The following is a 68,093-nucleotide window of genomic DNA, read 5'->3' on the forward strand; positions in this document are numbered from 1 at the left end:
AAACGAGTTTCGCGTGCGATTGCCGACTTCTGGAAAATTTTTGCGTGTATTAAATTTCGCGATTCACCAAACTAGGTGAAAGTGGGAATCAACGATGTAAAAATAATAGATAACCAACTACCTCTAGAAGGCACTTCTCCCAAGAGAACAACCATTGTTTTCCTATTGAAATGAGCACTCCTTTAAAAAGCTCTGTGTGCAGTGCGTGTTATGCTTTTAGCTAGATTTTGACACACTTTTTGACATCCACTGAATTGATAGAAAATTTGAATTGTTATTTACTGCAAATTTTGGAATTTTTTTCAAAAGATAAAGGTACCAATCTTTAGACAAATTGACTACGGATCGGCCTGATACCACTTAATCTTCATCTGAATAAATAAACGCTCATAAAATGCTGTTATCTGAAAAATATATTTGTGATTTGAAGTGCGATATCTCACGAATGAAAAGTGCATGAAGGTTGCCTGATACAAAATAAACAGATGAATGTTTATAGAACAATAATATCTAATTAAAAAATTCCTTCTGTGAGGCTGCCTATAGGAAAATACACTTTTTTTAACCCAAATTTTGGAAAAATATACATCACGTGATCGATTCTATCCAATAGAAGGTTGCAAATGAAGCAAGTTTTTATTTAATTGCACTTTTTACGATGCAAAATGTCATTAATATTTTTACAACCGTAACACGGATGTTTTTTGAGAATCAAGGCAAGTTGGTTATCTATTATTGGTCAGCCTAAGCTGAGCATTCAAATAGGTAAAATTCGGTTCTTCCATCATAAGACGACAAAAAAAAAATCCGATTTTCCGATCTCACTTTTATTTCTAAACTTTCTTCCGATCGGGTTAACTTTTTTGGTACTTTTAGCGTGCGTTGTTTTTACAGATCATAATGTAGTTTCAAGATGGCGGCTCAAGCGATAGTCAGATGTGATCATTTATTTTTTTAACTCGGCAAATCAAACACATGATTTTCATCAAGGGGATTCTTTTTCTACATCCTTTGAAGGTTTAAAGCCGTTTGCTCAAGTTTTTGTTTATGTTGAATTTTCTGATATATACTTTTTATTGCTGCTTTTTAATAGTTTTTGCAATAAAAACATATTTTTCTTGTTTGCCTCTAGGGGATTGATGGTGTTATAATGTTATTGGGATTTGATAAAGTTTACAAAAGTACAGCTACTGTATAAATTTGATATAAAGACTGGATGCAATCGTGCTTTTTTGGACTTGGACGTGTTTGTGATAAAGTCCAATCGCAAAAAAATGTTTTGTTCCCGTCATTTCTACTTTAAAAAGTGGGAGTCGTTCGGCCGGTCAGTCGAAAATATTTTTCTGTTAAGAAGCAGCTATACGTCTTGTTGAAAGGGAATTCGTGTGGACTGATTCGAATTTTAAAATTGAGAAACCGTGGATAAACTGGTGTTTTCGGTTTACTCTCCATTAGCATGCGGCTCTCTACTTCGATTTGAAAACTTTTAAACACAGAGCGTGCAGAGGTCGACAGTGGAAATCCAGCAAAGCAGTGGAAAAGCTTTCCGACTCTCCAGCTCTACCTGCTGACCGTTAAATCAGATGACGGGAACCAAATGATGACATCACATCTCCTATTATTTGACTTGCAAAATTATGAGAAATGGTCTTGGGATTTGATCATTTATAATTATATTAATATTAATATATACAGTTCTTGTTGAAATTGATCAAACTATTTTTCACGCAGTTCCTGACGCAGATTGTGTTTTTCTAACCTTTTTTAACCTTGGCACACATTTTGACTGAATGATGGAATGGAATGAATGGCGATAACAGTTTATAGATATCTCTTATCAGACTTGCCGAAAGCGGGCTGCCGTCAAGTTGCACAACATGCACACTCTCACCAATCTCTAACAAACAGATCAATCTGGTCTTCATTTAACATTGTTTTTAAAGTTTTAAAAAACACTGCCAGTGCTTGGCACAGAAGAGAGGACTCCCAGTTGAAATTAATTCCTACACCGCTACCCTGTTGAATTTATTTATTATGATTGTGTGTTTATTCCGCCAAGGCGGTAAATCAATCGCCCAAATTCATAGACCAATCAAAAGCGAGTTTAAAGCAAAACGGGGGAAAAATGAGCTTCCCTGCATAGTTATGAATTTTAAGTTTTGCTTTCGATTATCATTTGCGACCAGCAAAGTCCTGAAAGTCTTCAAGATGGTTGTGTGCATGTTGTGTAACTTGACGGTTACTAAACTACAAAATTTATTTACCCAGACTGGAGGGGCCATCCATATAGTATATACGTACACAGTGAAGGGGGGAGAGGGGGTTCAGCAAAAGCGTACATCTATTGTTTGAAAAATATTTTTCTGTTAAGAAGCAGCTATACGTCTTGTTGAAAGGGAATTCGTGTGGACTGATTCGATTTTTAAATTGAGAAACCGTGGATAAACTGGTGTTTTCGGTTTACTCTCCATTAGCATGCGGCTCTCTACTTCGATTTGAAAACTTTTAAACACAGAGCGTGCAGAGGTCGACAGTGGAAATCCAGCAAAGCAGTGGAAAAGCTTTCCGACTCTCCAGCTCTACCTGCTGACCGTAAATCAGATGACGGGAACCAAATGATGACATCACATCTCCTATTATTTGACTTGCAAAATTATGAGAAATGGTCTTTGGAATTTGATCATTTATAATTATATTTAATAATATATACAGTTCTTGTTGAAATTGATCAAACTATTTTTCACGCAGTTCCTGACGCAGATTGTGTTTTTCTAACCTTTTTTAACCTTGGCACACATTTTGACTGAATGATGGAATGGAATGAATGGCGATAACAGTTTATAGATATCTCTTATCAGACTTGCCGAAAGCGGGCTGCCGTCAAGTTACACAACATGCACACTCTCACCAATCTCTAACAAACAGATCAATCTGGTCTTCATTTAACATTGTTTTAAAGTTTAAAAAACACTGCCAGTGCTTGGCACAGAAGAGAGGACTCCCAGTTGAAATTAATTCCTACACCGCTACCCTGTTGAATTTATTTATTATGATTGTGTGTTTATTCCGCCAAGGCGGTAAATCAATCGCCCAAATTCATAGACCAATCAAAAGCGAGTTTAAAGCAAAACGGGGGAAAAATGAGCTTCCCTGCATAGTTATGAATTTTAAGTTTTGCTTTCGATTATCATTTGCGACCAGCAAAGTCCTGAAAGTCTTCAAGATGGTTGTGTGCATGTTGTGTAACTTGACGGTTACTAAACTACAAAATTTATTTACCCAGACTGGAGGGGCCATCCATATAGTATATACGTACACAGTGAAGGGGGGAGAGGGGGTTCAGCAAAAGCGTACATCTATTGTTTGAAAAATATTTTTCTGTTAAGAAGCAGCTATACGTCTTGTTGAAAGGGAATTCGTGTGGACTGATTCGAATTTTAAAATTGAGAAACCGTGGATAAACTGGTGTTTTCGGTTTACTCTCCATTAGCATGCGGCTCTCTACTTCGATTTGAAAACTTTTAAACACAGAGCGTGCAGAGGTCGACAGTGGAAATCCAGCAAAGCAGTGGAAAAGCTTTCCGACTCTCCAGCTCTACCTGCTGACCGTAAATCAGATGACGGGAACCAAATGATGACATCACATCTCCTATTATTTGACTTGCAAAATTATGAGAAATGGTCTTTGGAATTTGATCATTTATAATTATATTAATATTAATATATACAGTTCTTGTTGAAATTGATCAAACTATTTTTCACGCAGTTCCTGACGCAGATTGTGTTTTTCTAACCTTTTTTAACCTTGGCACACATTTTGACTGAATGATGGAATGGAATGAATGGTGATAACAGTTTATAGATATCTCTTATCAGACTTGCCGAAAGCGGGCTGCCGTCAAGTTACACAACATGCACACTCTCACCAATCTCTAACAAACAGATCAATCTGGTCTTCATTTAACACTGTTTTAAAGTTTAAAAAACACTGCCAGTGCTTGGCACAGAAGAGAGGACTCCCAGTTGAAATTAATTCCTACACCGCTACCCTGTTGAATTTATTTATTATGGTTGTGTGTTTATTCCGCCAAGGCGGTAAATCAATCGCCCAAATTCATAGACCAATCAAAAGCGAGTTTAAAGCAAAACGGGGGAAAAATGAGCTTCCCTGCATAGTTATGAATTTTAAGTTTTGCTTTCGATTATCATTTGCGACCAGCAAAGTCCTGAAAGTCTTCAAGATGGTTGTGTGCATGTTGTGTAACTTGACGGTTACTAAACTACAAAATTTATTTACCCAGACTGGAGGGGCCATCCATATAGTATATACGTACACAGTGAAGGGGGAGAGGGGGTTCAGCAAAAGCGTACATCTATTGTTTGAAAAATATTTTTCTGTTAAGAAGCAGCTATACGTCTTGTTGAAAGGGAATTCGTGTGGACTGATTCGAATTTTTAAAATTGAGAAACCGTGGATAAACTGGTGTTTTCGGTTTACTCTCCATTAGCATGCGGCTCTCTACTTCGATTTGAAAACTTTTAAACACAGAGCGTGCAGAGGTCGACAGTGGAAATCCAGCAAAGCAGTGGAAAAGCTTTCCGACTCTCCAGCTCTACTGCTGACCGTAAATCAGATGACGGGAACCAAATGATGACATCACATCTCCTATTATTTGACTTGCAAAATTATGAGAAATGGTCTTTGGAATTTGATCATTTATAATTATATTAATATTAATATATACAGTTCTTGTTGAAATTGATCAAACTATTTTTCACGCAGTTCCTGACGCAGATTGTGTTTTTCTAACCTTTTTTAACCTTGGCACACATTTGACTGAATGATGGAATGGAATGAATGGCGATAACAGTTTATAGATATCTCTTATCAGACTTGCCGAAAGCGGGCTGCCGTCAAGTTACACAACATGCACACTCTCACCAATCTCTAACAAACAGATCAATCTGGTCTTCATTTAACATTGTTTTAAAGTTTAAAAAACACTGCCAGTGCTTGGCACAGAAGAGAGGACTGCCCAGTTGAAATTAATTCCTACACCGCTACCCTGTTGAATTTATTTATTATGGTTGTGTGTTTATTCCGCCAAGGCGGTAAATCAATCGCCCAAATTCATAGACCAATCAAAAGCGAGTTTAAAGCAAAACGGGGGAAAAATGAGCTTCCCTGCATAGTTATGAATTTTAAGTTTTGCTTTCGATTATCATTTGCGACCAGCAAAGTCCTGAAAGTCTTCAAGATGGTTGTGTGCATGTTGTGTAACTTGACGGTTACTAAACTACAAAATTTATTTACCCAGACTGGAGGGGCCATATCCATATAGTATATACGTACACAGTGAAGGGGGGAGAGGGGGTTCAGCAAAAGCGTACATCTATTGTTTGAACAAAGTCATTTCTATTGTTCTCTGCGTACAAGGGGGGAGGGGTGTCAAATATTTGGAAAATCTTTGCGTACGTACTATATGGACAATGCTAAAGAGAAGTATACTTTGAGCTTCTCGTGGGGGGGGGGTTGGAGGAGCTCTCAGGCTTATTTTACATAATTTTAAATCAAGTTATCAAATGTTTCACATTTTGTACATTATTCAACATATTTAGTCTACTCTGTTTCAGTGCATCTCTTACATCTGTTAACCCACTTATTAAAGCTATCTAGCTAAGCTCTATTGGCTGACCTTCCAGCCTCGGCTGGTTTATTTTTACATTGTTGTGGGAATATAAAGCAAGAAAAGGACTGGTTTTGATTGAAACACAACGTTTTTGATGTAAGAATACTAACAAAATACTAAGAAAATTTTTTTCGCGTGTATTTAATCTCGCGATTTTGTAATTTTGAAAAATTTAAACAGTATTAAACTAGACGGTTCCCGTCGTCGCAAACGCCGGTTAACGGTTTTGCTTGCACATCAAAAGCCTTTAAAATACTATAATGTGGGTTAATGCCTGACATCGTTTTGGCTTAAAATGCCGAATACAATAATAAAAATTATACTTCTAAACTTTCTACATTAGTCAAAATTTTGTGTCTGTAAGCCTCGATGATATGTCTTTTTAAGATAACAGAAGTTTGTGTTCAATGAAATGCCATAGTGACCCTGTCAAAATTATGGAGGGTACCCGTCGTTGCAGACGCCCAAAGGTGTCTGAGGTGGTGAGAGGGTTGCTTCTAGGAAAGAAAAAGCCTTAGTTGTGAAGGAGAGGCTCGCGCTTTGTGGTTGAGCACTGAAGGTTTTCCCGCTTGTTGGCTTCACATGAGGACAGCTTAAGACCGGCGCATATGCAATGCAACACACATTGAAACCTTTTTAAATAATGTTAGACGAAGTTTAATCATCAAACAACAATGTTGGATTTTGTTGCGAGTGTTGATATAAAATAATTCGAAATCGTGCAACAAAAATGTCACACCTTTTTATTTGAAACTTTGTGACGTCGCAGTACTTTTTCATGAAATTGACGTCAGAACTTTTTTCGTTTACAAATAGCAGTGTAGAGTCTTCTCTAATTCGAGTTTTCTACGCTTGTCAAACTTAGCGAGAGACTTTTTGCATCGAAGGTGGATAGGTTTTCCAGCCGCGGCGTTCAAATTTTAGAAACCTTAACATATGTTACTGGGCTAGCGTTACAGACATTTTTCATAAACTCATTTAGTATAGTAAGATTTCGCGAAAATTGACCAAAAAACTCGCGAAATTAAGTACCCGCGAAAATTTGTAACACGCGAAAATATATACCAATAAGGTAGCTTAGTTTGGGTTCCTACCTTCTGGCGGTATGATCTGGTGGTCCTTTTACGGGAGGCTAGGAACCTTTAGTTTTGTACTATTTGTTCGTGCCACCTATATATATATATAGATTTAAAAAAAGAAATCACGTGACAACAAGCAATTTTACTGGTTTGAGAGATGCGAAATAGCGTTTGCCGTCTATTTTTCTTTATCTCGCGCTCCGAAAACAATTAAAATGCTAGATCGTATCCATCGGCACGAAATTTAAAAGTCAAATTTTTGCTTCACTTTTTTTTGCTGGAGAAAACTTAAAGTTACCTATTTAGCCCTTCGGTTTTTTAAACCCTACCTCCCTGCCCTCTTTATTTTAGATCCCCGTTTATTAGGTATTTGAGAGCACATACCAAATTAATACGATGGAATATGGAAATTATAGACTAACGGAAAACAACACTATCCGCCCATCATAAACTGTCAAACCAAAGCAAAAGGGTTTGAGGTTTTTAAATTTTGGAAAAAGAAAATAGACGAAATTTCAAAGGAAAAAACATTGTTGCGATGTCTGATTGACGTGAATAAAACAAAAATGGATTGGAAGTTGAGCGGCATATTTTATTTTTTTGATAGGAAAAGGACTATTTTCTTTACCCTCTATCGCACCTTTTCCCATCAACAATAGCCATTGCTAATTTACAGTTCACCTTGCAAACCATGTTTAGCTAACAGAGAGAATAAAAAGTCAGTCGAAAAACTTATCTGCGGAAAACCTCCTCTCCGGTTGTTAAAGTACTTGGTTTGCGTGTAGTCCGCTATGTCAGAGCACGTTTGAGCCAAAAATGGAAGATCGACAGTGCGACTAAAACTTTCCAAATTTTGGTCCAAATTTATGAGGGGGAGATTCTCGTTGTGCGTGATTTTGGAACCCTTGTAGAAAGTCGATTGCTCTTCTCGAAACGAACTGGTAAGCTCCCCAAAGAAATTAGTATACCGTCGTGCGACATTATATGAATCGGATATGAATCTCTTATTTTTCTAGTATTGCGAGCACTAAGATGACAAAGACCCTTATAATAATGCAATAATATGCAAAAATCACTCTCTATTTCGCCATCGTACAAACTTCTACTCAACAATGTAAAAATAATAGATAACCAACTTGCCTTGATTCTCAAAAAACATCCGTGTTACGGTTGTAAAAATATTAATGACATTTTGCATCGTAAAAAGTGCAATTAAATAAAAACTTGCTTCATTTGCAACCTTCTATTGGATAGAATCGATCACGTGATGTATATTTTTCCAAAATTTGGGTTAAAAAAAGTGTATTTTCCTATAGGCAGCCTCACAGAAGGAATTTTTTAATTAGATATTATTGTTCTATAAACATTCATCTGTTTATTTTGTATCAGGCAACCTTCATGCACTTTTCATTCGTGAGATATCGCACTTCAAATCACAAATATATTTTTCAGATAACAGCATTTTATGAGCGTTTATTTATCCAGATGAAGATTAAGTGGTATCAGGCCGATCCGTAGTCAATTTGTCTAAAGATTGGTACCTTTATCTTTTGAAAAAAATTCCAAAATTTGCAGTAAATAACAATTCAAATTTTCTATCAATTCAGTGGATGTCAAAAAGTGTGTCAAAATCTAGCTAAAAGCATAACACGCACTGCACACAGAGCTTTTTAAAGGAGTGCTCATTTCAATAGGAAAACAATGGTTGTTCTCTTGGGAGAAGTGCCTTCTAGAGGTAGTTGGTTATCTATTATTTTTACATCGTTGTTCTACTTCACTTTGGAATAATTTTTTTCTGTTACCAGGGAAAACTTACTTACGCTGGAAAATAACTTCAGCCTGTTGACCAGAAACTAGGTTAGCTAGATTTTCCGTTTTAGCAGATAATTGGCAAGGCTCTTTTCGAGCTGATTCAATTCATTTCATTTGAAATTTAATTGTAGAATGCATGAAAACATATTAGAACTCCTGTCTTTTCTAGACAATTTTATTTTAGCCGATGGCTTCTGGACCATGAAACATTGCGTGTCTACACTGTTGTAGAAAAGGCAAAAAATTTGCGTGCAATAAAGATGTTGATCACTTTAGAGCGGAAAATCTTGTGGCTTTAAGAAGGAAAGGTGAGAATATACTATGCGGAAAGTATCTAGGCGGAATGGAAAAGTAAATTTAGACCCTACTTGAAATACTGTATGTCATACGTCAATAAAAGCTTTTCAGGAGTCCCTAAATTTGCCGAAGTACAGAAAGAACGGGATTGTCAAAATACTCGGGCCTAAAAACTCAAAACGCATTTTCCATTCAAAAAGATAACACAGCCCACGATATGAAAATGGCAACCTCAAAAATCCCTCAAGTCTTGTACGATTATATTTCATTACACTTTTGACCAAAAGTATTCTAGCCGCCTTCCCCCCGGGAGGCACTCATACTTCGAGACAATAGGTTTCTCCAAACCCTCAAAATGCAATGTAGGGATGTACTTTTGATAGAATGTGCTGCAGGGGTCTTCTTTTAAATGGATACACCATAAGGTTGTGTTTGGGGACTGCTAAATTGCAAGTCTGACAGTAAAAACATGATTTATCTTTATAGTTTTGACTCGCACCCATTTTGATTTGTTTTGCATATTGTGTCGACATCTCAGGCTCATTTGCTCATTTTCAAGTGGTTTTAGCAAAAAAAAAGATATGAAATCTAACTATACTATATAAAGGGCCAGAAATGTTTATTAATATGCACTGTAAGTGTACCTTTTCACCATTCAAGGGCTTCACTGTAAGGGTCCGATTTAGAGAGCCATTTTTAGGGGACCATGCCGTCGTTTAGCAATCGAGTGCACCTTCCCCTCGAAAAAACTTTTTGGCCGCAGAAAATACTTCAACCGTAAGCTTTTTTAAGAAAAACTAGTTTATGGCGTTATACAAGAAATCTCTGGTATAAGCTAATATTGCCTGTGTAGCACAGCTTTAACCGATAAACCCTTTCCAGATATCTTAATATGCAGCGACATGTTAATTGAAAAACAATCTACCTTCACCTGTAATGATACCCAAATGAACTATGGTTTCTACCACCGGGAACTCTCTATTTCATAGACGAATGAAAATATATCGGCCATCGTTGTGGTTTTCTTTCCAGGCAATTGTACATCAATGCACGCATGCAATGCGCAAACTGCATTGGAATATATCCAGCAAGTAAACTGGAAATAAAAGCGTTCTTATTTCTTTTTTTTTCATTATTTCTTGTTATTAGTCTGTAAAAATAAAACAACTTATATTCATTCCAATTAGATTCATTAAATTTATTTGAAAAAAATTACACGTTTTTTATACTGCAAAGACCAGGAGGAAGAAAATTGGACAAAACTAAGAACAAATAAAAAACAATCCGAAAGATCACCAAGCTTAAGATTTCAGAAATTACACTTAAACAAACACTTTTAAACTCATTTTAAGTTTTTAAGTAAAGAAACTAAGCGTATTAAGAACACATCATAAGAACATTTAAGCATGAAAATTTCAAATATCAATCAGTCCAGCCTGAGCCAAAATTTACTGGTTCTTATAAAAAAGGAGTGTAATGATGGTGGAAACATTTTGATTGGCTTGGCTCATGAAAAGAAGTACCAAGCTTCGTAAGTCCTATTATTGGATACCTCAGCCCCAGTCTCTCGTAGCGCTTTACGTGAAAATATGGGATAAAGTAATCAAAGATTTCCAAAAATACTCCTGTCTCACAGGCCCGGTGGAACTATTTTTCCTCAGTGGGGATAAAAATTCTTATTGAAATCCCAATGGGGATAGAAATTGTATTCTTCCAAGGTTAAAAATTCCAGTGGGGATGGTTTTGAAGTACAATTTTTAAACATTGAATATCGAATGGGCATCAAGTTAAAATCAATTTCCCAGTGGTGCTGAAATTCCAGAGTATTTGTGAAATTTCTAAATTTTCAGTTTGGACTTTATATCATCGAAAATCTTGAAATATTTTATAAAAATCATAAATTTTACATCCATCTGGTCGTAAATTTAAGGGAAAACAAAAATATGGTCATAGTTTCTCCCCCCTATTACCACTGGGCTTAATAATCTAATTTTATACCCAATACCCTCTAAATCACATTTCGAAACTATGGTCAAAATTGTGTATTCATATCTTAAAGATATCTCGAGAAATCGCTAAAATTGCAAACCTCCGTTTTGGGGGCCATTAGAAAAAAGGTACCTATCTGTAAGCGATCAAAAAATATTGTTGAAATTGAAATTTTTTAAAAAGAATATCCAGGAAATAAAGTAGAGATGTTAAAGTTTTTTATGCAGCAAAATTTTTTGTAAAACCTCTTTTCCTCTAGATTTGAGAGAAATTATGATCGACGTTTTGGGGGCCACATACTGTATGCTTGCCAAAGATGACTGTTGTTCAACAAAAAGTAAATGCAATCTGTTTTCAAATTAAAATGGGCCATTCCATTTTAGGTATACCCATACAGGGGGTGGAGGAACATTTCCAGGGGGTTATTCGGGCAGAATTTTCAGAAGATGTAAAAGATTGTTTTTTTCTTTCATTTTTCAGGGGGTAAAAAGATAATTTAAAATTTCCAATGAGTAAAAAACTAATTTTAGTTCGTCCACAGTCTCTTTATGGTATGAAAAGAAATTTTCCAAGCGTTTTTTGCAAATGTTCCTATTTTCCAGGGGGTATCCACACATTTCCAAGAATTGTTTTTGACTAGAAAAGGTCCCCCTGTATGGAAATCTAATGGAATGACCCAATTCTCAAAGAAGCCTGTGTATACAGGTGTGTGATTATTTATTATACTTATAGGGTAGCATTATTACAAAGGTTTATTACTTTTACAAAAAATGGAAATCTTACCAAATAAAAATAATGACAATGTTAATGAAAGTATGGGATCTTGATTGCTTGCAGACTAAATTCTAGTTGCCTTAAGGGAAGATATTTTGGCGAGAAGAAGTTTTAGCGATTTTTTTACTTCCATCAAAACGGAAACTTTTTGGTCATTAACCAAATTTCATTGTCTTTTAACGAGCGTTGCACTATTTCGCATGTTACCGACGTACTTGTGCTCTGTTGTCTTAAATCCCCCAGTGAATTGGCACATTCCCAATGAACTATTCGTCAAAATTTCTTCTCTTAAAGTATTTAGTCATTTTGCCCATCTTTAACGAAGCATTCAAAAGGGTACAATTTCATTCCTGTCACAATAAAGATTTTAATGTACCAGACATCAAAAACAATTTTATTTCAAAACCATATCGGAGTAATGGACCATTTATACCAATCCTGGACACTTTTGCTTCGATGCATATTATAGGATATAGTGTCCGGGGGTAGTGAAAAATCTACAAAATTTGCTTTGTCCAAAAAATGTTATATCCTCCCATCTCCCATATTTAATTTTTTTCTGGAAAAGCCCATTTTATATCACTACTGAGTTTTTATAAAACCCTTAAATAAAATTTAATATAAATAAAGTAAAATTGCCCTCATTAAATAAAGTCTCGATTTAAATAATTTAAAATAATGAGAAAATAAAAAAAATGCAAAATATCATCAAGAATAAAGGCGTAGTCAGTATCACACTATCCGAGCCAGATTGGTCGTCATATTGGGCGTTCCACCGGGCAACAAATACACTGTTGTCTAGTCAGTCGCCGTATTTACGGACTTCGACGTCTTTTGTGACAGTAGATTTATCTTCAATGTCGTCGAGTCGGTGAGTGATGTCGGATAAATAATCGCCTTTCTGAAGCCATTTATCACCATTTGGCTTCCAACCCATATTGAGGACAGCGGATACCTAAGGAGGGAAAATATACTTGTATGTATTTTTAAAGGAAAACTCTTCGTATTTTTGAAGGAAACACTTTTGTATTTGTTAAGGAAAACTGCTTTGTCCATTCTTTTGGAGAAAAAGTTTCTTGTTTCTTGATTAGACGTTATGAGAGAAAACTCTTCGAAATTTTTGAGGAATTTTCTCTTGTTCTTTAAAAGGAAACTTTCCACGTGCTTTTGAAAATCTTTTGAAAGAGCAACTTTTACATCCTCTGAAGGAAATAATGTTTTAAGGTCTTTTAAGGAAAACTTTTATCTGTTCACTTTTTGGGGAAAATTTCTTTGTACTTTTTAAGGAAATATTCTTGTGATTCTAAGCAGTTCTAAGGTATAGATCCTTTGAAGAGAAACTTCATATTAAACTTTTTGTCATTGCTCTGTATACAGTGAAAATAACAAAATTTCGCTTTATTAAAAGGGGTTAAAATTCTAAGATCTTTCTGACAAATGAAATTTAACAAATCAAAATTGAAGATTCGTAAAGAAATATGGTAATTTTCTGTTAATCTTAAGAAAAGGTATTGGTCCATTTCATTTTATATCGATACTGGGTGGAACATTTTCAGGGGGTACTTTAGGTCTACAAACTTTGGCGAGCAGAAACTTTGGCCATTTTCGCGAAACTAAATGTCTTTGAAAATTCTTAACAGGTAAATTCGCGAAAGTTTATGCTGGCGAAGAATTCTCAAAAAATAGGAAATCTATTAAACCTCGAATTCGTAATAAATATCAAATTTTCGGTCTTTTTGTTGAAGAGCAGTCGTCTTTATAGGATTTGAGGAATATTTTCAACTTTTAAGGCAATTTTTATTCGAAGATACTCAAAAAGATTGTTCTTTTATGGCCCGCCAGTGTTATTTTGTGCCCGAGTCGAGGACGATCAAACAAGAGTTTATTACAGATTGACCCAGACAGACTTTCCTCTTCGCCCGGCCTAAGCTCAATCTGACTTTTTATATATTGGGTCATTTTATACACATACAGGGGGTAGACGAACATTTCAAGGGGGTATTCCGAAAAGTAATTTTTTCTCAAGGGTTTGGATGACAAAGCATGGTCTACCTATTCCCTTTTTCCAGGTTAAAATAAAATGATTTTCCAAGAAGAATGAATAATATTTTGTTCTCATAATGGCCCTTAAAAAATACGAAAACACTAAAATGACAAGAAAAAGCAACAAGCATTAAAACAATACTTACAGAGATCTCAGGGACTTTAGCATACTTGATATTCTCCACTCGAAACTTAATGCCATCGTTTGATTTGGTATAATTTTGAACAGGTACCGTGGTACTACCCAACGAAACACTGGCAACATCCATAATGCTTGTGTCTTCAACCTTAACAGTCAACCATGAGTTATCCGGGACTCTTTCTGGTAAATCTCCATCTTTGAATTTGATCATACCAACAAGGGTGAAATCACAAAGATAAAGATGGATGAGGCTCAGGATGATCAAACTACCCCAAATCATCTTAGATTTGTTGTTGTTAGTGTATTTCTTTTATTAATTTCTTTACTTTTACTATAACGAAATCAAATCATGATGAATATTTAAGCCAAAACTGGAAAACTGACCGAACACATTCTCAACAATATTCACCTTGAAGATTGGGCTTTTCCAGAAAAAAAAACATGCACCCCCTGTTGAGGAGGTCCAACCTTTTGTGACCTACCCCCTTGGAATTTCAGGCAATTTCAGGATCGTACCCCTCTGGAATTCCGAATTATTACCAATTTTTGAATCATTACCCCCTTGGAATTCTGCTTATTTTTGACGGATTTTCGTCTACCCTTATGGAATCCCACTGCATTTTAAACCTTACCCCCTTGGAACGGAAATGAACCTCCTCAACAGGGGTGCACGATTTTATTCTGGAAAAGCCCATTATGAAGATAATGTTATATGAGAACAAATATAGTAAATACTTTTTCACAAATCAGCACAAATAGTTATTATAAATTAGAATTACAAAGCCTTACAAAAAACTATGGTATCATGAGCTCAGCAACAAGAAAATAGATAAAGGAGGAAATCGAAAATGATGAGAAGTAAAAATATCATGAAAAAGAAAACAGATAAAAAAGATGACATATATCTGTAGATACTCCGATAATTATACCATAAACTTTCTATCGATATTATAATGGAGCAACAGCATGGCGTTCTAAATTACTTGTAAATTAATTGTAATTTAGAACGCCATGAGCAACAGTAAATATTAACGCAAACAGCGTACACGAAACTTTGAAAATAGAATCTTTTTTATTGAAATCAAATCAGACAGGTGCAAAATATAAAATTAAAAGCAGTTTCAAAAAGAACAAACTTAACAAATATTTGAATTCAAATTTCAGTTATATTGATATGCAATTTAAAACTTACCTTCTAATACATACTAAAAGTTACGACTTTCAACTTCCATTATTTATATACATTATAAAACTGATGTAATCTTTTCATATGTTCAGATCCTAAGACAATATGGGGTCGTTTGGTTTTGACAAAATCAATAGCGTCCTGGACATCGTGTCCATATCTTGACATAACGTAACATAACACAACAACACTGCTTCGACTTCTACCAGCTTTACAATGAACATATACACTTTTAGATTGACTATCCATTTCATTTATGAAATCGAGTCCTTGATTAATTTGATCCATAGTTGGTGCATTATTAAAATCTGTTGTTGGTAGACGAAGGTTTCTAACATTCATCACAGACCATTGTTTTTGAGATGGACAAAGAAACCTTGTCTCATAATTCTCATTCAGAGTGATTACTCCTCCAACGTTTTCTTTATCGATGATTTCTTTGGCAACTTTGTGTAGCGGTAAAGCACCTAATAGGACTCGGTCATCTATCCTATCATACCAGTGTCTGTTTTCACTTTGTCGCATGATACCATATAGTAGGGTAGGATAGTAAACAATGCGTGCTCCAATTGGGTGTGATACAAAACCAGCTATCCAAGATGTTGCCATTACTTACAATATAATATCCTTTTCTTATTCAAAAAGCTCACTGTGATCTGGGGGTCAGTACTAAAATTTCAGACATCATGAAACAGAGGTTGAAATAAGAAGGAAAGAAAGTGAAAGCCTGAGTCCAAAAATTTACTCAGTAGAATTTCGCAGAATTTTTTTATCAGATCCCAAAGTTTCAGTTCTTTAATCTGATCAGGAATTGAAGTTATGGAGCTACAAATTTTGCCTGAATACTTCGAATTCCATATGCATCATAATTCTAATTATTTTTACATGACCAAAAAGTTCTAGAAAAGCTTAAAGAAGCAAAATATGCTAAAAGAAAGCATTTTGTTTTCTTTCCTACAGCCCATTACCAAAGCTTTAGTTAGTCATCTGGCTCCATTGCGGACTGTTCCAAAAGAAGATGGCAGCCAAAACAATAATTTTGAAACATTTGTTCTTGAAGGAAGAATATACCATTAAAAGTAATACCTTGTTGGAAAGATAATTTCTTTTAAAAATCGCTTCGAAATTCAAATCTACAAAACATAATCTTCATAGCATTTTGATAGATAAAATGTAATTTAGTTGGAAACAAACAAAATTATAGTTCTTTTCTTTAGTAGTCACCTGAAAAAGGAATGTATTTCCAATCACATTATCTTGAAAATCTTGATGGGCTGTACCATAAAATATTAATACAAAAAGTGGACAAATTAAAATCAGTCTCTCTTGTCCCCTAGAAATTTTAGAATAACTAGCTCCTAGAAAAATGGAAAAACACTCCCACAAACTCCCTGTAAATTCTTCTCGGATTACCCCTTGTATGGAAGGCCTAATCAGAAAGGAAAAAAAGAGAAAACATAATACCTTTTCTAATCAGAATCTAATCATATTTCAACCTCACTGCTACTAGGAAATCATCAAGCAACAGTACAAACAGTACAAACAGAGAGGACAATCAAACGAATGTCTTTACATTATCATCCTAAGTAATAATGAACTTATCAACGAACTGACTGAAAAGAATGTAATGTGGATACAGGATAGACATTTTGCATATCTGGATACCATTTTCAATCAATACCATCCAAGATTTGTCTCGTATCATCATGGTTAAGCATGATGCATCCTCTAATACCTTCACCCAATCTGCAAAATAGCCAAAACAAGCCTTTAATGAAATTATTGGTATTATCTGGTATTATTCTTATTGAACAAATTCACCCATCAAACAATATAACTTGAATAACTTTGGTTAAAATCACAATTCTTTCAATAAAGCAGCCAAAAAGGAAGCAATTTTACACATTAGACGGAACATGTGCTAACTTAAGACAGTCAATCATTTAAAATCTTACAACTTTTTTACGCTTTAAGTCATGTGATCAAAATAATTAGGTCCTTGTTTCCTCATCTTTATTATCTTATTGTAAGCACAGATTCTAGGTGCATAGGGGCTACACGCACATACGACTTCCTAATTTCTCATTTTGACCGGTCAGATGGCAAAGCAGAGGTAGAGGGAATGGTGGTCACATGAAATTCAAAAGAAAACCATTATCATTATCATTTCGATTCACTGCAAAGGCCTAATTCAAAGATTCCTTGTGTGCAAATAATTGTTTTGATTTTATATCTTTGTGGAAAGCATGGTATATAATTTGTTCTTTTAAATAGTGACTAAATTATTAAAGTTTTTTTTTAACGTATTCCTATTTGAATTATTATTGGTATATATTTTCGCGTGTTACAAATTTTCGCGAATCGCAAAAACGTGTTTTGCGTGTATTAAATTTCGCGATTGCCGACTTCTGGAAAATTTTCGTGTGTATTAAATTTCGCGATTCACTAAACTAGGTATTTTCAGAAAGTGTGAATATAAAGCAAGAAAAAGACTGATTTTGCTTGAAACACAACGTTTTTTGATTTAAGTAACAAAATACTAAGAAAAATTTTTTCGCGTGTATTTAATTTCGCAATTTTGTAATTTTGAAAAATTTAAACAGTATTAAATTTCGCGAAAATTGACCAAAAAACTCGCGAAATTAAGTACCCGCAAAAATTTGTAACACGCAAAAATATATACCAATAAGGTAAGCTATTCCTAATATAGATTGACACAAAAGATAACAAATTATCGTGCATATAGAGGTGTCATCATCGCTTTTTTGAGCTCTTTGTTTAAGTAAGTAAAAACAACATTCGAATTGAAGTTCTCCCTTTAAAAGCTGTTTGTAGTACCTTATTGGTATTAAATTTTGCGGGGTAAAAATTTCACGGGTATATACTTAATTTTGCTATTTTTTTGGTCAAATTTTGCAAAGTTAATACCGTTTAAATTTCATAAAAATACAAAATCGCAAAATTAAATACACGCAAAAAATTTTCAAAATAGGCCGAAAATCTAAAATACTTATTTGTTACACTTAGTTACTATTTTTATCACTAATTTTGTTACTATTTTTGGTATGTTTACACCCAACACGTTGTGTTTCAAGCAAAATCAGCCATTTTCTTGCTTTATTCCCATTTTTTGAAAATGCCCAATTTAGTGAATCGCGGAATTTAATACACACAAAACATGTTGCCTTGAAAAAATTTAGTGAATTGAGAAATTTAATACCAATAAGGTAAATTTTCCACTTCAAACAAATCAAATATAAAGTGAGTGTACAGTACCGTGAGTGGTCCTAAATCCGACAGCCCTGCCTAAATCCGATGGGGTCTTTCAAAGATACAAACTAAAATAAAAACAAAATTTTTGCTGTGACCCGATGAAGATACCAAAGTGTCAACTAAACTGAGAGATTTGATTCACTGAACCAATTGAACCAAAACATTAATTGCTTCTTATACAAAACATAATTCTTTATTACAAAATTGTTAACGTTTTAAACACGAAGCAACGGATTCAGAATAATAGAGGTAATTATTTTAACGACTCACACTTTTTTTATCACATTAATTGACATCTTTACATTCTAGTCATCTTGTTAAATGTTTTGTTTCAAGAGTTCTTGCAATATAGTTTATTGTTCAACTTGGAGAGGGAATGTTTGTAAACAAAGAATTTTTTTTCATAGCAGTTATTTGGGGGGTCGGATTTAGGCAAGGCTGTCGGATTTAGGACCACTCACGGTACATAAATGGACGGGTCCGTGGTTCAGATCCCATCTAGTTAAAGAATTTCAAAGATTTTTAAAATGTTCTATTTTCCCTGACATGAGAAAAGATGCTTGGAAAAATATGTGTTGAACAAATTATACAAATTTATGTGCATTTACAAAAACGTACCCGGGAAAATTTGAAATTTCGTTTTTGTCCAGTTGATAAGAAACCAAGTTTACTTGTGCTAAGCCAGATATTCAGTCACAACTTACCATCAGATTTTACTAAGTGACTGAATCAATCTGGCTTAGATTTCTAGGCTACCTCTGAAGGTGCTTGAAAATTAAACATTCTGAGGAAAATAGTCCTCCCGCAGGAAATTCTACAACAAGAATCTTGTTGTGCGCCCAAAAATCAAAAACTGATACCACCATTTCTATTTCTATTTCTATTTCTATTTGGTTGAGTTGCAGGAGGCTTTGAGGCCTATTTTCGCAACTATAGACGCTTTCAATGAGCGCCCCGTCAGCACCTTGGACTGACTACCCAATTCCCCTCACATGGCATGGGTTGACCCGGGCGAAGGTTCATTCACTTGCCAAGTGAACCGCTGCGAGTGGGAATCGAACCTCAGTCGCCTGTGCAGCAACCAAGGTCAATGATCACTTTACCACAACGCCAGCTGTGTCCAACTGCTCAAACTTGGGACTGTCTGACAAAGCATGGGATGGCAATTCGGCCACCATTTCACCGAACCTCCAAAGTCATTTGATTTGGCACATCAAAAAATACCAGAAAATGAAAATACACAAATTCTCTTTCGCACTGAGCATCAGGCTTTTAAATCGAAATATGAAAAAAATCTGTCCGTCTGTAGTGGAACACACGCAATTTTGGAACAAAGGAAATTTGGAAATCTGGAATTCTTCATTCAAACGAAGAAGACCATATTAGTTTCAAAACGATGGAGCGTTTGACGTCACTCGTGCAGCAAGTTACACACTCGTTATTTGTTTAAATCTCATTGGGCAATAGGCGGTTAGGCGGTGGGCATTCTCTAATTCTCCAATCCACAGCTGTATCTAGAGCTAAAAAGCAACTTACAAGAAGAGACCACCTGAATCGTTCATGATTTCTCCTTTAAAAAAAAGGTTTATTTATAAAAAAATTCAGTATTGAAAAAATAGCCAAAAACTGATACTGATGGATAACTAGCCTCTCATCATAAAACCTCTCTTTGAAAAGCTCCAAAAACTTTCAAAACTACTAAAAAATACAACAAAACATGTCACAAAACATCAGCTACATTTAAAAAGCTCACCAGCGATTTTGGCCATTTTGTTTACAAAATGAACCTGTGTTTTACTTTTTTCCACAGAGTCAGCATTTTCTATAAATTTACCTATGCGCGCGCATAAAATTATGTTCGAAAAACCCGCGAAAATTTTGAAAAGTGATTGGGCGCGTTTTGACTAATCAAATATTCACTCTGTAGAACGTAGAAGGGGGGGCGTATGATCTGGCGGTACTCGGGATAAGGCCTAATTTAGGGCCGGGAAGCGGTAAAAACGATAAAAAGTATTCGGGAAACGGTATTTTGAAAGAGCCACGGTGACGGTAAAACACCTGATTTTTCGTCCGGGATGAGGTAATTCTTATAAAAAACAACGGTATTTCGGTAAAGTCATAAATATTAAAATTTACATAAAATTTTCGGACTTTAAAAAAAGCTTGTCACAGGAGTCAGCAAAAAGGTAAAAAAACGTGAAAAACTCCCCCCCCCCAAAAAAAAAGGATCTTACACCAGGAATGGGTTTATTTTGAGGCTTTTTGAGGCTTTTTAATATACAGGGGTGAGAACGTTGGGTTTGTAAAGTTGAGCTAGAATGTCTGTCTGTCACCTCGAAACTTTGGGGTAGGCTGGGGGGTACTAAGGTTGCGAGCTGACGGGGGGGTGCCGCCCGACTTTCGAACTTTGGACCCTTACCGGGACTAAAAAGGAGAAAAGAAAGGAAAATTTTGGGAATTTTACGATCCTTAGCGGGACAAATTTGACCAATTTTGACCAAATTTCGATCTTTCAGGTGGTAAAAAGTTGAAATTTTCCTATATTTCCGACCCTTAGTGGGACTGAAATTTGATTTTCTGTTTTTTTCCGACCCTAAGCGGGACTTTGGTACCCTTAAGGGCGGCACATACTGTACCCTCCATTTGCCTAAGTACCCCCCCCCCCCCCGGGGCTGGAGTCTTCAAAAATGGACGAACTCGGCTGAACTTTTGCACGCTTGTTCTTGTTCCTTGGGTGAATCCTTTGGGTGTTTTTTAATGATTTATCATAGCCGGAAGGGCTAGATTGCAGTTTTAACCTTTATCCAGCAAAAATAAATAGGTTTGGTAGGGCAATCAAGATAAACTCGAAACTCCTTTCATGAAACTGTGGTATTTTTTGAACATTTTTTAACATTTTCAAAAGCGTGCTTTAACTTTAAAATGACATAACTCAATGAATAATGATTCAAATTGAAAACAGGACCCACCAAGTTTTAGTACCACATTAACATAAAAAAGTCTTTCTATTCTAAACATTTCCATCTTGACATAACCAAACGTCCGGACTTTTTTCTGGGACACCCGGTACATTTTTTTCTTTAGAAAGGTAGTTTATCGAAACAAAATACGAAGATAATGATCTATCTCATACACATTCTATTCAATTTTGCCGAATTTTTGACTTCTAGTCTTTAAAATTTTATGGGAAAAATAGCGGGACCGGTATTTTCGTAAATTTTGGACGGGATAACGGTAATTTTCAAAAAAATGGCCGGGATGGCGGTAATTCAAAACCTCGTACGCCCCCCACGTAGAACCTTATTCATGCAGGGAATCCACCCCCTCCCTGGGTGTAAATACAAAGCAGAGAGGCCAAATCTAAATTCAAAAAAAAACTTATACTGTTAGAAGCGGTCACCCCCGGAGGAGGGCAAGGGTAGTACCCCCCAATGAAGTATAAGCCCGAAGGGCTAGATAGAAGTCAATCTCCTTGGTAGGATTTGAAGCCAACAAATCCTACCAAAGTTGCGCGGCCTTGAGCGGCTCGACTGGTTTTTACACAAATGACAGATTGAAACTAAAATTTACCGCTAAATTTCGAAAAAAATATCAATCGTAAACAAAGGAATTATAGATTCAATCTGTCGTCAAAAATGCGGCGCATTTTTTAAGGCTTCACTTTTTCTTGCCTGAGAAAGGTTAGAGATTGAACTCTAGACAAAAATTTTTAAACTTGCAGAGAAAAAATTGGCGAGACCTTTTTTAGAAGGAAAATTTTCGAAAAATTCCACAACCATAAAAAGATTTCTCTGAATTTTAATAAATTTTGGAGAATTCCGAACCTTAGAGAGACTATTTTGACTTTTTGTTGTTTTTGCATGATATTGATATTTTTTATATGAAATCTTTATGGTCAAGAGAATTCTGAGAATTAAATAGATAGCTTTACTACTACACTCACCCGGTACCATTTGTCCTACCCCCCCCCATCCGGGCGAAAGTCAATTGAAATACTTTAGGAGTACAAACTTTCGCGAGTAGAAATTTTCGCGAGGTCGAAAAATCGGGAAATTTACGACATTTACTTTCGCAAATTTGAGGAAAAAATGTTTTTCGCGAGCATAAACTTTCGCGAATCGTTGGATAAAAACCAGAATTTCCGAATAAGAATTTCCTTAAAAGTGAAAAATATTCCTTAAATCCGTCTAATTGAGATCTTAATTAATTGCAAAAATGACGTTATCATGACGTTATCAACCTTAAAAAGACGTTAATAATATGTTGCATCACCTTCTTTTATAAAAAAGTGCTAAGTTTTAATGGGTAATTAACCTTTTTGTTTCAAAGTTTTTTCAAACTGTCCGCAAAGAATTGAACTGTTTTAAATTTTTCGGAAAAATTTTCTAAATTAATGCATCAAAAGTTATGGTTGTTTTTCTATGAATAATTGGGATGAAAAATTGGTACAAAAGAATTATTTTCAAGATTTTGAAGCAAATAAGGTTTTAGAAAAATTTTCCGAAAAATTAATTTTAGTTCGATAAAAGATACACCATCTACCGCAAAAATATTTTCAAAATGCTTTTTCTTCGCCAAAACTAAGCTCTTCAAAGTTGAAATACTCTACTTCGCAAAAGTCATCATTTTCTTCATTTTTTCTCAATTTTTTTCAATTTTTAAATTTTCAGACTCACGGATAGTTGGCCTAACAGAAAATGTATAACATATCAAAGTTTTGTCCGCTACATCAGGCATAAATTCATATTTTGTAAGTGGCAAATATAAAAAATTCACCATGGTCAGAGCCCTTAAGGATAAAAATACACGCTTTTTCTTTTATAAGAATAACTTCTGTAAGAATATCAGGGTGAGATTTCGGGTTTAAAACAATAGGCCTATTGTTTAGAACAAAAGAAAAATAAGAATAATGCTTACCCTCAACCAAAGTACACTATTCTTATAAAAAAAAAAGCGTGTATGCCGAAAATTTGATATTTATTACGATTTCGAGGTTATAAAGATTTCCAATTTCTTTTTCGCGAGCATTAACTTTCGCGAATTGCCCTGATAAGAATTTTTAAAGACATTTACTTTCGCGAAAAAGGCCAAAATTCGCGAAGACCGCGAAGGTTTCTGTGCGCGAAAGTTTGTACGCCTAAAGTAATATTTCAGAGAAGATTAATTTTCTTGATGTAACATAAAAGTTTCAAAGTTAAAATAAATCAACAAAAAAGAAATGAACTTCTTACAACAAGCTGCGGTCAATGATATATAAATGTAACTGGTCTACGACCAGTTATGTTGTTATAATGCTAACAGAAGTCTGTCTAATACCCGGTAGGTAGCCTTCCTTAGGTAGAAAGTACAAAAAAATTCCGCGCCCAAAAATTCTCTGAAAATAATCTGACCAACGTACACCAGTGTTACTCAGATAGAAACTGCAAATAAGCCGATTCATTTCAGCTTCTCCGTTATTTATACTTGTGTCCTTTAGCGTGAGTCGATGTGTTAGTCAGGCTATTCGAAGAATGAACATTATTAGATTGCAAAGAGTTCCTTATTTTACTCTCAATTCGACAGTAAAGACCCCCGTCAAGAGTTGATTTATCTTGTTGTAATATTTGTGTAGAGTTATGTGTTGACGGGGGTTTCGATATTGATAATTTTTTAATCAAGTCGTTCATACGTTTGACATCGCTTTCACGTTGCAAGTCTTGATTTAACCTGATTGGGAGATCATTGTTCCATGTTTTAGCTGATGTTTTGACTCTAGTTGGTGCATCTTTGTGTTGAATAACTATTCGAACAATACCTGGCTCATCGAGATCAGAATTATCCTCTTCACTCAAGTCTGAATATTTGGTCGGTTTCTGGAAAACAAAATTCGATTTACTGCTGTTCAATCTCAAAGGAGGTCTTTGTTTTTGTGAGACAGGTCTTTTGTTGTTTTTATTGTGTTTCTCTTCTTTGTTTGTGACACTAGTAATATGTTTGTTTTTTCTTGATTGTTCAGTTTTGATCATTGCATCTAGACTGTAGGCTGTATGTTCTTGAATAGGGGTACGTTCCTCGCAGACTAGAGAGACAACACCTAATAACTCATCAAAGATCACTTGAGAATGTAATACATCATTGTCTTTAAAGGAAACCTGATGGTTACCGAATTTACATCCGTTCTTTGATTTGATGGGTTCAAAATGAAATGATTTTTGATCACAACATGGATATGCGATAGCTTGGGTACCATTTCGAATAGGTTGCTGTGGATGATATCGACAACAATTATAATCGGAGACTGGGAACACTTCATCACAATGGTTACATTGAAGAAAATTGATGACACTCCACACTCTGAAAAATGTAAATTGGAAAATTTTTGGCGTAAGTATATCCACATAGTTAGCAACCTAACGCACACCAGTGGTACTGAAATAGAAGCTACAAATGAGCCGAAATGATTCAGTTCAGATTGGGGAGATGTTTCAAATATTTGGAGGGGGACCTAGTTTGCTTGGGGGGAGCTGAAATCTCATCATTTAACATTGGGACTGAATACTTCATCTGAATGGTTGGCTTCAATTACTCAAATTAAAGCTCATGAGGCTGAAAAAATTTTCACCTGCGGCCCAATATTTTTATATAAAATGAACAAAATATTTCATCTTAACCTTCAACTGCAACACAATTTACATTAAATAACTCTTTTTGTGAAACAAACGTTTTTAAAAGTGTAGAGGGTCGAAAGTCCTGGGGGCTACCAAAAATTTCATGAATCTAAGGCTCAGGGGGACCTAAAGCTCAGGGGGACCTAAAGCTCAGGGGGACCTAATTTTTTGGACCTGAACCCAGGCTGACGCTATGAGCTTACCTCCAGAATACACTTCTCCATGTTTTGAATTGCTGCTTTAAATTCTGCAAATACTCTTGAACGTCCCAGGTGGTGTCTCTAAAAAGAAATGAATTTAATGAATGAATAATAATGAAATTAAATAATGATTGTACAGTGGACCCTCTTTAACTCGAACCTCTTTAACTCGAATGTCTCGTTAACTCGAACAAGCTTGCTGGTTCCCCTCAATTTACAATACCGAGTTTATGTATCGGAGGATATCGAGGGCGACGGTAAGTGAAATGATACAAAACAAAGTCGATAGTCGATGTACTGCTCTATATCGCCTTTGCTCACCTAAACAGACGACGGTATTAAAACCAAAAATCAAAATGAATAAAAATCACTCGGTATTCGAGGGCTCATAAACATTCGGGATAGCAAATGTGTGAAAAAACGAGTACGAATGCCTCCAGTCAATATCAATTGTTGTTATGATGCATTTATAAAATCTACTAATACGGAGTCTGTGTTCAAAATGAGGCCTGTGAGGAACAAGCATCTTTAGATACTTGAAGTCATTTAACTTATATTCCAGCTAACTCAAACCCCATCCTTTTTTATGCAAGTTTGGTTAGAAACAAGATTTGATGAGTGCAATCAAAAGTCGATAAACAATTTTCAAAACCCATTTTTACCCAATATAATTTAATGTGATAAACTTTCGCGAGGATTAAATTTAATTTAAATTAAGTGGAAATTTGGAAGAAATTAAGTACCTGCGAAAAATTTGAAATCTTTCTTCGACCCCCGAAAATCTTAAATTTCTATGGTCGTTTTTTCGTCCCGCAAATCAGACTATTCAAACCCTGCTTTGAAGAAAATACTTTCGTTTTTTTTCGAATTTTCGCACACTACCATATCAAAATTTTGAGAGTTCTGTTTGTTACCCCGATTTTGCAAAATTTGGAATCACTTTAGAAAAATTAGATTTAATCCTGATCCGCGAAATCAGGGAACTCCTCATCTGCGAAATTTTTGAATTTCGCGGATAGGCCCATCCGCGAAAGTTTATCCAATTAAAGTAATGAGACAAAAGTCTGATACTGAGCAATAATTCACTAATAATAATACCTAGAATGTACATATTGTAGGTTTCCATGATGGTCGATCATAGTTCTGGCAACAGTACATTTGATACTTTGCTCCACAGGTGGAATGAGAAGCTTTTGACAGTGAAGACACCTGGGAAGAGACAACACCATAATAATGAATTATAATTATTGTCTGAAGTATAACTATTGTCTTTTAGGATTCTGGGTTGTAAAAATTCATTGGTCATTTGATCGTTGTCATATGATGTGGGAAAAGTTTTAGTGTTTTCTGAAATTTGATTAGCTTTTTCAGATATAAAACAGATAAAGTGGTAGGCCCATTTTGACCATGAATTTTAACAATTCGTTGCTTTCAATGCGTGTGTTGTGGCAAACAAGCAGAGGTCGATCAAATCGGGGAAAGGAACAACCACGCGCTTCTCGACGACACCGAGATGGATCGAGATGGCTGGAAGGCAAGAATACATCAAGTTCAGACTGGAACCCGGCAGAGGTCGGGTAGGTTCACCAAAAATGAATTTCCATGCACGTATTTGAGAGAATATTATTTTTCAAAAGAAAAGTCTTAAATTCATCATTGATTGTTGATGGGGGGAGAGGGAGGGGGAATAGGGAAAAAGAAAACGAAGGTTACAAATGATAAATATTTGAAAATTTACCAAATAATGAAATGGTAAATAACCGGTTTACTGGCAAGTTTCCGGTATTTTCGGTCAAAAAAAATGTTTTTCGAAAATCGGGATGTGTTACATTTTAGGTATTGCATTTTGTGTGCAAAATTTCATGTAAAAATGTCAACGAAAGCCTAGGATATTCAAGAAAAACCGTTTTCCGGCAAAAAAGGCTGTTCCGGCAATTTTTTGAAAGTTCCGGGTGTAAAAATCAGTTTTATTAACAATTGAGTCGTGCTTGATCGCGGGTATTGTTATTAGTAGTGTCTTTTTGTGAAAAACAAAAGAAATAAAAGAAAAAAGTACTATGAAAATCTGCAAAAACGGCGATTTCCAGCATATTTTCGGCATTTTTGGCCGTAAATTTTGTTTTTCGAAAATCGGGCTACGTCACATTTTGGGCATTGCCATTTTGCATCTTTGTGCCAAAAATCAGAAAAAACTAATGAGCCAACCTCGAGAAGAGCCGGTAACCGACGGACGAACGAACGAACAGATAAAGATCAATTTATATGACCTCCAGGTAGGTCGAAAAAAACATGGCAAGTAAGGCTTTTTTTATAAGTCAAATACGTGTTAAAATGTTACGTACATTCTAATGGAAGATCGACAGTTAAATTCAAATTATCGTCTGTCTTCGAGAACTTAATATTTTGTCTTTGACAGAGCCCATATTTGACTAGATAAAATCAAACAGTTCTTGACTAAAAAGAGAAACACTTAGATTTTTACTTACTTGTACAACTTGCTGGCATTATTGTGTGAGTACTCGTTCGAAAAGTTAGGGTTGAACAGCTCTTCAATCTTTTTACAAAATAATTTGCTTGAAAAAAAAAAACAACAGAGAAAAGACTTTTCGAAGGATGTCTCTAGTTTTTTCAATATCTTAGGCATAATCTAACGGGCATTTGAGAATATGAATTGGAAATTTGGTCAAGCATCAGTGGACTCCATTGACAATCAAATTTACCCTCAAACAGAGAAAAATTACCCCCAAACAGAGCAAGTTTACCCCCGGACACTATATCCTTCACCCCCCATGTAGGGACATTTTCTGGAAGAGCTATTCACCTTTCAATCAAAGTTTTAAATTACCTTTTGAACTTATCTTTCTTGTCAATGACCTGTTCCAGATCATGTTGTGTAAATGTAGCAGAAATCCTATAAATGAACAAAGAAACTCAGGGATTATATTTTGGCCCGGCGAATGGCAAATTTCGCCAGTCTCGAAGTCACGAAAAAAAAATTCACCAGTCAAAATGTTTGCTTCACCACCTCAAGTAGACATTCACGCAAATCAATACATTGGACTTGCTTAGAGTTCGCAGGCCTAAAATCCATAATTCCCCGGAGTTAATTTTTCATTCGCCAGCCTATCAAAAACAAAGCAAAACGCCTGGAAACTAAACAACCAGAAGTGTGTTTTATACTTTTCAACACATTTATTGCCAGAACCACTCCTTAATGAATTTCCCTAAAGGATGATTTAAAGGCAAAACATTTTTATCAATTGATACCTTTTAACCAAAAGATCATTGATGCAATTCATATTACAAGGACTGGCAATGATTTCGCTCATGTGATCATGACAAAATGTGATACATCTTTCGACCTGAGTAAAATATATACACACATTAATCCATTTGTGAAAGTTAATTTTCCAAACTGCAGTGTGCAAGTTTCCTTTGCCATTTATGACGTCCTCAAAGAAATTGCTGAAAAAAGGATGTTTAACCAATGGGATTATAGGGGATTCTTTTCTAGGACATAAGTACACTATAGAGAAGTCTGTGCAAAGTTTCAGCTTTATATTATTTTTTTTCCTTCAGATTATGCTAGACGACCCCACTATAGATATCTGATACAAGGGTTAAATATTGTATGTACCCTTTAGACGGTAAAAAAGAATTTTCCAAAAAACAAAAAAGCATAAAACTTTTGTCGAGAATCAGGCTCCGTCACATTTTAGGTATTGCCTTTGCATAATTGTGCAAAAAAAATAGAAAGAACTAATGAGCTAATACCAAGAAAAGCTGTGGCAGACGAACGAACGAAAGAACAGACGAACGAACGAACGGACATGAGTTAATTTATAAGACCTTCGAGGTCCAAAAAAATGTTAAAACTACTATCGAAAGCAAAACCACTCATTACCCAAACAATTTTGGACCAAATTATAACATTTTAAAACTTACCAATTTTGCCATTTTCAAAAATTCAGAGGATATCAATATAGATACAGCAGACTTGGCACCTAAAATGCAAATCAAAATCACGATTGGCTGACAAGTCTTCACCATTTTTTATCATCTTTAAAATTCAAGTCACAATAAATATTTTAATTTAACTTCTCTTTGTCATTATAAATATATCATAGTACACAATATTTAGAATGACACAGAGAACATAAATATTTTATTGAATCTACTCAACCAGTGGCGTGGTGGCAGGGGGGCCAGGGGGGCCAGGCCCCCCCCCCAGCGGAGCCCTTTTGAGAAGGGGCGCCCAAAAATAAGGGACGCCAAGAAGGATTTTTCAGGCGCCCATATCGAAAGATTGACAAATGAAAAAACAAAAATGGCGCCCCTCATCACCTCAAAAACTCAAAATTTTCTGGCTCGCTTCGCTCTCGGCTTCGCTCGCACACTCCCTTTTTTGTGTTCATAATAAGCGTATAGAGAGGGGCGCCAAAAACAAAAAATCTTTAAAAAGGGCGCCATATTTGCCTTGGCCACCCCAGAGAAATTTTCCCACCACGCCACTGTACTCAACAAAAGAAATTCTTTGACTCGGCAACATTTTCAAAAGAAATTCGAAAGAATACACCAATTAAAACTAGAATAACGACTTGATATAATCTTCTACTTCTTCCTTCAACAAAATAAAGAAAACCAACTAAGGTCACATATATATTAACAAAGGGTGGTGCTATAATAAATATTACAACTCAATAAAAAGAATCACTTACTCAAAATGGGTCCTGAATCCGGATTCTCTTTGTCTCGTTTAACATATCTGATAAGCCAATCAAATATTTTGACATCACAATGAACAGAGATATCAATATCTTCCCAAGTTTGATGATCAGATGATAAATAATCTTGGAAATATTTCATTTCTTCCAACAGGAGAGATTTTGGACATGAAAAGTCTTTCTTTACTAAAAATGAAAGTAAAGTGATAATCACTACTTGATTTGAACCATTGGAGATTCAATAGAGATTCGATGTTGATTTTTTGTGTAAGCGAAAGCTGTAAAAGAGTTGTGTTATGTAAAAGCCCAATTTGAAAGATCAAAAATTGTCATATCTCGAAAGACATAGAGAAATTGGAAGTTTTTTCAAGCCATTTGGTTAAATTTGTGTTTATTTCATGTTTGTAAAGTAAATTCTAAACCAGGTGTTCCAGCCAAGTTATCTTAAAAATTTGCATTTAAAAATTTGCCAGTGAGGGATTCTATATCTATCTATCAATTAGTTAACCTGTTAAAAGTTCTTGCAATAACTTATGGCACTTTTAAAACATTAAACTTACAGTTTTTGGCTTCATCACAGACGTGAATTGTGATATCCATTCTGAAGTAAAGAAATTCAAGTGTTAAAAATTTATCATGTCCCAGCAATAATATTGTGCAAATATAAATTAATTTTGAGCCTGAATTTTCAAAATGGTAGACACATCCCTGGAAAGAATTAGTAAGAGCTGCAATTAATGTTTTCTTAGTTATGAAGTAACTGTTTGAGCTTGGAATATAACGGTACTTAAAATGGAAACGGAACCTCTTACTTTTTCTGGCTTTCAGATTTCTTCTCATTTTTACAATTAAATACACCAGGTGAACCAGGTAAGGGTGGAAGAGTGGAGCTACTTCTTGACATTTTGTTTTCAGTATATTGCGGTTTTTATGTTGAACTAAAAATATAACACGTTGATGTGTGTCAATTTATTTAGATTGCTCTTGATGACTAATAAAATTTTCTTTTTATTTTCCCAGTCCCTTAGACCTAAAACCTGTAAAAAAACTAAATATTGACTGGGACTACCATTCAAAGTCATTAGTTCAGTTTGTAAACTGTTGAAAATATTTTTGTATACAGTTTATATTTAAGTACACATTTTAGTATAAGCAGCCAGATTGCTAAGGCTTGAGGCTTGAGCCCTAAAATTAGCCAATTTTTTCACACCTTGTAAAAGTAGAAGCTTTTTAGATAATCTAAGCTAAGATTGACAAAATTCGAAAACACATCAAGCTACTTAAAAATAAGAAATCAAATTAGGTGATGAACCAGCTGCTCATCGTATTTTACATCAAATCACACTCGACGTATGAAATAATTTAGACATCCCAGCATCAGTCGAGGGTTATACCCTAAATAAGAGAAAACCCAAGTTAGAGGATTACCTTATTTAGGAGATTTTCAAACAGTCTCTTATTTAAGAGAATGTTACCTAAACTAGGAGAATTCTGTACGTTTCACCAATTTACTTCAGAGCAGACTATTTGCGCAATATGAAAATAAGATCACGTGAAAGATCATGTTTCCATGATTCTGATGACCCAAAAACCGAAATAAAATACCTTTTAATTTTTTTTCAAACTTCGAAAAACCATAAATAGCCTCATTTGTATGTGTTGACGTAAAAGGATGCACTTTCACTTTCTGTTTGACCCGCGTTTTGACTGCGTCTTTCTTAAATATGGCCCAATTATAAAGAAAAGAAAAGAAAAGAAAAGAAAAGTCTCCTAGTTAAAGGGACCCCTCGCTTAAAAATGATAACAAGACACTCACTTCATAATCATATGAAAAGTAACTTTCCAAAGTATTAGCATGCAAAACTCCTCCTTCGCTCCAAAATTACAAATTATAAGTTTTGATGTTCACTCAACTTTCAGAAATTTCAACTGGTTTCTGAAGGCCTTCAAATTTTCTCCCGCTCTTGTTGCACCAAGTTGTCGCAACAAATGCGCCGGAAAATTACAGTACGAGTGTAGAGGCCAGCTCTGGTTTGAACAGTCTAGAATCTGCGCTTTTCTCCTAAAAAAGACCCTTTGGTTAGAATCGAGTTGCGGGTTTATGGAGAATCGGTATCGGCTTCAGAACTCCCATTCAAAGCTTAATGTCGAAAACTATAGACCAATATCACTACTTTCTAATATCAGTAAGATCTTTGAAAAAATTCTCCATGAGCAAGTCTACACTTTTTTCGAATCTCAAGACATTCTCTTTAAAAATCAATTTGGATTTCGCAAAAACCATAACACTTCACATGCCATCATAGCCCTCACAGAGGAAATTAGATCAGCTCTAGATGACAATGAATTCTCAGTAGGTATCTTTATTGATCTCCAAAAAGCTTTTGATACAGTAGGACATGACATACTTATTAAAAAACTTGATCATTATGGGGTCAGAGACCGCTCACTTTTGCTTTTCAAATCCTATCTTTCAAATCGTGAACAATGTACCAATGCGAGAGGCACCCTTTCTGCTTACAAAATCATTAAACATGGAGTTCCCCAAGGATCCATCCTTGGCCCATTACTTTTTCTTATTTATATTAATGATCTGAACGGTTTGTGTAATTTTCGATGCGCGATCCAACGATTCACGATGCACGATGCACGATCCATGCATGATTTATGTCGATTTATGTTAATTATACTAATTATGCACGAATAAGTTTTCATAACGCTAGCTACAAACATCATAAAACAATAACGAAAAAAGAAATAAAAAAAAGAAGGGGAAATAATTTATCATAATCAGAATGATTAAAATAACTTATATCTTCTGTGTAGAAAAACCAAAAATTGATTGATAGCGAGAGAAAAAATGTTCGCCTCATGCTTCACTCGTTTTTAAAATGAAAGAAAAAGCCCTTGACGTCATAGAAAAGTTTTAACGCGAAAAATTTATTAAAACACAAATTCATTTTTGTACGTTTATTATTTTTTAAGAACAGTAAATAAGGTAAATAAGGAATCATTGGCTACATTACTTTTGGCATGTTCTTATAAAAGCCTTTCACCAACTGAATTGCAACTGGTGCTTTTATTTATTTGATCTTTTTCTTTGTTTGATGATCAAGTCAATTCATTTGATCTTCTCAAAGAAGGTGAGTTTATACACGCGCTCTTCATTATCAAGCGTCTTCCCTACTTTACCACAACATTGTAAATTTTTGTTTATAGCCCTGTCTCAATCCAATGTATTTGGTTGGTTTAATCGGAGAAACATTTTTTTTTAAAGAAAGAAAGCAAAAAGGTTACAAGATATTCAATTCAAAGCATGGGCAAAAAAGTTTATGTTTTGATTTGATTGTTGAGGTTAAAATATATACACGCATACTTTACATTGGTTTTCCAGGAATACAAAAGAAGGAATTAAAATATGTGATTACTAAAACCTGTAAATGCATAATTAGAATAATTAACATAATATATGCATGGATCGTGCATCGCGCATCGTGAATCGTTGGATCGCGCATCGTAAATTACACAAACCGTGATCTGAACAAGGCAATCACGAAATCAAAAACTTTTCATTTTGCTGACGACACAGGGCTTCTTTGCCGGAATAAATCATTAAAAAAACTTAACTGTATGGTCAATCAAGACCTTGCTGAAGTCTCTAAATGGCTCAGAGCAAACGAAATCAGCCTCAACACGAAGAAAACTGAGATTATTATCTTTCGAAGAAAGGGCAAACAAATACAGTAAACAAAAGTCTTAATTTCAGATTAAGCGGGCAGAAACTAAAATTATCAAGAAAAGTTAAGTATCTTGGGATTATCATTGATGAACACCTTCTTTGGGATGACCAAATGAATGAATTATGTAAAAAATTATCAAAAGCAGTCGGTATCTTGAGTAAAATGAGATATTTTCTTAGCTACAAAACTCTTCTGAATTTATATTATGCACTCTTTGAATCTCATCTTAACTATTGCATGCATACACTTGGCTTCATCAAACGTGATTATATCAACAGAATATCCTCACTTCAAAACAAAGCCCTTTGATACATGCATTTCAAAACCCAAAGAGATCACACAGCACCTCTCTTTATTCAATCAAAAATTCTCCCTGTTGAACCTCTAATTATTTTAAGACACTGTATTTTTGCTCTTCAGGTAATTCAAAACAAAGCACCTAAGTATTTCAATGGTTTTATTCTTAAACTTGGTCAAAATCATGTACATGGTACAAGATCTACTAAACTTGCCCTAACCCTCTCCAAGTCAGTGACTTATGGCTCTAATAATCTTAAAAACTCCATGGCTAGAAGTTGGAATTCCATCACATCTAAAATCAATCCTTTTAACTCTGAATCCATCTCTCCTAACTCTTTGAAACAACACATCAAATCCAAAAAATTATTTGATTTATTATAAACTCTATTTTAGACTGGTATCTGGATTGCACTCAAACAAACCCAACAAATATAATGACAAGTGGCAACTGCTCTAAACTAAACAAAACTCTAAATCAATCACTCTGATCACTTAAATTCTCACTTTTGTCCTTCATGCGTTTCTTATCTCTCACCCTTGACCACTCTTTCTCTCCTACCTCTCGTGCAGAGTACCCCCATTTTTCCCTAATCCTTGTTTCAATAAACTTTTACAATGAAAAAATTTCTTAGTCCGATTTAGCTAAGTGGAAACACCCTTCCATAACTAACTAATTAATTATTTTTTTAGGTTTCTTTTCTTTTCTTTTTTAGTATATTTTAGCTTATTTCCTCAAAAATGTAATCAAACTTTCATCTCATTTTTGACATTTTTTAGTTTACAACAGCAACCATTTTTACTGTTGAATATTTTGAAATTGATGCTTGTATAGGTTTTTCCATATATTTTTTAGCTTTTGGTAGCTATCCTTATGGCCTTTTCCTCTCGTATTTAGCTATTTTAACTTGTGCTATTTTTACATTTTAGTATTTTACTTACACCATTTCTGGTGGTTTTTTTAATGTACATAGCTCTACCGAGTTTAAAAAAAAAAAAAAAATCATCATCTAAACACGCGGGAAATGGTTAGAAAAAGAGAAAAAAAAACGGGGGTCAAATTAGATTTTTCTCCCTTCTTGCGGCAAACATAAAAGACTTTAAGAGGCAATTTATTTAAGAAAGGGGTGTTATATCATAAATAAATTATGTAAGTACCTAAGTGATATTTTAAGTAACAAGTTCATTAACAATTTTATTTTGAAGTTTGTTTTTAAAAACAAAACCCCCGTGCTACATGATAATCTCATTTTCTTAACTTATGGACCCATTTGAAAGTCTTTGTAATACAGATCATTTGGCAGTGTACTTGCAGCCTATACAAGAATTGGAATCTAAAGTCTGAAGTCGTAACTCCTTTGCCAGTGCAGCGACCCCGTAGAGAAATTTTTAGTTGGCTGACACTGACTTTAGGTTGGTTTGGAAATCGTTTTATTTTGAAATGTAATCAGTAATCTTCACTTTAGATGAATACTTTTATTTATTTGGATTCTATGAAAGGTTCAAGGCTTTTTTACTTTTTATTTCAAATTATTTCATTGGTTTATTGAGCTGCCATAGCTGATTGAAAAACGAAGATTTTTTATAGTTATCAAGGACCCTGCCGACGCACCGGACTGTCCGGTGTATTTGTCCGGTGGCAAAAAGTATCCTTTCGGACACGATCAATAATATGAGACACCATTGTGGACATCAAAAAATTGTCCAAATATTTCTTTTGTTAATAAGTTTCTGAATTTTAATTATCATGGGTCAAAAATTTAATGGAAGTTAGATATTACTACGTTCTTTAAATATTTTTTCTCAAAAAATTAAAAACTTCATTTTTGACAAAGATATGATAAAAAATTAACATTGTTAACTTTTTATCAATTCAATGAAAGTCTAAAAAGTCTGAAATCCCCCAAAATGAAAAATAATTTATTACTATGTTTAATTTAGCCATATATTAAATATTTACAAAATTTATCAGAGCGTTAACAAAATATTGATAAGTTTGTAACACTGGTACACTCAGAAAATTACGAAAATGGTTTGCTGCCCTTGGAACCTAGTAAATTAGATTTTAGACAATTTCACGAGAAAGTGAATTTATCAGATAGAAATAACGATTGTTGCATGCATTTTGGACACAAAAATGATAAATTTTTAACAATTTTGGCAAAAATTGAACTTGATCTTAGCAAGGAAAAAATATAAGATATCAAGTTTTAAGTCAATTTGGGGCAATTTTTAGGTTTCAAATCAGGGTTCTAAAACTTAAACTAGTGAAACTAAATTGCAGAAATGCATTTTCAGATAACCAATCAAGTTAAACATATGCGGATGCAACGTTTCAGGATAATAGAATATGAAAATTTGTAATTCGTAAGTACTCTAGATTTGGAGAAAACACTGAATAGTGTTTCACGTTAGTTCTGTTTAGTATTTTGTTAATATTTTATCAGTATTTTTGTTAATATTAGTGTTTGATTTATTCTAGGGTGTTTTAATTAGGTTGTAGATCAGCTTTTTGAGCATTTTGAAAGTCTTAATTGAGTATCCTTAAGTGGCAAACACTAATAAAACTATAACAGAAAGTATACTTTTAAAATATTATCTTCTCTTCTATTGTCTGTTAACATTTTATCATTTGAATTCTATCTTTTTCTGATTTCGCTCCATTCATACTCAAGATTTTGTTAATATGCAAACAATTGGTCATTTTTTAACCATTTTGTCAATTTTGATAATATTTTAACATACTACTTAATTAGTGTAATATTTCCAAGTACATACTAGTTTTGGTTAAGTTTTTATCTATTTTTGTTCAAGTTATTCGAAATTGTAGTTCTGCGTATAGTTTAAAGAGATATGTATCAAAACAAAGAGTTAAAAATAAAAGACCCAAATTTTGGCAGTTTCCCACAAATTTATGATAAAAATTACCAAGTTTTGAACTTGAATCTGTTAAAAAATTATCATTTCATTGTTTTTGAGCCTGAAACCTGTCAAATTTGATAAAAAATTATCATATTTTTGGTCTGTCCAAAGGATTTTCAATTTCAAGGTCAAATTAAAGTTTTAGACTATTTTTTATCATTTCCAAAAAAAAGACCTTGTTAATTTTTTATCATTTTTTTGTCATCATTTTAGGTGTTAATAAGTTATCTTGATTTGATCATTGTAACGCAGGACCTCAACAGTGTTAAAGATTTATCAATTTTTGAAGATAACATATCCACTGATATTTGTCAATATTCACTATGTTCAAATAATTGATAAAAGTTCAACACATGGTATCAATGTCCACAAGTAGGCCAAAATTGGTCTCATATTATTGATCGTGTCCCTTTCGCTACACTGGACGCAATAAGTCCGGTGTCAGTCCGGTGTTGCATACAGGGAATTTTGGACGCCGGAAATTTATGAAACAAAAAATTAAGAAACATCGGACGCGCCGGACTGGTCATGTCCGGTGTTTTGATTGTCCGGTGGGGAAAAATATCCTTCTCCGACACCGGACATCCGACTTCCTTAAGTCCGGTGTAGAAATTGTCCGGTGGTAAAAAAAATTCTCTTTTACACCGGATTTTCGCGTGTCCGGTGTTCGTTAAGTCCGGTGCGTCGGCAGGGTCCTAGTTATCATCGTGGGCTTGGCCGCCATTTTGAATTTCGATTTGCGTAACACTTGTGACATGATCTTAGCGTCCTGGGCACTGCTATGTGCAACTGCGACTCCTGGCGCCAGCGAGTGGAATCCATTGTCTCGACTGCTGTCGATCAATGATGATGATGATGATGATGACCACATTCCCCGGCCAATCAGAGCTGGCCATTCTTGGTTGTTCCCAATCGATTAAAAATTGATTCTCGAATAATATAATGAATATCCTACTGCTATCAGAGTACTAAAGAAACTTTATGTGTGGTGTAAAAGGGTCCCATTATTATACCCTCAAAAGTTTCTCTAAGGATTACAAGAATTCACTCTCTGAAACTGAAAGGGTCTAAAATTTACGAAAGTCAAAAAAGTTGCCATCTCAAAATAATAAATCAAAGGCAAAAAACTTGGACCAAAATTGAGTCAAAATTTTCTCTATAGTTATCAACAGCTTCAAATCTTGGAGGCTTAAAACCATGAAATGAACACCAAAGTTACCTACTATGTTTTTGCGAAGCGAATTTATGAGCGAAGCAGTTTTGCTACATTGTGTGCACGTACCTATTACTTCCATCCCAAGCGAATATTGGTCCAAAATTTGCTATATAAATCACATCTTCAAACCGATGACTTTATCAAAATGACCTTAAAGGGTTTGGGTTAAAGCCACGAAAATTTTCTCGGTTTGGTAGCTAGGACTGCGAAAAATGCCGTTTTAAAATGGTGTACCCTAGCAGTGAACAGTAAAAAAATTACCGGAAGCCGAAACACGGACTTAAAATCTGAAGTTGATCAAATTGCCGCGCGGGCGGCATCTAGACAGTGGTTCTTCGGTTTTAAATGTTTATTTTGCTGTTAAATGGAAAAAAATTGTTTGAAAGATGACAGAAAGGATCTTCATCATTCCTTGACTTTTAAAAGTAACCATCAAGTATCAAATAAGATCAATAAATGAGAAGTTTTTGCTGGTCGCGCGGGCAGGAAAAGTGCTCTTTTAAGTGAACTAAACTTACCTTGCAAAACCAAGTGGATATTCAATGATAAAGAGGTATGGAGTTATCTGGCACCCGATGTAGAAATTTTCTTCCAACACGCTAAAGCTCTGAAGGTCGGGAAAATTTTCAGTATATTGGCCCGCTCCTTTAGAGCTTTAGCGTGGGCGGCCGCCAATACGCCATCGGAATATCAGATAAGGTATGGAGGTAATCAAAATTGTCGAATTTGTCAAGAAAACAAATCAAAACTGACCTAGACAGGCTAAACTGACCAAGATCCAACGACAAGCCATCTTTATAGATTTTTGCTTTTGTTATTACTTTTGATGATTTCGAACAGACGCAGACGATTCGAATAAAAATATTCGAACGTTCGACGAATATCGTTCGATTTTTTAAGGCACCATTTACATTAGAAGAACTAGAATGAAAGAAAGATCGTTGCGCGGGGTGGCGGGAGTTGTGCCGCCGAGGCTTGTGTGGTGTGTTTGGGGTATTATAAGGCTTAAGACCCTGTCTCTTTTGGGGTTTTATCATCAGAGTGTCTATTATTTTGCTAGCAACTTGCGAATTGAGGTGGGAGTCTGCTGGATCGCTTCGTAACCCTTATACAATACGGCTAGTCACTTTGAAACTCCAAACTGCATGGGTTGATGTTGTGCTGGAGACACACAATTGTCGCTTCAAACGGCTAGCATATTTGTTTACAAATTTTCGCGTAGCCAGCACTGACCTTTATATACCCTGGACCAAGCTTTTCAATCCCAGCCAAGCAAAATCTTTTATCGGAGATTTTTGAAAAGTGGTACCCTAATGGCGGTGTAGCGGATTATTTTATAACTCCCTGTAAATGTTGACTCCCCCAGTTAATATAAACTAGGAAATAACGACTCCCCTAGAGTAGAAATTTCCTAGGAAATATTGACTCCCTTAGTAAATAATGACTCCCCTTAAAAAAGCTGAGGGAGTCCCCAAAGTAGTCATTGTTTGTTCACACTACTTTACTATATATATCCATACATAAGGTCTTTTTATTTATACAGTACGTCCAGGAGAAATTAGTCCTCTGTTTTAAAAGTGCCATAGCCTTCGATAGAAAAATTAATTTTTCATAAATTTTATACCCTTAGAAAGGAAATCTTCCCCTCCATTCAAAAGTACAAAAACTTTGCTCAAAAAAGATTTCTAAAACTTAAAAATCAAGTTTTTAACTAATAGTTATGTTCTTAACAATTTTAACGATAAATTAACTTGACTTATCAAAAGAAAACCGGTTTGACAACTTTTATAAGATTTTAGTTTTAGATTTTTTAAAAATCAGGCAAAAACTTTTACATTGCGATTTTTATACCATTGTAATCCTCGTAAAATTCCGCATCGAACCATGTAAAATTTTTCATCATAGCACAATTATTTAAAACTCTTTATTTATCAGCACAATAAATGAAAAGATTATAAGCATAATTTCTTATGTAAAATGATAGATAGACAAAAGATTTAATTGATGATTACGGAGCCACTGAACTGTAGCATTGCTTAAATCTTCGATTTTCCTTTATTTTGTGAAGCTTTTTTGTAAAAGTTATATTTTTGGAAAGCCTGATAAATGCTTCATCTCACTGTGGAAGAATTTTCAAAATTGGCCAAAAATTCGAAAAGCTACACCACTTCAAAGACGGAGGACTAATTTTCAGTGGCGGCCTGGCAGGGGGTGCAGGGTGTGCAGTGCACCACCCAGAAAGACCTGAGAGGGGCGCCAAAAAAGCTTTTCAAGGGGGCGCCAAAATTCTTTTTGATGTTTAGTTGGGCGATTTTGCGCCCTTTGACTAGACTGGAGTCGTTTATAATGCGTGTAATACTAATAATACCAATACTAATTATAATAATAATAATACGGGATTAAGTTTGTATAAACGACTGGAAGAATCCGGTGTTCCAGCCTTATAGATACAGGGACTAGCTACGCAGAAACTTGCGTGGCGAGAAAACAATTTATCAAGCAACAACAAACTCTCAAAACGAAATCAACTCAAATGAAAAACTTTCAATACACAAATCCACACATATTCTTTTTTCTCAAGAATTATTTTGGGCAGGAAAAAATTATAATTGCAATATTGACACTTTTCTTTTGTTTGGAGTTAGTGCACAAAGGTTTCTAGACGACTAAAATTGTTCCATTCATTACTTTTTGCTTTATTTCTACTATGTATAAATTAGTCGTCTAGCTTGCTAGACTACCCTTTGACACGTTTTTAGCGCCTTCTATAAGTGCAATGTAAATTTTTTCGCCTGCGGCGCGCTTTATTATATTTTACAAATTTTTTCAAAACTACTATCAACATTTAATTGCGAAAAGTCAAAGCAAGAGAAGTGTTGTGTATCAACCAGGGGTTAAAGAAGATGCTCACCCCCAAAATGAGAGATTGATCGAAACTGTTCGCTGTGGTTTTTGTGGTCTTATGCGGACTAACTTTCTCCTTTTTAGAATATCTTATAAGCTGTTTGACCTTTCTTACACAAAATCTTTTTGCCTGCGGCGCCGGAATTACAAAGAGCCCTTATTCTCGCCAACTTTCGAATTTTTGGGGCCTCTTTCAGCCATTGATCTTTAATGATAAATAAAAGTTTGTTAACTCAGAGATTCAGGGCGTTACTTTCAACCAGTCACTGCTCTTACAGTAGTTTCACTTAATGGTATAGGGCGCAAATAAGGACAAAAATACCAGGGGCGCCAATTTCATAGTTTGCACCACCAAGAAAATTAAGCCAGGCCGCTACTGCTAATTTTTTATGGACGTACTGTATCTAACTTTCATCACATTGGGATTACTGTAAATATTTCTTCTAAAAGATCACTGTGACAAGCGCATTCTCTCGTTGATTTCTATTGCCCCCTGTTTTTCAGATTTTAAACCTCTTGAGAGTTGCTTTAAGATGCTAAATTTTGCTAATTCGTTACTTTTCTCGTTCAAGGCTATGAAATAAGAATACAAATTTTGAGCCAAATCTAAAAATTCTTGAAGGAAATGCTTCCCTCAGATGGAGTATTTCTCTTACGGGAGTCTGTAGAGTTAGCCCTGGATAGCCAAATGAATTTTTAAATAATTTTGTCATAGATAATAGGGGTCAAGTTGAACATTTACAAGAACTTTTGTCATTGGATTGGTCGTTAACTATTCAAACAAAAACTTTTATTATATTTTTCTAAAGAACGCGTCATCTCTATTGTTTTAAACAACCAATTATGTGAGCATCTTGTAAAAACTTCAATAAAACTGGATAATAGAGGGGAGTCATTTTAAACCAAAGGGGGTCAAGATTTCCTAGGAAATAGCAACTCTAGGGAGTCTTCATTTACTAGTTTATTTTGAGGTGGGGAGTCACTATTTACTAGTTTATTATGACTGGGGAGTCATTATCTAGGGGAGTTAATTTTTTTTGTCACAGCGGCACTACTCGATAGCGGTGTAAATGCATCGAGAGCGATAGGTCTACTTTTTCCTCAAATTCTTTTGATGATATAGCAGCGCTAGACGTTAATTTTTAACATTGCAATGGCTTCTTCTCGGGTACCAATTCCAAAAAAAAACTCGATCAAATATGGCGGATATAGCTTGGTCCAGGGATATATAAAGGATATATAAAGTGGTAGCCAGTGCCTGGCTTCCTAGCCAGTAACTTCTTAGCCAGCGCCTTTCCACAAACCAAATTTTTTCGTTTTTGTTGAGGGTTGTGACGTCGATTCCGTCGTGGGAAGTGCGCAAAAGGCGGGAAAACACGGAGCTTGGAGATGCATGAAAACTGGAATGGAAATGATTTCTTCATGGGGACACTGTCCGTCGATGTCAAATCGAATCTTCATTTAAAAAAAAATTTTCCGGCTTCAAAAATCAGTTTTATTAACATCATTTGAATCATTCTTGATGGTGGGCATTGTTATCAATAATGTATCTGTTTGGAAAAACAAAGATATGAATGAAACGAAAAAATCCAATGAAATTCTGCATAAAAACGGCGATTTCCAACATATTTCCGTTATTTTCGGCCGGAAGAAAATGTTCCTCGAAAATCAAACTTCGTCATATTTTAGACATTGCTAATTTACATTTTTGTGCAAAATAACTAAGTATGAAATGTCGAGAAAATGCAAAAAAAAACCGGTTTTTACGGCATATTTTCAAAAATCATCACATTTTAGGTATTTCCATTTTGCATTATTAATTTAAAGGACTTCCGAGGTAGGTCCAAAGAAATTTGAATTGCTGAAGTCATCATAAAGGTACTGACGTCCTCACAAAGTAATCATATTTACCGCTGACCATTAAAAAATTTTCAATCTAACAAAATATATCCCAAAAAGATTAAATCATAAATTATCACTTTATAATAAGATTTCAATGTCCCATTCTCATTCTCATCAATTCAATTGCTTGAACAGAAACTGAAGTAAAACTTTCGTCAATCTATCCAATGGATTCCCGGACAATTGCCCCTGGTGAATCCCCCCCCGGTGAATTCCCCTCCAGTAAATTCCCCCCTGGTGAATTCCCCCCGGAAAATTCCCACCCGGTGAATTCCCCCCTGGTGAACTAAAAAATCAGTGGTGATTCTCAAAACTTTGTAAAAATCCTTGACCCTAAAATTGGAGGTTTGTTTCGATTGAAAGTTTTAAATTACCTTATTGGAACTAATTTTCGCGGGTTTTAATTTTAGCGTTTTTCGCGGTTTTTCGTCAAAATCGCGAAAATTTGATCCCGCGAAAAATTTTGAGAGTTGAAAACCGCGAAAATTAATTCCCGCGAAATATAATTTTTTCCAATTTTATCGAAAAATTTGAAAAATCCCTAAGAAAATGAAAGAAATTTGTCCAAAAAAGGGCGAAGCCGCGAAAATTAAAACCCGCGAAAATTCCAGAATGGAAAAAAACGCGAAAATTAAAACCCGCGAAATGCAATTTTTCGGATTTTTTTTTTCGACCGCGAAAATTAGTTCCCGCGAAAATTAGTTCCAATAAGGTAGTCTCTCTAAGGGTCGGAAATTTCAGGATTTTTAGAAAATTTTTTGATTTCCAGAGAAAAAATTGTAATAAAGTCTCTCTAAGGGTATGACTTTTTTCAAAAATCGAAAAACAAAAAATTCAAAAAGTCTATAACAAACCTCTCATTCGCCAACCCTAGTAACCCACGGGGGTTACAGTCCATGATTTTGAAACTTAAAAACACATATGAAAATATATGGGTGGGAATTTACTGGGGGAAATTCACCGGGGGAATTCACCAGGGGGGAATTGGCTGGAAACCATCCAATGTCGTCACAAAAATTGACGAAAGTCACTCAGGTCAGATAGAAAGAACTGTTCAAATTTTTGGATATTGAGTTTTGATATTCCACTCATGAATAGTACATCGCGTCGAAGGGAAATTATGACCAATGACATTCAAATATTTCCACTTTGTATCCATCTGGATCAAGGATATATGAGAGTGATGTGTCGGCTGAAAGAGAAGCAGAAATCAAAAAGAGAAAATGAGAGCTTACCGTATGTTAAAAGGGGACTCAAAGGGGTAGTAAATAGAATAAACGACGTTGGACACAATAGTATATTGGTTTAAACAGTTTTTTTCATTGTCATGATATAAGTGCCATCAAAAACGTCCTTCTTCCCTTGGAGTCGCACGTGAACTGCCTCGGTCTCACTGCGAAGGGTCTGGTTCAGTGACCAGGGGTCTGGGAACCAGTAGCCTGAGAGGTCAAACGGTGATCCACGTGGTCGAAACCGTTCGGAGGCTCTCACACCTACAGCTCTCAACATATATGAACACACTACCGTAGTTCAGAATCCCAGCTGGCACACAACATTGTTTCAACGTTCACCTAAGGTTTTATGGACGTTATGAACATTAGATAAACGTTGAAACAACGTTTTGTGCCAGCTGGGATACAAGTTTGATATTTCCCAACTAACTTTTCGTCCGGGATAATTTTATTTGAGACAGCCGACTGAAAGTGCTAAACATTTTTTTCCAGTTGTACGGCATATTGCTTATGTGTAAAATAAGGAAATACACCCCTGTCTCAGTGCCCCGGTGGCATGATTTCAGTACATGATTTTTTTCAGTACATGGTTTCAGTACATGATTTTTTCCTACGTCACCGCAGTAATCAAATTTTTATTGCACTCATTTGTAATCATCCTAAATGGCTTGGGAATTCAAGAACTGTTTTTATTGTCGCTGTCTTTATTCAATTTATATCTCAATTCACAAATGAGTGCAATAAAAATTTGATTACTGCAGTGACGTAGGAAAAAATCATGTACTGAAACCATGTACTGAAAAAAATCATGTACTGAAATCATGCCACCCGGGGCACTGAGACAGGGGTGTGGAAATTGAATAACTTTCCAAATTTCATTACCCCCCCCCCCATTGATAGTTGCGGTGTGGAATTTAAATCCAGTAATTTAAATCATGAAGTTCGTTACTATTACCGTGAAAAGCACAGGTCAAAATCATATATTGACGCCGTGCCGACGAATCGAGATTCTATTCATCGCGCAATCAACGAGACAAAAGTAACCATGACGACCGTCCAAGATCTTGGATGAAGTTCAAAGTTGATATTTTTATTCCCGTCGTTGAAAACACAACAAAAAAATATCATCAATGCTTTTTAAAAAGAGTCAGTGATAGAGAATCATAAATCAAAGTCTGTCTATTATTTCGATTCAATTATAGTTTAGTAATTACTGTTATACATTTGGGGATCATATGTAAAAGATTTTTTTCGAAAGAAACTCACTTCGATTACACTTGGAGGTTTCTGGGGAATTCGTAAATAGTAAACTGCATACTGATACCAAGGATTTATTATACACTGGATATGCAGGGTGTCCCTAATTAAAGTATCGAGTTTGAACATGCGATTGAGTAGAAAAGTTTGTGTGTGTTATCGCTAAAATATAAGAACGTTCTCCATCACACAGGCTTATTACAAAAGGTAGTTACAACGTATAAATTAATCGTAATGACAAAGAAAAAAGAGGGAGAGCTTAAAATACAATTTTGTGAACACGCACATAAAACTTTCTACTCATAGTTGTGTTTCGACTCGATACTTTAATTAGGGACACCCTGTACAAGTAACAGATTTTCGCCGATTTCTCGTGTACTAGCTATGTCCGCAGTAATGATATTATTGTTCACTCTCCTTTCCCTCATCAAATGATTTTTCGAAGCATTTTTATTGCATTTCTTATCGAAAATCACTCATCCAATTCCCAAAAGAGACTTAAAACTTTCCTGTGAGAATCAGATTCTTCCACTTAATGGATAATTATAAGTCGTTATGACGTTTCAAGCTGTGAGAAAGTTGCAAAAGACGTGTTGTGTATAAGAAATTTAATGTTGACACCAGAAATTTTCAAACTTCAACCTCAAAAAAACCACCTTGCCACCACGTGCCTCCAAAGGATTTTCATACCACAGTGGAGCCAAGACACTCAAGTCTTATGTATGTTAATTTGAGCTCTTCTGGGGACAGTCTTGGAAAGATATTTCCAATTGAAAATTTTGTGTCACTACAAGCATTTTGTCTGAATTTCTTGTCTAATGATGTTTTTCTCACATTAGATTTCACAAATGTATCCTGCTTGGAATAGCCTTACTTTGAAAGTTTTTTTTTTCTACAAATGTACAAAAAGAAAGAGCTAGAGAACTTTCTAAAAATAAGACTGATAAACATTTTTTTAAATCAGACATCTTCGAGCCGCCATGACAGTTGTCCTTTGCGGACAAAGCTAGAACATCATTGTTAAATATTTCCTTTCCAGAAGGAAATATTTGTTAAAACGGTAAAATTTCTTCTCCTTCTTCTTCTTCTCCAAGTCTAACGCTCGGTTTTGGTCAATTTCGTGAGTTTGTACATGAGTCTCTTTTTAAATCAAGCTCCGGCGGTAAAAACAGTAGGATGTTCTTTTTTCGAGGCGGAAGACGTCATTTCTTCGAAAAACGTCTGTGGTAAATTTCCGTACGGCGCTCCATTCTCCTTGTCGATCGGGCAACGTCGGCCGTTTCAGAAGCGTATTGTTGATCGGACCTACATACTGCTTTGTTTCTGACTGTCAAAACAAAGATGGCAGAAAATAGACAACAATTTTTGCTCTTTCGCTACTTTTCTTTTTGGTTTGGAATGAGCTGGAATGAGAGATGATAATACATGAGAGATATAATCTCTTGGTCTTGGAAAAACAGGACATTTTATCAACTTTCACAACAAACTAACTTCAATTTTGTTTGTATATTTACATAAATCGTACGAAGGCAAGTGACTGTGAATAAATATGACCATGTTATACCTAAAAAATTAAAAAAGTTTGTGCACCCAACAAATGCAAGCCGACAATGCAACAATGGGAATGGTTGATGAACTGATTTTAGCTAAAAATTTAAACATGGAGCAAAATTGACTGGTTAATGATTAAATTTCCCTTGGTTTTTTTATCTACAACAATGAATTAACTGCTGGGGTTTAGTGACAGTTAGTGAAAACTCGTTGCGGTTATAAATTTCAAATTTTAAAGCTGATAACCAGGTCCGGAACACCACAGCCCCAATATGAAGAATGTTATGTTATACTTCTTAAAAGATTTATTGCATTGAATATGGATGTAAATAATTTGAAATAAACTCACATGTACAATTAAAATTTTTCTTGAACTTGGAGATTTTTTTCCCCGCATGCATTTTAAGACGTGGAAAACTTTAGTTGTGAATTTAGAGATCTTTTGTAACGTGTGTTTTAAACGTGGAAACTTTTGTCGTGAATTTGGAGATTTTCTTACCGTCAACTGCTCCAACTTGGACTATCTGACAAAACATGGGACGGCAATTTGGCCACCATTTCACCGAAACTCCAAAGTCATTTGATTTGAGTTAATGAACGGCGTATTAAAAAAATGACAAAACGATGGAGCGTTTGACGTCAGCAAGTTACACACGCATTATTTGTTAATCCCATCGGGCGATAGGCGGTTAGGCAGCGGGCGTTCTCTAATTCTCTAATCGGCGCTATCAGTGAAAGTTATCGTGACATGTTATGAAAGGAAGTATGATTTATAAACTTGGTGGAGTTATCAAAACAAATTTGTTGTCAAAGAGATTTAACAAGTTAGTGAAAATACAGACCAGATATCAAACAATCCCATGTTTCGACCAATCGTCCCAAGTTAAAGCAGTTGACGGTATATACATTTAAAACGTGGAAACTTTTGTGATAAATTTGGAGATTTTCTTACACGTGCATTCAAAACGTGGAAAACTTTTATCGTGAACCTGACATTTTCTTCCACATGCATTTAAAAATGAAGAAAACTCAAGTGATTTCCTGGCATGACAATTTATTTTATTTTCTGACATTTTTTTGGAAATTTTGATTGTTTCCTAGTATGTATGTGACATTTTTTGCTCTTGCAGCATGCTTTTGGAAATCATAAAATGGCTTCTGTCAGGGGAATTTTTTCCTATCGACATTCTTTCAGATTATGAAATGTTTCCCAGTATTATAAAAATGAGATTTTTTTTTTTTTTGCATTCTGTCGGAAAATATGAAATTGTTTCCCTGTTTTGAAAGATTTTTACTTTTTAGCACGTACATTATTTCAAAAAACTCCAAAAGTTACTTTAAATTTTTACATTTTTTACAATATTTTATATATGAAAGTATAATTCAAAATATTTCATCTCATTTTGAAAATATATAAAATTTTCTTTGGTTTTCTTACTGTGAAATATTCTCCTTTTTGTCATTCTTTCATTTTAAATATTTGCCCTTTTTGGCTATATAATATTTCTGGAAATCAGCGCTTAAAATAATAATTATATAATCAGATCTTTTGATGTGTTCAACAACACTCTACTTGGCGGTGCGACGCCGGGTGACCGCTAGTATAATACTAAAATCCATTTAAAGTCCACCTAACGAAAATTAAAGTTCCAGCCAATTTGATTACTGCATTGTTGTTCTCAGTCGGGTTCAGCTTGGATATATTCCGTGATCCGTAGCTTTGAACCTACAGTCATCTTATGAATAATCCTGTAAATACTGGCAATAGCATAAATGGAATTTTGAAATTCTTAGGGACTTGTGTTGCTTTATGTTATCTGAGATTTAAAGCACTTTGAAATCTTTTGAGGACATCAATTATTATTTTTTAACATTTGTAAAGGAAATATTTATCCGCATCTTTGCGGCTCTTGTTTTCTGAAACAAAGGAAATACAATGATCGCTCTCCATCGTTTTATGAGTCGTTTATCCAGTGTATAATAAATCTTTGCTGATACAGTCTGCTAGACATTAATAAGGTAATATTTGCTCTTCATCTTTGGTTCTTTCTACAGTGATTAGATTGACACATGCGCGATAAATTTTCTATTATTGGTCTTCAGAGGTTAATATATTCTTTGAAAACTTAACCTCTGATACTCAGGGTACGTTACTATAGCTTTGAAAAAATTATCGAGTTTGACGCACCTGGATTTTCAACAACTTGACATCCAAGCTCTCGGAATCGTTTCATAGCAGCTTCGTAATCAGGAACACAGATACCAAAATGTCCTAATATGTGAAAATGAAAAATTAATTGTAAAACAATTTGCTACGCCTCTACATGACGTGAATTTTGACTTAGCAATTTTTTTTTACCCCAAATGGATATTCTTCATGTAACTGTTGATTCAAATTGTTAGCTAACGCAAGTACATGGTTAGATGTTCAATTTGCAAAGTGAAATACTCACCAAAGCTATCAGGATTGAGTTTACCGCATTGGTATTTCGTTGGATGTTCAATCGAATCCCATGAACTGTATGAATAAAGAAAAAAAACGTCCAGCACTTTCGATTCAGACGATAAGTTCGCTTTTAAGCGGTCACGAAAGGTACGATTGAACCAAGGGTCATTAGAAAAATCAAAACGATTGCAAGTGACTGTAGGTACGAGATTGAATTGCTGCTAAAAAGGCAATGGTTTGTACTTGGTCATTGTCGTAGTAGGGGGTAGTTATTTAATGTTCTCATCCGAGTATGAAGAATATCCATATAAAGAGCTCACATAGAATATCAGAATATATAAATGCCTTAAAATTTAGCTGAAAAACGGACCCCTTTGCTTGAAACTTTTGATCTAAAATCAAAAATCTTAATCTTGAAACCTATTAGCCCCTTGTATAAACATCTAGCTACATGCTCCTTTTTAAAAGTACCTGCTAGTAAAAAGATTTGTTGTATTGGCCAGCATGATGAAAATAGAATAAAATGAAGAGCAACACCAAAATATCAAAAAATCTTTGATCCATTAGAGCGTTTCACGATGAAAAATATCGAACGTTAAAGGTTTTATTTTTAAATAAGAGTGCGATATCGTTCGCTTACTCGTCGATTTTAGTTTACACATAGTCATTATAATTTTATAATGACTATGGTTTACAAGCTTTTTAACATTGGATTGACACGGATGTGGAGCAAGATTGGTCAGAAAGAGGAAAAGATAAACATTTTTTTGTTTGTATCAGCACAATATAATAGGCAGACACTGTCCTTATATGCAACATGTGTCTGATATGAAACGAAAACACTTATGTAAAAATAAAACTTTTAAGGTCTTCTTACTAAGCCATCTCTAAGTTTCCAGATCTTCCCAATCGCCATTTATGAAATGCTTTTTCATCGTTCTGCGGTATCAGATTCTTATTGACAAAAGTGAACACGTAATATGAAGACCTTGTTTTTTCGTCATCTCTTGTCAGCAATAGACTGGAAGGGAAAGTGTAACATGGAAGCCAATTTTCATTTTAATAGTCTTCATTTATACTTTGATTATGCGCGAAAGTTTATGTCGCAAATTTGTTCGAAAAAGTTATTATGTTTGAGCAAGTAAAACAAAATTAACATTATTAAGCTTTCCGTCCATCTTTTGAAATGCAGTTGTTGCTCTCTAACTCGATATTCTTACATTTACATTTAATACGATTCCTTCGATGAAATTCCATTTCCCTTGAAAATCGAATTGCAGAGCGTCAACTGTTTTCTTAAAATGAGAAACTTTTTCGGAGAAAGTTGATACACCCTGTCTCACAGCCCCGACTGAGCTTCATCTCATAGTGGGGATAAAACTTCTTTCGGAAACCAAATCAGGATAGAATTTCTGTTGTTCTCAGGTTAAAAAAATCCAGAGGGGGTGGTTTCAGAGTGAAACTCTTTCTATTGAATTCTAAATGGAGATGAAATGAAAGTCAATTTTCCTGTGCGTATTTTCCCACCGGGGACTAAATTTTGGCCTAATTTCGAGTGGGCTTAGGGTCCCAGCGGGTCCTGTGACACAAGGGTGTGTTGATTGACAATCTGATATTGTAATCAAACTACCTCTTGGCTGCAAATATAATTGATAGCCTCGTGGTTGGTAAATTGTCGCTTGATATTGGTCTACCAAAATTCTGTTGAAATCAACAAAACTGAGAGAAGAAAAAAAACTTACGTCATTCCAAGTACTCCAGTGTAAAATTTGATCGTTTCCAAAGGTTTAGAAATACGTATAGCAGTCTCTGTTAAGACGAACTGTTTTGTTGATGAGTGGGACTCTTGAACTGCATTGGATATCTCCTCTTTGCTCGGATAACTCATTCTGAAAAAGTTTTAAATATCAACAAAAATTGTGAATATTCCAATAAGATACAAACTTTAGCAATTGATCCTTTCTCTGTTTGAAAGGTCATCAAAGGTCACTCAAAACCCAGTGAGTGGTCAAATTTCCCAGAAATTGAATTATTTTTCTCAGTTATTTTCGGTTTAAAAATTTATTTCCGCTTGATAATCAGTATGTTTGCAGAGTAAAATTTCACAGGGATTGTGAAAACGTATTATGATATTGACTCATGATTGACTATAATTACATTGCTAATATCATTATTTCATCACGTCTTTTAAGTAATTTTTTAGGTGGGTTGGCTAGGCTGGATGTAATTTCTGTTATCAAACCCAACTTTGCATTGCAAAAACCATAATGGATATTTTTTACCCTGAAATATATTTTGAGGTTAGCATTGAATTTCCAAAAAGGATCCTTCCTCATCACTGGCAAATGCAAAAAGTCATTTAACCCTTTAAGTGCCACAGTCATTTTTTCTAACTTTTCTTAAAGAAAATCGCTAGTTCAAACTTTATAAAGGCCTATATCTCGAGATCTAGAAGGAGTTAGAAGCTTGTTCGTAGCTCGTTGGATAGCTTAGAGTCTCCTCTTTCTTTTAGGCGCCTTCAGCGCCGTCCGATTTAGGAAGGGCGGGTTGGCGGCGGCTAAGGGGGGGGAGTAGGTAAGGGAAATTAAATCAGTAAATGATAGAATGATGCCCAATGGTAAAACTTCAACTTAATTCGCTGGAGGACAGAATCAAGTAAAGCAGGGCTAAATTTGGAGGTTCTTGGATCACTCGTTGACCAAAAGTTGTCAAAAAACGGTCAAAATCTTAAAAAACTGGATTTTTATCAAATTTTTGCATTTTTTTTACTTTTTGGCTTAAAATCTCGTTGGAAAGACTCACTTTTGATTTTTTTTGCTTGACTTTTTTTGCTACGAATTAGACCAAAAATGACGATTTCTAACTCAAACTGGCCATTACAGGAGGGCTATATATACGACATTGGCACTTAAAGGGTTAAACAACTTAATTTGACCCCCAACATTGAAAACTATCAGTTTTCAAGTAAGATATAATCATAAAACAAATTATCCTTTCTGCGCAAACCACGAACCGCCTTTGAAAAGGGTGTGTCAAATGTGATGATTTGACCTTGTTTTTTTCTCAACAAAAGCAATCAAAACTGCGTCACTTTTTGTTTCAAAAAGAAAACGGAAGCATTCTGGGTTTTAATGTTTGTGACTGACGTTTATCAAGATTCAATTGTTGCTTTAGCCAACGTGCCTTGCGTGGTGTATCAGAATCTGCTAGGAGATTAAGTGAGACAGGTGTTTTTACCGAAAATGTAAAAAAATTAGCGTCGTTTTGCATAAGATTCATAGGTGTAGCGAAATACCCTGCAAAATTTATGGATGAGAGCGGTTTTTACGACACTGTAATTATTGTCTTTGTTTTATCAAAAGATAATGAATATGTCATAAACGTCTGCACTCCCTCATAAATTTTGCAGGGTATCTAGCTACGCCTATGCAGATTCCTACCCTGAGTATCAGAGGTTGAGTTTTCAAAGAATATATCAACCTCTGAAGACCAATAATAGAAATTATATCGCGCAATGTCAATCTAATCACAGTAGAAAGAATCAAAGATGAAGAGCAAATAGTACCATATTAATGTCTAGCAGACTGTATCAGTATGTAGTTTACTATTTACGAATTCCCCAGAAACCTCCAAGTGTAATTGAAATGAGTTTCTCTCAAAAGAAATCTTTTACATGATTCCCAAATGTATAAACAGTAATTACAATACTAAACTATTAATTATTGAGATGTTACTTTAATTGAATCGAAATGATAGACAGACTTTATGTTATGATTCTCTATCACTGACTCTTTTTAAAAAGCATTGATGCCATTTTTTAGTTGTGTTTTCAATGACGGGATTAAAAATATCAACTTTGAGCTTCATCCAAGATCTTGGATGGTCGTTATGGTTACTTTTCTCTGCGTTGATGCGCGTTGAATAGAATCTGGATTGGTCTGCACAGGTCAATATATATCGACCTGTGCTTTTCACGGTATAAGATTCCTGTTCCTGCACTGAGATTGATATGCCTTTTTTCTATCGGAAAATAAGACAAGAATATTGCGGGTAGTTGAGAAATGAGCTTCGGAAAGTTAGGCGGTTTCAAACGAAGTGAACGCAAGATTTTCTGTACCTTTGAATGAAGAAAACACTCTCCAATCTCATGCCAGCTATCCCGAGAAAAATAGCGGAAGAATCCGGAAAAAGTGAGTAAAATCTTAGTGCAAGAATGAGAATCTTATGCAAAACGATGGTAGAAGCATTCACCTTGTAACAGACGACGAAAGATTTCTTGCGGTCAACAAACGAATTGATTGTGGTACAATTGATGAGATATATTTTGGTGACCGTATCATGCTGTTTTAACTTTAACGTGCCTGAAACATGTTTAGATAGTGAATTTCATGTAAACAAGCATTTTTCCTATTAGAATAATAAGGAATCATTTCGTGGAGTTAAAAAGACCAAACATATACACAGTTAAATTACAGAAACTGTTGGCAGAAAACAGCTCCTTCTGTTAAAATACCGACAGGAATAGTAGAGCTATTTAGCCCATTGTTCGAGAGCAAGAGGTTAGAACGCGTTAATCAATTGTAGAACAAGTTGTAAAATAGGAAACCATTATCTTGAATCAGACCTCTGTTCTTAGGACTCGATGTGGTAGAGTTGCTTAAATAAAAATTAATTTCAAGAGTATTTTCAACATAAATATCAATATGATGATTAGAATTTTAACATCTTAACAGTAAACAACAAAATGTTGTGTTTTTTTTGGCATTACGATGTATATTCTGGATAAAACACGTTATCACATACACCCGGGGAGGGGTACTTAGGCAAAAATGGATGATGGGTATGTGCGGACGGTAAGGGTCGGTTTTTTCACCTTTCAAAGTCTCTCTAAGGGTAGGAAAAATCAGGATTTTTAGGAAATTTTTTGATTTCCAGAGAAAAAATTGTAATAAAGTCCCTCTAAGGGTATGACTTTTTTCAAAAATCAAAAAAAAAAATTGTAATAAAGTCTTTCTAAGGGTGTGACTTTTTTCAAAAATCGAAAAAAAAAATTCAAAAAAGTCTCTCTAAGGGTCACCTTTTCACCAAACATACCCCTCATTCGCCAACCCTAGTACCCCCCCGGGCACATACATAATCCAATCCAAAGTATAACTAGATCAAAACATACTCATGAACTATCTAAACACAACAACTTGCTGTATACATTCCACGAGATAACTAAAATCTAAGCATTTAACGGCCTTAACTTAGGTGCACATGTAATCTGTGCTTGCAATACTATATCACTAATTCACTTTATTTATAAGTTAATCCTTAAATGACTTGGTCGTACTTCGAATTTCAATATTGACAAACCTTTGACTTACCTTCAAAATAATATGATACTGGAATGAGCTTTTGCATGCAACGTCAATTTCACTGTTTGCATTCTCTAGTTGTATAGTATCTACTTCAGATTTCAGTTCAGAAGTGCCGATTTCATATACCTTATCGGCCCATTTTACACTGGCCCTTATTGGCGTTATTTTTGGGCTCGTGGCGTAATATAGGCCGGCGTAAAAGGGGCTGGCGTTAAATAAGAGCCGATAAGGTATATGAAATCGGCACTTCTGAACTGAAATCTGAAGTAGATTCAAAATCTAGAAATAAAGTAAAAAGGATTCTCGTATAATGGCTGAATTTAAAATACAAAGACAGAGAAGTAAATTTAAAAGCAAGTTCCCGCGTACGTGAAGTTGAAGGGTACGGATATTTGTCGCCCTTAAGAGTGACTTTGGAACTTGAAAGTCTTTGTAAGGGTTAGTCTGAGTCGCAGACGTCTACAAAACCACAGGTAGAATATAAGGAGAACGAATCCGTTAGTGGATGCCAGCAGCCTATGTAAGGGTTGGAAAAATTAATTCATCAAATGTCAGTCCCAGTGAGGGTTGGGAAAATAGGAAAACTTTTTACTTTTTACTTTTTACTACTTGAAAGAGTAGAAAACTTGAAAGATATAAACTTGGTAAAATCGGTCTCGGTAAGGGTCTTAAAATTCACAAAATTTTCCTATATTTTTCCTTCTTTTTAGTCTCACAAAGGCTCCGATGGTCGATAGTCGGGTGGCACATACCTGTCAGCTTGCAGCCTTAGTGCTACTTCCAGTACCACTCCCGGCGGAACATCCGTTAACGTGGAGAGGCCGAAGGGTCAAAATGAGATAAAATTTGCTTGAAGTAGGAGAAAAAAATCTCATTTGCTCAAAAGTGGGGAGGCTGAAGTCTCCCAACTTCCGCTGCAGGCCTGAAAACCTCTGAAGCTCTCTGAAGGTTGATTTCAAGCTTTTTTTACAGAGCCATTAGCAATTGAAACCTTCAATATTTGTGGTCAAAAGTGTTCGAAAGGAATTTCTTAATCTGCTAATGTCCCACAGAGTTCATTGCGACAGAATTTGGCGTCTAGCCAGGTCGTTTGAAAGTATGACAAGAACTATTATTTTGAATTAATTAGGTCTCTGCCAAACATGAGACTTTCTGAAGAAAAAATATAATTGCCTCGTTCCCATAAAGCAGTTTCTCTATTTTGCACGACTTTTTTATGCAAAGTATATTTTATTGTGGAACCATAAACGAAGTATCACTGTATATAAGTTATGTCAGTAACTTTGTGACCTTTATTATTCAGAAATCGACTGCACGAATCCAATTTCTGTTTATGCTGAATTGAATTTTGAATAATGGTCATTTGTTTATCCAATTTGGTTGGCCAATATCCGGGGGGGCACTCCAGGTAAGTGACCTACCGGACGTGCGGCCCTTAAGGGTAGGTTTTTTGGACTTTGTAAAGTGCACTGTAAGGGTTGTTTTGTGAGCAAGTGGGAAAAAGTGCACTGTAAGGGTGTAAAATTTGAGAAAATACCAAATTTTGAGGTAAAATTTGAGAAATTTCAAAAGATTTTGCCCTGAAAAGGGCAAAAAATTTCGAAAAATTGCACTATAAGGATCAATTTTCAGCCAAATTTGTCCTGCACTGTAAGGGTCCGATTTTAGAGACCTGATTTTAGGCCGAACGTACGGTCGTTTACAAAATCGAGTGCCCTCTTCGGGGCCAATATATAATTTTGACACTAGCATGACACCTAGCAGTATGGCTGAAGCAGTAGACTTATTAACCATTGAAACTTTATTTGGGCCTGATGTGCAGAGCTGATCAGACAAACTTCTAGCTCTTACTACTTCCGAGCTATACGATTGGTGCATTCCATGAAAGATGATTTGAAAAATTCTAAGGGCAGCCTACCCGCTTCTTTTGAGATCGTTTGTAAAACATGTCAAAAAAGTAAGACTACGTCATCATTTTTATCAGGTTTTCAAATCATTCAAAACATTCATCGTCACAAACAAAGTGACGTAATCAATATGAGAAGAAAAAAATCACACTAAGATAAATTGAAACCTGTTATACTTTATTGAACTGGGGTAACAATTTGGGATACAAATATTTTGCCCAAATGTAACCAAGTAATAACATAAACTCAATTCATAAAATATTCATTTCTTTTCAATTTTTACGTCATTTAAACTGAATCCTAATCAAAATCATATGCTTTTACATGAATAAGTTTACGAATCAATGTGTCCACCGAAAAAAGAATTACAATATTTAAGACTGCTGGCATTCTCTAACATATTCATGTTATTTTCACCGTAAAGTATTGTCACCGTATTTTTGTGCAATTTTTCCAAAGAATTTGAGTGTTTTACGGTTCTTAAAGACTTAAAATGCTCTTAACCTGTGCTAATATTTTTGCCATCGAAACCTTATGTTTCTAAATAGTCTGTTCTTCTTAAAAGATATGTATAACTTACAAATTCCTATCACATATCCGGCGGATCACCCTATAAATTATCTTTCGATGATAATATATTATCCTAAATTTCATCTCTTTTAGAAAAAGACACTGCGCATTTATGCAAATCTTGATTGGAACTTTCGAGCTGTAAACAATAGAATTTGAAATACTTAAACCGTTAAATACAATGGTTTCTCAATCTCGTACCCAGAGCCACTTCCACTTTTTGATTTTACTGATGGAAGTGAAATAATCACCATGACCACGACTATCAGAATTATCGTAAAGTAATGAACTAAGGGACTGGGTTCTAGTTTGAGGGTTTTTCTATCACTATTCCATAAGCATTCAAAAGCCTCCCGTGTTAGCAGTAGAATCCTTACCAAATCACTGAAACAGGAGTGTCTTATAACATAATTATACCGGGATTGCGTGGTTCAATTTTAATCGATCAGCCCCTACCGAAACAACTCTTAGGCACATCGCTTTTAATTTAATAGTTTCGAAAGTCATAGCGATGGAAAAGGAAAGAAAGATTCCAAGACAAAAGGAAAAGTGTCGAGCAGGAAAATACGAAACTTACAGATAAAAAATCGTTACGGAACGATTTGAAGACTGGGATGGAATCTTGTGGCGTGAAAAATTAAAGTGTCGAAAATTAGTCTCGGAAATACAAGAATTCAAAACTGCAGCCAAAAATGAAGCAATAGTTTTTATTGTTACGTCAATAAGGAATTATGTCTCAATCATAAGACTGTCAAAAGAACAAAATTTGAAATCAGTGGAACAAACTAAGCAAAAGTGATTATGGAAAGTAGTTTTATAAGAATGAAACTTGCAATCTAAATGGCAAACTTAGGGTCTGCAGGGTATATTTAAAAAAAAAACTTAAACCTTAATTTTGAGAAATAAATCTTGACTGTTCTTAAAATTTCGACTGAATTTTTAAAAGATGTTTAAGAAAACTTCTGTCCAAATTTGTATTACCCTGTCAGAAAATATTCTTATAAAAACATTATGTTGGAAGCGCAACAGTTAATAAGGTGTGCCATGCATGTGCGTTACCCCTTTTGTTCAAAACAAAGTGATTAATATCCTCATTAGTTATTGTCATTAAATTGCTACCTTAATGAGTTCTATTGTTCATCATGCATTTAACGAGTTTCCTGTCCTAATACCGTTATCAAAAATCATTATTTAAATAATTAATACGTTGGAACGTATTGAATATTCTCACGGGAGCATTTAGTATAAATAGGACGTGCTGAAATCGACATTTTCATATTTTCTTTCAAACTACTCATTCAACTTTATGGGCAATCAGATTGGCTATAAGAGACATATCAATAATAACACTTTGAAAACAAGTCAAACATCTGAACAGCAGAAACATATTTTGAAAGATTTTTTGAAAATGGTTATCAAACGAAATCAGAGAGGTGGAAGTGACAAAGTTCTCGTCAAAAAGGTAAAAATACAAAATTTGAAATGTTCTTAACTCAGTTCGCTTTAAATGGAGAAAAGAATTGTTATTTAATCATTGGTTTTTACTATTATAAGTCAAAGATTTTGAATTCCAGCGAACGGTGAGCTCAGTATAAAAAACCTTAACATGGACATTTATCAGAGTACCATGTCATTTTAATAAGCTTCTAATCGATCAAAATTGCCAAATCAAGAAATTTAATATTGTTTTTAATTTTATTTCAGGATCGAGCTGATGCATTTTCTTCTATGAGATTACAAAGAAATCAACGTCGCGGTTCCCGGCCCAACGAAGTCGTCTCTTTCGGTGAGCGTTATTACAGACGCCGAAGGTCCAGTTCCATTGACGCTAGTTTCAAATTTTTCAATACTCCTTTAATCAATACTAAAACAGACAAAGACCAAGAAATGAAAGGGAAAAATAAATTCTTCAAATATTTGGCATCTTCAAAAAAGAAAATTTTAAGTCGTACTTCAAGTGCACAACCTACAACTAGTCGTATTGAGGAGGAAGAAAAACCATGGAGGTATTATAAACATTCATCTTCTGTTGAGGGAAGATGTGGCGAGTTTGATGACGACAAAAAAGTCGATATGGATCGAATGACGACGTTTGTTTTGACGCAAAGATTTATCGGATGGAAAGTTTGAAAAAGATACTCAGTCTTGAAATGTCGAAGTTGGGTGATAAGTTGACCCTAGTTCAAGGAGACTGGACGTAACAGAGGGTCAGGAAGATTACACGCAATCAAATATAATGACTGGGAGTCGGTGCTATATCAGGAGATGTTAGCTTTTAACACCCCCTGATTATACAGCGTCTTTATTCATAGGTATATAACATCTCCGGCATCCAGGAGCTATGAGAACTAAACCATGGTACCATATTACTATAAATTTTGAGCATTTCAAAATTTCGAAATTATTTTTTGTAAATATCATATTGTAAGATTTTTAAAAGTTAAAGATTTTGTAAATATTATCAACTAAGAAAATGATGTAAATAAAGTTAAAGAGAATTTTCAAATGAAGAAAAAGAGACTACCTAGAATAAGAAAAAAATGATTTTCAAATTCATTTTTGAAATTCATAATACCAAGTATCGTTATTGAGGCAGCCGACAAACAAAACTAGTCGACGTTGATGAAAAACAGCATTTTGTCAATGGTTCAGTAAATTTGATACACAATACCCATTTGACTTCCACGTCATTTACCAATAACCTTTAAAAAACAGCTTTAATTCTACCAGAGGAATGTAAAGAGATGGAAAAACAGCTTCTCTGATTACTCAAAGTTAAACGATCACTTATATTGAAAATTCTATTGTAAAAACGTTGATTAGGTCATTAAATGAAAGTCCAGAAAAGACGGCTCGCCATACAAATCGGACGGTTTCTACATGATTTGACGATAAAAATGAAAATTTGTTTTTCCTTTTCTACCGATTACTAGTTCAATTTTTAAAAATAAGGACCAATATTTTTACCAATGTATAGCAAAAGAAATTCTTAACGCAATGATATTAAATTGGTTCTTGTAAAACTCTCAGAAGTCGAGTAAAATCAAGATGAAGTTATAATTTTCTCGAGCTCTAGCTTTCCATATTATGGTGCGGTCATGATGCGGTTATATCAGTAGAATCGCTAGGAAATTCTGAGCAAGAAGATATAGGTACCTTTTCGTATAGGAGAGGTGTACCCAAAATATAAGCCCTAAAAGTTTGCGCATAATCAGGCTCGAAACAAAAGAATTTTGTCACGACACGCTAATTATCCAGATTTTTTATAGCGACAACAAAAGAAACCTATTTACTCGACATAAACTCCCTTAAGGGCAAGAGACCTGGTATATGACGAGCCGTTTTTCCATTGTTTTCAAGAAGCTGTTTTTCCATCTCTTTACATTCCTCTGATTCTACCCTCTTATTTGATTGCAAAATCCTTTATACGCTCCTATTATATCGAATCTAATTGGTAAATCAATACCTGTGACTAGCTGGAACACCCCATCCACCAAAACGAAAGAAAATTGGCCGGTGAACATTTCACATCCTCATAAATTAACTTTCTAGATTGCTCCAAAGCTGAAATAATATTGTATCTTAAGTTGCAACTTCTAAAAAATGAAATAAAGATTCCTTTTCACTGTTCTAGCGGAAAAAGACTACCCGAAGGTAGTTGAAAATAAGCTTCGGAAAGTTTGGCAGTTTTGTGTATAAACACACGATTTTCCGTACCTTTAGAAACAAACCCTTTCCAATCTCATCCCGGTTATCCTGGGAAGAATAGAAGAAAGTCTTCGTAAAAGTGACAAGAATCTTAGTGCGGAAAATGGGAATCTTATATAAAACAACGGTATAATTTAAAAATTTCCAGTTGAAATGTCAGTCATATGAAAAATGACTTAATTTCTTCCTCGCCACAACAATTAGGTGTTGTTTTGGAATGTCTGAATGCTTGCCAAGAGACATTTGCTTTGTATTATGCAATCTTTTAAAGTCGAGCGTGGGTTTTTTAGCAATCACCAATTCTTACCAAGTAAGTGTAGGTAAATCGAACCATTCATCTTCTAAATGTTACAGGGTGTCTAACAGAATGAATATTTTGTGTTTTTTAAGGCTTTTGGAAAAACTTATTAATCTTCCTTCCTATTTTCCACTTTTTCTTATCTATCTATTGGTTTAGTGCTAGTAGAAATCTGCTTCTTACATGCTACTAAATATCACTAGAAATATCATCTTGATCAGGTGGATCTTACACTGTAACAGGAAATGTAATGAGGTCTGGGGGAAGGGGGCTATAGAGGAGCAGTACGTTATAATTTTATGAACTCTGGAACCTAGTAATGTTTAGTCAACATGGTCTAAAGGTCTTTCTTTCAGTATCTACGCAAGTGAGAAAGCCTCTCAAAAATTTTTCAGGCTATTACCTAGCTTTAAAGAAAGAAAGGTACAAGTACAACTGTGGTTTGCGCTGACAGAGAAATTTTTGATTTTCAACCCCTCTCGTTTGGCATTTTCTATGTTTTAAAATGACAATGACCATAGAAGTCGAATTAAATACAGTTAATATATTGAAGTGGAGCATTTGATGGCGAGCGAGCGAAGGGAGCAGATTTTTTTGGCTTTTTCGGATAATTCACCTTTAAAGAAGGGGAAGGAGAAAATTCTAGTGGGGTGATTTTTTGAAAGAAAAGTTCTACTGGGGTACGTTAAGATAAGGGCATTTCGAGTGGGGTATGTGTAAACTTTTTATCATTTTCAATGGGGCGTTTTTTTACTACAACATTCCAGTGGGGTGAGTGATTTGTCCAGTGGGGCTGAAAAATGAGCTATTTTTGGAAAAAGGTTTCACTGGGGTGGCCAGTGGGGTGGATCCCACTGGGTCAGGCAGGGTGTACTAAAAGGCTCAAAACACACATATTGTTTTTATCTGAACATTTGGTCTTTGGCTGGTGTGAACAGTCTATAACGTATCCTACTTTCCTACCTAGGTGTTAACCTGGTTGCAACATTGTGAAACGTTCTTCTCTTTGTCGTGTTCTCAAGGTTGACCAATCAGGTTAACTATCGCATAAGTGCTGAAAGGGAGCCCCAAAGGCTAGATGGACCCTAATTCCTCATGGACTAAACCCTCAGTCTCTTCCTGAACTACGGAAGTACATACCGCTTATGAGTATTTTGACAGGGAGAACCTTTGAGTGCCTGTATCCGAAAACCAGCAATAAACTACAAAAATTATTTTAAAAAAAGAATTCAAAACACCTCATCTTTTCGTTTGTTTGTTGTCTTTTTCACTGAATTTTCCATTCGACTCGGTTGACAATCTAAACCATCGTTCTTTCGTCTTTTGAAGTCTCGATTGACAAGTGATACCGGAAAAAAGAATATTTAAAGCTTGCATTAGATCAAAAAAAATCTTTTTATTTTAATGAAAACATGCACACATGTTCAAGTGACATGACGACGGTAATGGAAAATGCTACCATTTTACACACGCTGACTCATGACAAACTCGCTCCCAAACCGTAAGGAAATCCGTTCCCACCTCCCTTCGTCCATGAGAAACTTCATTTACACGAATTATTTCAATATACACAGGGGTCTTAGGGTTGGCAGATGAGAGGTATGTGCGGACATAACCTCCGAAAACCGACCCTTAAAGAGAACAAATTCTTAGTGAAAAAGTAGAGAGACTTTTACCATTTTGTTTCTCGAAATTAAAAATAAAAATTCCTAGAAATTGTGAATTTTCCAACCATTAGAGGAACTACTTTGAAATTTTCTGATTTTGGGTGAAAAAACCGACCCTTATCGTCCGCACATACCCAGCACAAATTTTTGCCCCCCTCCTGGGTATACATATGGTAACTTTATAAACATCCCTATCGAATAAAAAGATTGGCCCTGGACTCGTCTAAATTTCCATTGGTTATACAAAGTGATTTTCTGAAATGATTAAGAAATGAATATAACATTTCAGAAACTTTTACATGTGTAAAGTATCGAATGATTGGCCTTATTTGGGGCCCCCCAGTGGGTTGCGTGAATGCGTGAAAATTGAAAAAAGAAATGCGTGAATGCGTGAATTGAAAAGACTTGCGTGAACGTGAGTCTTTACAGCATTTTGTTTGGATGATTTTTGAAAGTCTCTCCATGGCACCCACCATACTGACATTATACTCATGTTTCCATGGTACTTTTTTTGAAAGAGGAATTGAAATCAAACTAAAGTTCAATAAACTTAACTAGGTAAATAAGCTACTGTAATCAGATAAAATAACATTTAGCTTCATTGGATGATGTGTAGTTACAAACAAGTGCCATTAAATATCTCAATAAATCCTTAAGTACACCTTCAATGCACATCTCAAGTCCACTACGAAACATCACAGACATCTGCACAGTATGTTTTTGTATGATTGACACGAATTTTTAGTATAGAACTTTTGACTGAAAATCGTGACGAAAGGTTGCGTGAAACTTTGAGTATCAAACAATTCTAATCTCATCTTCAATATAGTTTTATTTTTGAAAAATGTCAACTTTGAAAGTACTGTTTGGAAAACATTGGAAAACCTGCTTCGGCAAACGGGTTAGTAAATTTTACTATTCTAAACTAATGTTTACAACAACATTTTATGAGCATAATTATATATTCTTCCATCGATCTATTATGGTATGGGGTTCAATAGTTTTGAAAGAGCTATCCACTTAGGCTGACTTTCCTGATGACTCTAGAATAAGAAAACTCGTTTAGGATTCCTTTTTGTTCAAGTAATCTCCCATCTGGGACATTTTTATATAAACTTTCTCCAATAATTTAATTTTTGCAGAATTCAGAATGAGTTCCACTGCCTAAATTAGAGAGTAAGTGTAAAGTAATTTAAGCTTGGATTTTCATGAATATTTGCATAACTTTCAAAATTTAAGTTGTGTTCAGGAAATGAGGTCTGAAACTCGGATGGTACCCTAGACTATGTTAGAGTCTAAGACGAATCACTATCAAAGAAAAAAGCCCAAAGCCAAAGAAAATTCGCAAAGGGGTTTTTTTACCGAAAAGAGTTTACAGTCGGCAGAGTTTGTTAGTCGTTTCTTTGAAACTCTCCCGCCGATTTTTTTCCGTATACCACCATAACGCCATACCGCCATTTTTTCCCGCCCTTACTATCACTGTAACGGACGATAACATCGTCTAATGGTACCCATACAGTAAAGGCCTGAAAGTCATGGAAGTTATTTTAACTTTGGAGTATAGAAAAATACAATAATTTTCTACATAAGCTGCGGGGTGAGCTTGCTTTAACTACAGATGCCGAATTAAAAGTAGAAGTGTCTAGCCAAATTTCTCAATATATACAATCTCTCAAAACAAAGAAAACCACTAGATTCATCCTTGGAGTTTTTCTACCTCTTCAAGATAAGAGATTCTTTTCAAGCCATTTCCAGGTCTCCCTTCCCCCTCCTTACTGGAAAAATTTACTAAAAATCTGGACCGATGAAGAAAGTACTTTATCCTCATTGGGAACGTTACTGAATTTTCATCCTCATTTGGACATTGGCTATAATTTTTAGTTTCTCATTTGATTGTTATATACAACACAGAGCTTGAAATCGTCAATCATTTAAATAGATGATTGCCCATCTTTTCTTACCGGCTCACCAAGACAGGGTTATGGGAAACTACTGGGTAGCAACCCCTCTATGGACCTAAACCATAGAGGTATAAAGAAAGACGAATGAATTTGTCGGTAATTGGTCATTAAAGTCTTTTGATTTATTTTATGTAATAAATCAAAAGAAATTCTAGGCTCGCCCGATGAAATACGACTTTTTAGCAGAACTCAAGTTTGCTCTAAACATTCTTATTATCAGCATCGAAGATTTCTAGCCTTCTAATATACGAGAATAAAATGAAATTTACCTCCACGAAATAAGTTTGTGTTCAATTTTGTCATCCATTAAATTTTGTTTTGAAAAGATATTTTCTCCAGCCAGAAAATAAAAAGTTCTTTATAAGCACACACAATTTCATACCCAACTTGTGGACAAAAAGTCGCTGGAGAATTTTGGAGAAAAGTATTAAGCAATAGAGTTCACCTTGAAGAAAATGTTGATCGAAAAATCTTGTCATTTGATGAAGGATTGCAAAGTTTACAGGCCCTTTTTCAGTCCAAATATTTTCTTACGCCGATGTCAGAAACAATGAATCTCGTCTCATCTTATTTCCGACACTTGAGTTAGCCAATAAGATTTCACCTATCAACAAAAAAGCTCATTAAAAGTGCACGATATATGAGATTATGAGCATACATACCTCGTAATTTTTTTTAATCGTAGGGCGAGCATGGTTACAATAGCATACTTCCCCTGTTTCTTTATACCTCCATTCCTAAACTAAAGTTCCTTTACAGCTGCTAACAGCGCAAACCTCATATATATCTTAAAATTTATTTTATAGCTCCTCACAACGCAAATTAGAAAGATTACACAGGGACCCTTGTACACAGAAGTTGAATCAATTGCAAATCAACAACCACACATACAATGTCGGAGCCGAAAGTATCTAGCTGGATCATCTTCGTCTAATCTTCCAGAAACTGTTCCAATTTATACACATAGTGAATTTAAAGGAATTGCAATAACAGATGCACACATAGATAAACAAATCCAAGAAATTGGTGCTAGCATTCGACCATCTTTAGATCAAATTTTCCAACAAAATAAATCTTGTATTCTAATTAAGAACCTACCGATAAAGGAAGCAAAGGACTTCAATGATTTTGTTAAAGGTTTGGATTATGTTGCGATGTCGTATGATACGGGTGTTGCGTTTCGTTCGGAAGTTGAAAGTTTGTTGTATTCAGCGAGTGATGAGCCATTTGAATATTCAATTGAACTTCATAATGAAATGGTATATTTATCGAAGTTCCCTGCAAAGGTAAGGTTAATCGAAAAGTCAGAAGTCGTTTGTAATCTGTGTATACATTAATATGGGCGTTACACTATAATACGATGATTATTATGGGCTGATATCAGTTTGTGTAAACTAGAATTTACCCCTTCCATTACTAAAGTCTGTCTCAATATAATTTGCAGTGGAGACAAATAACTTTTGATAGAATTCGAATTGGATAGCGGTTTTATGCTTGTTGAAAAGACAAACAGGAGTGGAACATTATCATAAAGAAATAACTTCGGAACGCCAAACCGGGTTCTAGGCCGACTTTTCAACCTTTCCTTTTCTGCTGTACTTAACTGTATGGTCAGACTTTGCCTTTGTTTTAACCTCTTTCTTTTTGTTAAACTGACGGGTGACTCTAGAGTGACAGGAGACCTGATCTCAGACTTCGGTCTTCAGCTTATCACTTCCTAACTTCATTATATTTCTTATTACAGATCATGTTTTGTTGTTTGAAGCAAGCACCAAGGGGTGGAGAGTCGCCCATTGTTTTTAATCGAGATTTGATTAAACTGATCAACCCAGAAGTACTTGACAAATTTCGAAAGAAAGGAATACGATATTTGAGAAGCACCAAACACCAAAAAAATACTGACTATATTGCTTGGCAACATACATTTTCAACAGAAAGTGAAAAGGTAATAACAGTGGAATCTACCTAACCCAGCTGACACACAACGTTGTTTCAACGTTTATCTAACATTATATGGGCGTTGTGAACGTTAGACAAACGTCAAAACAACGTTGTGTGTCTGCTGGGAAAATAGGAAGTTACCTTTGAACGAAATAAACGAATTCAGCCACCTCGTTTCCTGCTTACTATCACCTTTTAATGCTTACTAAACAATAGCACCATTCTTTGACGTCAATCAATAAATATTAATAAAGCCTGGGATACAAGGAAGCAAGGTTGCGATTTCAGCTAAATCTATTCTTTGTAAGCCTTATCAGCCTTTAAAAGTGAGTATTAAAGACTGAAATATTCTCGGAAATATTAACCAATTTTTAGCATCATTTTTGGCGTTGTATAAGGAATACACTGACCATCACAGACTTTTCGATTTCTCTGAAGTTTGACCTGTGTGGACAAATTTTCAGAATTTTATCGCGTATGTCTCATTAGACTATGCTATAGTCTACGACGGATCAGGATCACTATCTAATAAATAAGCCCAAAGCCGAAGAAATTTCGCAAACGGGTTTTTTGCCGAAAAGAGTTTACAGTCGGTAGAGTTTGTCAGTCGTTTCTTCGAAACTCTCCCGCCGATTTTTTTCCATATACCGCCATAACGCCATACTGCCATATTCTTCCGCCTTTACTATCACTGTAACGGACGATAACATCGTCTAATGTCTCATATTTCAAAGAATCGAAGATGGAGAGAGCATGATGTTGATGAATTTCCTCTACGTTTAACCTGTCATTTGATTGGTTCGACATTCATCCTGGATGATTGTCATGGTTACATTAGCATTCTCCAAATGCGCACTGAATAAAATTACGATCTTTCGTCACAGTGTATCATTCATATACCGTGATACACGTGACACCCAATGAAGCTAGGCCAAAGCGATTGTTAAGATTTTTAACAATCTGTACTCTATTTTTTTTTTTTTTTTTTTCGTTTCTCTTTAATCACCAAAAATATGGTATAATAATATAATATAACTAGCCGGTACCCGGCGTCGCACGCCGGTTAAGCTGTAGCTGAACGCACTAAAAGTCCTTTGGATGTTGAAGCTGGCTTAAAAAAGCGATCAAATAAAAAAAAGAAATCTGTACAACGTTTAACTCTAACCTTCCCCGGGTGTCTTATCTTTTAACCATATTTGGATCGTTTACTGCCCCCCTCCCGAGACATAAAGCCCTAGTCCCCCCCCCCCCCCGGGAAAATGACGTACACACTTTTTAGCAGTAACGACCAATGAAGTATAAGCCCGAATAGACAGGAACCCATCTGCGTATTTTTTTAAATCTGATGAATACTT

The 68,093-nt window shown here is 35.1% G+C and overlaps 6 protein-coding genes across 7 annotated transcripts in view; 2 read left to right on the top strand and 4 right to left on the bottom strand.

Annotated features, from left to right (window-relative positions):
* Nucleotides 1-11,567: 11,567 nt before the first annotated feature.
* Nucleotides 11,568-14,183, bottom strand: LOC136811763 (uncharacterized). The gene is made up of 2 exons (XM_067068382.1): nucleotides 13,831-14,183; nucleotides 11,568-12,596 (listed from the first exon to the last, which is right to left on the bottom strand). Exons 1-2 carry the CDS (start codon nucleotides 14,104-14,106, stop codon nucleotides 12,444-12,446), a joined length of 429 nt encoding a protein of 142 aa, XP_066924483.1. The 5' UTR covers nucleotides 14,107-14,183; the 3' UTR covers nucleotides 11,568-12,443.
* A 686-nt stretch (nucleotides 14,184-14,869) lies between these two features.
* Nucleotides 14,870-17,397, bottom strand: LOC136811764 (phosphatidylglycerophosphatase and protein-tyrosine phosphatase 1-like). Its single transcript, XM_067068384.1, has one exon. It carries the CDS (start codon nucleotides 15,619-15,621, stop codon nucleotides 15,058-15,060), a length of 564 nt encoding a protein of 187 aa, XP_066924485.1. The 5' UTR covers nucleotides 15,622-17,397; the 3' UTR covers nucleotides 14,870-15,057.
* Nucleotides 17,398-23,485: 6,088 nt separating this feature from the next.
* LOC136811765 (SANT and BTB domain regulator of class switch recombination-like) lies at nucleotides 23,486-30,794 on the bottom strand. The gene is made up of 10 exons (XM_067068385.1): nucleotides 30,669-30,794; nucleotides 30,417-30,457; nucleotides 29,851-30,042; nucleotides 29,078-29,136; nucleotides 28,400-28,494; nucleotides 27,978-28,043; nucleotides 27,619-27,705; nucleotides 26,231-26,341; nucleotides 25,136-25,213; nucleotides 23,486-24,618 (listed from the first exon to the last, which is right to left on the bottom strand). The coding sequence occupies exons 1-10, from the start codon at nucleotides 30,758-30,760 to the stop codon at nucleotides 23,739-23,741; spliced, it is 1,701 nt and encodes a 566-aa protein (XP_066924486.1). The 5' UTR covers nucleotides 30,761-30,794; the 3' UTR covers nucleotides 23,486-23,738.
* A 13,039-nt stretch (nucleotides 30,795-43,833) lies between these two features.
* LOC136811766 (lactoylglutathione lyase-like) lies at nucleotides 43,834-54,710 on the bottom strand. Of its 2 annotated transcripts, XM_067068387.1 has the most exons (7): nucleotides 54,693-54,710; nucleotides 53,575-53,684; nucleotides 51,066-51,212; nucleotides 50,201-50,344; nucleotides 49,331-49,395; nucleotides 49,066-49,149; nucleotides 43,834-44,029 (listed from the first exon to the last, which is right to left on the bottom strand). In XM_067068387.1, exons 2-7 carry the CDS (start codon nucleotides 53,661-53,663, stop codon nucleotides 43,956-43,958), a joined length of 603 nt encoding a protein of 200 aa, XP_066924488.1. In that variant the 5' UTR covers nucleotides 53,664-53,684; nucleotides 54,693-54,710; the 3' UTR covers nucleotides 43,834-43,955. The 2 variants fall into 2 exon arrangements, with proteins under 2 accessions (XP_066924488.1, XP_066924487.1); XM_067068386.1 differs by lacking the exon at nucleotides 54,693-54,710 and having other exon boundaries at nucleotides 53,575-53,707.
* Nucleotides 54,711-58,382: 3,672 nt separating this feature from the next.
* LOC136811750 (uncharacterized) lies at nucleotides 58,383-59,691 on the top strand. Its single transcript, XM_067068369.1, has 2 exons — nucleotides 58,383-58,625; nucleotides 58,868-59,691. The coding sequence occupies exons 1-2, from the start codon at nucleotides 58,470-58,472 to the stop codon at nucleotides 59,291-59,293; spliced, it is 582 nt and encodes a 193-aa protein (XP_066924470.1). The 5' UTR covers nucleotides 58,383-58,469; the 3' UTR covers nucleotides 59,294-59,691.
* A 3,744-nt stretch (nucleotides 59,692-63,435) lies between these two features.
* LOC136811797 (dapdiamide synthesis protein DdaC-like) overlaps nucleotides 63,436-68,093 on the top strand; it is a 13,090-nt gene continuing 8,432 nt past the window's right edge. Inside the window, exons 1-3 of the mRNA XM_067068425.1 lie at nucleotides 63,436-63,737; nucleotides 65,604-66,083; nucleotides 66,542-66,742. Of these exons, the coding sequence (XP_066924526.1) occupies nucleotides 63,681-63,737; nucleotides 65,604-66,083; nucleotides 66,542-66,742 (738 nt within the window). The 5' untranslated portion in view covers nucleotides 63,436-63,680. The remainder of the gene's footprint in view (nucleotides 63,738-65,603; nucleotides 66,084-66,541; nucleotides 66,743-68,093) is intronic.

Source organism: Clytia hemisphaerica, unplaced genomic scaffold, assembly GCF_902728285.1.
Source record: "Clytia hemisphaerica strain Z4C2 unplaced genomic scaffold, Clytia hemisphaerica genome assembly, whole genome shotgun sequence".
Lineage (NCBI taxonomy): Eukaryota > Metazoa > Cnidaria > Hydrozoa > Leptothecata > Clytiidae > Clytia > Clytia hemisphaerica.

Bases quoted from the DNA above. Each gene is read 5' to 3' on its own strand.
- LOC136811763 (XM_067068382.1), bottom strand. From the start codon at position 14,106: ATGATTTGGGGTAGTTTGATCATCCTGAGCCTCATCCATCTTTATCTT. The intron at 12,597-13,830 runs GTAAGTATTGTT...TTCCCTCCTTAG, and splicing joins CTAAAGTCCCTGAGATCTCT to GTATCCGCTGTCCTCAATAT.
- LOC136811764 (XM_067068384.1), bottom strand. From the start codon at position 15,621: ATGGCAACATCTTGGATAGCTGGTTTTGTATCACACCCAATTGGAGCA.
- LOC136811765 (XM_067068385.1), bottom strand. From the start codon at position 30,760: ATGTCAAGAAGTAGCTCCACTCTTCCACCCTTACCTGGTTCACCTGGT. The intron at 28,495-29,077 runs GTAAGTTTTAAA...TATTTTACTCAG, and splicing joins TTTTGAAAATGGCAAAATTG to GTCGAAAGATGTATCACATT. The intron at 26,342-27,618 runs GTAAGTAAAAAT...GTCTCTTCCCAG, and splicing joins AATGCCAGCAAGTTGTACAA to GTGTCTTCACTGTCAAAAGC.
- LOC136811766 (XM_067068387.1), bottom strand. From the start codon at position 53,663: ATGATACGGTCACCAAAATATATCTCATCAATTGTACCACAATCAATT. The intron at 50,345-51,065 runs GTAAGTTTTTTT...TTTCCCTTCCAG, and splicing joins ACTGGAGTACTTGGAATGAC to TCTATTGCTGACAAGAGATG. The intron at 49,150-49,330 runs GTGAGTATTTCA...TTCACATATTAG, and splicing joins ACTCAATCCTGATAGCTTTG to GACATTTTGGTATCTGTGTT.
- LOC136811750 (XM_067068369.1), top strand. From the start codon at position 58,470: ATGGGCAATCAGATTGGCTATAAGAGACATATCAATAATAACACTTTG. The intron at 58,626-58,867 runs GTAAAAATACAA...ATTTTATTTCAG, and splicing joins ACAAAGTTCTCGTCAAAAAG to GATCGAGCTGATGCATTTTC.